Source organism: Mus pahari, chromosome 6, assembly GCF_900095145.1.
Source record: "Mus pahari chromosome 6, PAHARI_EIJ_v1.1, whole genome shotgun sequence".
In the NCBI taxonomy this organism is placed as follows: Eukaryota; Metazoa; Chordata; class Mammalia; order Rodentia; family Muridae; genus Mus; species Mus pahari.
This window is the reverse complement of record NC_034595.1, coordinates 77474009-77545441: the sequence shown is the minus strand read 5'-3', so window position 1 is coordinate 77545441 and position 71433 is coordinate 77474009. Positions and strand designations below refer to the sequence as shown.

The 71433-nt window shown below is 42.7% G+C and overlaps 2 protein-coding genes across 5 annotated transcripts in view; both read left to right on the top strand.

The window, feature by feature from the left end:
- Positions 1–14750: 14750 nt before the first annotated feature.
- LOC110323159 (argonaute RISC component 1) lies at positions 14751–46667 on the top strand. Of its 3 annotated transcripts, none has more exons than XM_029539502.1 (19): positions 14751–15031; positions 19761–19944; positions 22058–22178; positions 22776–22957; positions 23365–23501; positions 23753–23887; positions 24019–24106; positions 24630–24777; positions 28980–29099; positions 29453–29584; positions 29710–29843; positions 33834–34018; positions 38493–38652; positions 38828–38918; positions 39675–39869; positions 40464–40598; positions 41225–41326; positions 41654–41853; positions 42063–46667. In XM_029539502.1, the coding sequence occupies exons 1-19, from the start codon at positions 15007–15009 to the stop codon at positions 42169–42171; spliced, it is 2583 nt and encodes an 860-aa protein (XP_029395362.1). In that variant the 5' UTR covers positions 14751–15006; the 3' UTR covers positions 42172–46667. The 3 variants fall into 3 exon arrangements, with proteins under 3 accessions (XP_029395362.1, XP_021055946.1, XP_021055947.1); XM_021200287.2 differs by having other exon boundaries at positions 14752–15031; positions 29453–29575; XM_021200288.2 differs by having other exon boundaries at positions 14752–15031; positions 23283–23501; positions 29453–29575.
- A 5507-nt stretch (positions 46668–52174) lies between these two features.
- The window catches only part of Ago3 (argonaute RISC catalytic component 3), an 84486-nt gene continuing 65227 nt past the window's right edge, over positions 52175–71433 (top strand). The window contains exons 1-2 of one of the 2 annotated variants that reach the window (XM_021201341.2): positions 52175–52469; positions 63888–64059. In XM_021201341.2, the coding sequence (XP_021057000.1) occupies positions 52451–52469; positions 63888–64059 (191 nt within the window). In that variant the 5' untranslated portion in view covers positions 52175–52450. Of the gene's footprint in view, positions 52470–63887; positions 64060–71433 lie in introns of those variants that run through there. The other variant, XM_029539838.1, reaches the window with a different exon arrangement.

The following is a 71433-nucleotide window of genomic DNA, read 5'->3' as shown; positions in this document are numbered from 1 at the left end:
CAAATTTTTGATTTGTCTTTATGTGTTTGGATCTGTGTGTATTTGGTGTGCATGTAGGTGTCTGTAGAGGCCTAAAGAGGGCATTGGGTGCCCTGGAGCTGGAGTTTCGGGTGCCTGTGAGCTTCCTGATGATGTAGGTGCTGGGAACCGACCTGGGACCCTCTGCAAGAGCAATGAACACTCTCAGAGCTACTGAGCCACACCTCTAGCTTCCTTGATTTTCTTCTTAGATTTATATAGTTTATTTTATGTGTCTGAGTGTTTTACCTGCGTGCCTATATGTACATGTGCCTGTATGTGCGTGTCTGGTGCCTCCAGAGGTCAGAAGAGGGCATCAGGTCCCTAAAACTGGAGTTAAGTATAACTAGGACCCACTGTATGGGCCCTAGGAACTAAACCTGGGTCTTCTGCGAGATCAGCAAGTGCTCTTGACAGCTGAACCAACTCTGCAGCCTCCCTTTAGCTTTTTTGTCTTATTGAATGTGTATACATTTGTATCCTTAAAACAGATGCACTTTGTTGGGCTGGAGAAATGGGCCAGGTGTTAAAGAACACTGGCTGTCCTGGACTCCAGGAGTCCCTGGTGGCTAGGCTAGCTAGCCAGTTTGCTCTGGAGAGTCTCTGTCCTTGCCTTCTAAGTACTGAAATGACAGGTGGCTGCCGTGCAGACATTTGGATGGGTTCTAGGTATCCAAATTGTAGTCTCCATGTTTCTGTGCCAAGTGCTTTACCCACATACAGCCCCCTAGCCCCTTGAACTTTTTATGTTCCTTCTTCCTAGTTCCTTCTCCATGTAACAGTTTGCCTCCTTAAAAATGATATTATAGTTACTTTCTACTGGTTTGTAATTCTTTTAAAAAGTTATTTATTCATTTGTATTTTTAAGTGCTTTGGTGTTTTGTCTGCATGTCTATCTGAGGTTGTCAGATCCCTTGGTACCAGAGTTACAGACAGTTGTGAGCTGCCATGTGGGGGCTGGGAATTGAACGTGTGTCCTCTGGAAGAGAAATTAGTGCTCTTAATCGCTGAGCTACCTCTCCAGCCCCTATAATTCTCAATATCTGTTTATTTATCTCTATCTATCTACATCATTTGTTCACTTAATATATTGCAAATGCCTGGGCTTGGTGGTAGGTACACGCCTTTAATCCCAGCACTTGGGAGGCAGAGGCAGGCAGATTTCTGAGTTCAAGGCCAGCCTGGTCTACAAAGTGAGTTCCAGGACAGCCAAGCCTACACAGAGAAACCTTGTCTCAAAAACAAAACAAAACAAAAAACAAACAAACAAACAAACAAAAACCCCAACCCCCCAAAATATATATATATGTGTGTGTGTGTATGCAAATGTTCTCCATTTTTTACCTTGTCTTCCTTTTATTTTTGGTATTTGTTAATGAATTTGAACTAATTTTAATCTAGTTGTATTAATAGTCTTTTTAAAGACGTTTAAATTATTTATATCTAATTGTGTGTGTGTGTGCTGTTTCTGTGTGTCTGTGTGGAAGCCAGAGGCATCAGAGTCCCCTGGACTGTAGTTGTAGGCAGTTATGGGCCCCTAGATAAGTGCTAGAAAACAGACTTGGGTCCCTTGGAGAACAGTGAGTGTTCTTAGCCTCTGAGCAGCCTTCGCAGACTCTCGCTGACTTTTTGAGTGGTTAGTATCTCCATGGCGTAGGACTTCTTCCTCACCTCAAGGGCCTTACATGTTTTTCTTCACACATTTTTTCAGGTTTTTGTGTGTGGAGTAAGGCAGGGCTCTAATTTAGTGATTTCCGTATCGATAAACACTTGGTCCCCTGGTTCTGTTATTGGTTAGTCTGTCCCTTGCCTGGTGGAAGTATTGTCCCTTCAGCCATACAAGTATTCTTTTTATTCAGGCAAGGTCTGTCTCTGGACTTTGACCTGTAGTCTCCCTTATCTCCTGCCTTATCTTCCCCGGAGTGGGTTCACCTGTCATCCTCAGCATGAAAACATCAAGTTGAAGTTTTCAAACTGTGTCCGGTGGCACAGACCTGTAATCCCAGGAACTGGGGATGCTGAGGCAGAGAAACCACAAGTTAACAACAGAGGGAGGGTCAAGCCAACCTGGGCAGCTTAGTGGAACTCTGTCTCAGAAAGACAAAAGTGAAAAAAGAGCTGGCAGTATATAGCTCAGTGTAGAGCAGCAGCATCTCTGAGTGTCTGGGTTCCATTTCCAAAGCTGCAAAACCCCACTGAGCAAACAATCTAGAAACACAGCGCACAGGCTTTAAATTGCTCACCATTCACATGGAGATTGCTCTGTTCAGCCTGCAAGGTGGGCATCTCCCTGGCTAGCCCTGTCTGCCCGTGTTTGTAGCCTGTGTAGGTTAATCACTTGGTGGTCTTCCCTGATAGTAGATTGGCCATTGTGGTCTTGAATGCTTGTATTTATTTTACGTAACAATGGCCACAGTGTGCAGAGCAGCGATGCTGGTGATTCAGATCTCCCAAGCGGGAGTCAGTAAAGTACTTCTTTATGTGCAAAGGTGAAGTATAATAGGATAATGATGGGCAGCTAGGAAAACACAGTTACATAACTTGTTACATCAGATTGTTAAAATTGTTTTATGTTATTAATGTTGTTCGTCTCTTACTGTGACTAAGTAATTTATACATTTTATCAAGGGTATGTGTGTGTGTATAAAAACAATACGTGTGGATTTCAATTCTATGGGTATTTTCAGGCATTCATGGATGAAAGATATCATATGGTTAGAGAGATAATTGATGTAGTTAATGGTACTAACCATCTTATGTAATGTTAGGCTCCTACCCCATTGTCCTAATACTACACCTATGTAATAAGATTTGATACCTCGTAGACCAGGGTTTTTTTTTTTTTAAAAAAAGATTTATTTGTTTTATTTATATGAGTATTCTGTAGCCATCTTCAGACACATACAGAAGAGTGGATCAGATCCCATTACAGAAGGTTGTGAGCCACCATGTGGTTACTGGAAATTGAACTCAGGACCTGTGGAAGAGCAGTTGGTACTCTTAACCGCTGAGCCATCTCTCCAGCCCCTGTAGACCAGTTTTTCGGCCCTACTCCTTTTATGTATCTACTGTTTTGCCTTGTATATGCATTATTTTAGGGTTGGTTGGTTTTGACTTCTGACAGAGTCTCACTCTCTGCAACCGAAGCTGGCACAGCGTGCGCCCGCAAGAGACTTAATTTTACTTTTATCTGTGTGTGCTCAAGGAAGTTAGAAGAGGGCAGTGGATCCCCTGGAGATGCAGTTACAGGAAGCTGTAAACTGCCTCACATGGGTGCTGGGAACCAAACTTGGGTTCCCTGGAGGAGCGGCAGTTGTTCTTAGTCACTGAGCTATCTCTTGAGCCTCACTTATAAACCTTTGAAAATAAGTTTGTCAGCTAGGTGCAGTGGCAGGCGCTTGTAGTCACAACTGCTCTGTCTCAAAGGAAATAAAGAAGCTTGTAGCCGGGCGGTGGTGGCGCACGCCTTTAATCCCAGCACTCGGGAGGCAGAGGCAGGCGGATTTCTGAGTTCGAGGCCAGCCTGCTCTACAAAGTGAGTTCCAGGACAGCCAGGGCTACACAGAGAAACCATGTCAGGAAAAAAAAAAAAAAAAAAAAAAAAAGAGAGAAGCTTGTCACACTGTGTATTATTCTACTGACTGTAATTCAATTTTAGAATACACTGCAAACACTTACTTAGGACCTTAATGTTTTTCTATAAAATGTTTATAATTATTTCTTAATGTAGTTATTATAAACCTTTTGTTATATTTATCTCTCCTGCCCTTTAAAGACATTTTATTAGCAAATATTAATTGTGTAGCATAATGTATTTCATAGTGAGATTTTCATTTATTTTAGGTGTGTAAGTATGTTGTCTGCATGTATGTTTGTGTACCACCTGTGTGCTTGGTACCCTCAGAGATCAGAGTGTGTTGGATCCCCTGGAACTGGAATTAAGGATGGTTGTGAGCCACCATGTAGGTGTTGTGAATTGAACGTAGGTCCACTGCAAGAGCAGTAAGTGCTCTTAACCACTTGCTTGTCTCTTCAGGCCCCACAATGAGATTGCCATGCATGCAGATTATACACTCTCATTATATTCACCCCATGGTCCTTCCTCTCTGCCTTGTGCTGGTTGGTCTTTATCAACCTGACACAGACCTAGATATACCTAGGAAGAGGGAATTTTAATTGAGAAAATGCCTCTATAAAATGCCCTTGTAATCAAGTTGGTGAGGTATTGCCTTGACAAACTATTGCTGTGGGATGGCCCATTTAAAGTGGTAGGGCTGTGCCATCCATGGGCAGCTGGTTCTTTGTGGTATAAGAACGCAGACCGTCGGGCGTGGTGGCGCACGCCTTTAATCCCAGCACTCGGGAGGCAGAGGCAGGCGGATTTCTGAGTTCGAGGCCAGCCTTGTCTACAAAGTGAGTTCCAGGACAGCCAGGGCTATACAGAGAAACCCTGTCTCGAAAAACAAAACAAAACAAAAAAAAAGAACGCAGACCACTGCGGATATGGTAGTGTACTCCTTTAATCCCAGCAAAGAGGCAGACTCAGGCAGATCTCTGTGAGTTCGAGGCCAAGCTGGTCCATAAAGTAAGCCCAGGATAGCCAGTGCTCTTACACAGAGAAATGCTGTCTTGAAAAACCAAAATCTAAAAGCAAGCAAGCAAGCAAGCAAGCAAAGAAGACAATGAGGAAGGAGCCAGTAAGCAAAAGCATTCTTCCATGGCTTCTGCTTCAGTTCTGCCTCCAGGTTCCTCCCTGAACTTGCTTGAAGTGGAAACTTACAGTTTCTTTGGAAATTCAGTTACGTCAAATGATGTTTTCCTGTAGCACGCAGGTGAAAGGATGTTTTGCTGAAGCAGACACAAGTGAAATTATCGTTTGCTAGAGCAGACATGTGAAAGGACACCTGATGTTTAGAAGAAATATAAGTATGACGCCACAGACAGTGGGAGCTCAAGCATTGGTTTGCTTGATATTCTCCACCATGATATTCTTCGCTTATGGCACGCATGTATTGGTTCGCCTTACATTGTGCGGCTGAGCTGCACTTGTGGTGGTGTCATAGAGAGAAACTCGTCAAAGAACTCATGAGGTTCCTGTGGCTTCTTGCAGCTTCCACAGTAGACGCAGGCTGGTTGGTGAGCCTCACAGTTTCTTCTGGATTAAACTGCCCTTGCTGATTCCTGTGTGGTGTCTGCTCAGTGGACTGGACTGCCTTTGTTGATTCATGTTGGTGTTTTGCTAGAGGACTGGACTGCTGATATCCTGACAGCGAAGATTGGACTTCCCTCAAAAAACTATTTCTAAACAGGTTTACTTCCCTTCTGTCCTGATAACTCATTTTTCACTACCTCTGGTGGGTGATGGGCTAGAGGGGAGGTTGAACCCTTATTAAAGTAGGGCGAGAAAGCTTTATGCCTACGCTTGCCTCTCTGATGAAGTGTAACCTGAGGATTCTAACATGAAATAAACCCTTTCCTCCTCAAGGTGCATTTTGTCATGCATCTATCACAGCGACAGAGACCTACCTAAGACACTTCTGCTAGTCCTCTTCCTCTTCCCAAAATAACCCTTCCTCAGCCTTCATGGTGTCTCCTCTAGCCCACCCCCCAATATGGGGAATATTAAACAGGAGAGCTTTATGCCCTCACTCAAGTGCTCTACCACGTTTCCAAGCATCATCCCTTCTGAAGATTTTTTAAAAAAATTTTGAGATACGCTTTTACTAAATTGCCCAGGGTGGTCTTGAAATCATTGTGTTTTCAGGTCTTAAACTTGACCCTCCTCCAGTTTCTCAAGTACTTTAAAATATAGGCCTGAGCTACTGGAGCTTATTCTTGGTTGTTTTTTTTGAGACAGGGTCTCATGTAGCTCATGCTGGATTTGAACCCTTGGTCATTTGGCTTCTGCGTCCTGAGTGCTGGGATTACTGGTTTAGGAATCGATGGGTGTCATGATTAAGGTTTTGTGCATGTTAGGCAAATAGTATACTAAGTGAGTTGTTACATCCCCAGACCATGATGACATTTTTAAAAAATTTAGTTTCTGCATATCCTCATATCTTCTTAGTTATATTGCCAGTATAAATTATCATTGCTATTATTTTTCTTCATCTGGTTGGTTGTTTTTTGTTTTGAGACAGGGCCTTGAGTATCCCGTGCTGGCCTCAGACTCTGTGTATTTGAGGATGACCTTGAACTTCTGATCCTCCTATCTTCCTGAGTGGTGGGATTTTAGACATGTGTCACCATGCTCAATTTATGCTGTGCTGGGAATCAAACCCAGGGTTTGTGCACATTAGGCAGAGCACTCTTGTCAGCTACAGCCCAGCCCTGGTTTTTCACTCACTCACTCACTCACTCACTCACTCATTCATTCTTTCATTCATTCAACACTGGGTCTTGCTATGTAGCCCTGGTTGATCTGGAACTTGGAGAAATTACCCTTGCCTCTGCCTCCTTAGTGCTGGGATTGAAGGCCTACACTACCATGGCTGGTTAGATCTATCTATCTATCTATCTATCTATCTATCTATCTAGCTAGCTAGCTAGCTAGCTATCTAGCTAGCTAGCTATCTAGCTATCTATTTATTTGAGACAATCCCATTATGTAGCCCATATAAGTCTCAAACTTTTTTTTTTTTTGAGGCAAAGGGTTTTGTGTGTGTGTGTGTGTGTGTGTGTGTGTGTGTGTGTGTGTGTGTTGCCCTGGCTTTTCTGGAACTTGATCTGTAAACCAGGCTGGCCTCGAACTCAGAGATCCACCTACCGTTACTTCCCAGTGCTGGGATTAATAGTGTGTGTCATTTCTGCCCTACTCATATTATTGATTTTCTTAGTATCACTACCATACCTAGATAAATTATCTGCTTAATGCACTGGGCTTTAAAAATATTAATCTTTTTCATTAGTCTTGCTACATATAATTCCTCTTATACATTAATTTATGGATTAATTTGTTTCATACTAACTTATGGATTATTATCATATTTAGTATCTGTGAATAATTTTCATTTCTTTCCTTTCCACTATTTTTCTTTTCTGTTTTGAGGGGGCTCTATTGTGCTAGAGAAATGAGGTCTTACTTGTTTTGTCCTTAAGTTTAAAATGAACATGCCTATCACTTATTAATTGTGTATGTATATGTGTGCGTGGGTCCATTTGTTCATGTGGAGACTAGAAGACAACCTCAGGTGCTGCTACTCAGGCACAATGCCCTTTCTCAAGGATCCTTTGACAGGCCTCTCATGTCACTTGCTTGGAAGTTGCCAAGGTTAGGCTGGCTCTCCAGCAAGTTCCCAGGACGCCCCTAACTTTGTCTCCCCAGTGCTGGGATTACAAGTGTGCAGCAGCAACCACCATGCCTGACTTTCTAATGTTTTTATTGTTATTACCATCACCATCACCAGCAGCATTATTATTTTGATATTCTTTCTAATGTCTATTATTAAGAACAACATTTAGGGCCAGCAGAATGGCTTCTGAGCTTGTTTGACCCCTAAGTCCACATGGTAGAAAGATAGAATTGACTTCTAAAAGTTCTTTGGCCTCTACACATACTCTGTGATGTGTGTACGTGATGCGTACAAGCACATACACACTCACTAGATTAAAAAAAAAAGAAAACAAAACACTTAGGACTAGAGAGATGGCTCAGCAGCTAAGAGCACTGAATGCTCTTTCAGAGGTCCCAGCAACCACATGGTGGCTCACAACCATCTGTAATGGGATACGATGTCCTCTTCTGTGTCTGAAGACAGCAACAGTGTACTCATATACTTCAAATAAATAAATCTTTGAAAACAAACCACTTAGTGGAGGTATGGTGGCTCACACCTGTAATTTCAGCACTCTGATAACTGAGACAGGAGGATTACTTCAAGGCCAGCCTGGGCTATAGTGAATTCAGAACAGCCTGCTTTCAAAACAAAAATAGAAAGATTCTGTTTTACTATTCTGATATCTAGATGATGAACATCTGAGATTTGATTATACCAGTCTGCAGGCTTGGACAAGTTCCACAGAATAATGTTAATTTTATTTCATTTGTATTTGTTTCATTTTTTTATTACCTGCAATATTAATTGAGTATTTGCTATAGGGCTTTGCTTAGAGATTTTTTGTTTCTGTTTGTGAGTAGGTATTGAATTTTTTTAAGTGATTCTCTTATGAGTGGATCATATTGCCACTCAGCCTGACATTTATAGATTGCCTATAGTGGATCATCCTTATATACTTGGGTTAGGTCAAATTTAATAAAGTTCTATTAATTTAATTTAATTTTTTAAAATCAGGGTCTTGCTTTATAGCCCTGCCTGGCCTAGAACTTGCTATTTAAGCCAGATTGTTCTCAACTTGCTATGATCCCGTCTCTGCTTCCTGAATGCTGGTGTCACACATATAGGTCGCTACACTCAGCTATGATTTTGCTTTTATTATATCGGTAATCCCACCTCTTGACGGCTAAGTCACAAAGATTGCGAGTTTGAGACCAACCTGGGCTGCCTAGTGTATCCTGGTTTAAAACCAAAATCAAAATATAGTACCAGACTTGGCTTCTGTTATTTTACAACCTTATGTGGTGAGTGAGACTGGCCTGAAATATTTCTTTCTTGTACGATCCTCCATGGTTTTGGCAGGATGATTATATGGATGTAAGGACTTTTCTATTATAGGGTTTTTTCCAAAATGTATGTACAGGGATCTCTCATTTTTTCCAGCATTTGGAGGAGCTTTCCTGCAGCATTGTGTGTGTGTTTCTCTGTGTATGTTTGTGTGTGTGAAGAGTCTTATTGACTCAATTTCTTTAGTCATCACATAGACATCTTAGCTAATGGTTTGAGACTTTTTCTGTATCTATTTTCTATTATATTTTTATTTTCTCTATTGTATTTTTATTTTTTCAATTGCATTTCTAGATATTTGTTACCTATGCAAATTAAAATTTTTTGATAGGACTCTGGTTTTCGCCGGGCCACATGTCAGTGTATGAAGTAGATCTGAGATTTTACCTATATTTACTTTTTTTTTTCGAGATAGGGTTTCTCTGTGTAGCCCTGGCTGAACTGGAACTCACTCTGTAGACTAGGCTGGCCTCGAACTCAGAAATCCACCTGCCTCTGCCTCCCAAGTGCTGGGATTAAAGGCGTGCACCATCCCTGCCCTGCTTCATACTTACTTACTTTTTTTTTTTTTTTTTTTTTTGGTTTTCGAGACAGGGTTTCTCTGTGTAGCCCTGGCTGAACTGGAACTCACTCTGTAGACTAGGCTGGCCTCGAACTCAGAAATCCACCTGCCTCTGCCTCCCTAGTGCTGGGATTAAAGGCGTGCGCCACCACGCCCGGCTTCATACTTACTTTCTTATGTGTCACTGATGATTACATGGTTCTGTTTATGTAGACTGCACTTTTCCTTGGTCCATTGGTATACAGAGGCCATAGTTATTGTCAATACTTTCCCACTGAGCTTCTGTCGTGTATTAATGGACAATAATAGGAATTCATTTTGCATCTAACCTTACCGCCAATCAACAGCATGATAACACTCAGGTTAACTCTGGGTTGAGAGCTGGGTTGTTATAGGATAGGAACACATATCACTGCAGTAGTGCTTGCAAGTGGGAAGCCTTTTGGATTCAGTCCCTGGTACCAAAGCAGAGGAGATGGGGCAGGACAGATAGAAGAGAGAAGAGAGAACAACAGAAAAGGACGTTAAGTTGTTAGTTCACATTTCCTAAGTGGTTAACATAGCCTGTTGTTGGCTACCATGTTTGGGATTCATTTGATATAATACAGCTGTGCCTCTGCGTCTGTTGTTAGATAGATGATCTTCTCTGATTTTTATTTATTTATTTATTTATTTATTTTTTGCCTATGCCCATTCTTTGGTATGGTAACTAATTGTTTGTGCTGGTATCTGACTTAACAAACTTGTGGTTTTCATATACTAAACATCATCTACTGAACATACTCTGATCTGTGCTGTGAGTCTCCTCAGACTGGAGCATTTCAGAGTTGGGGATGCTGAGCCCTGGGGCCTTCAGAGACATCCAGTGCTGTTACTAAGAAATCAAATGGGAAGAATGACCCTAAATTTCAGTAGCAGAGTTATCGTTCTTAGACTAAAATGCTCGTGGACTTAACCATTCTTTCCAGAGGTGGCCTTTCCAAAATGTCTAGATTTTCCTATCCTGCCAGGCTGAGTTCGGGGTTTGGGGGCAGGTATGTTACAGAAGTCATAAAGTTTTGTTGTGAGTCATTTGATTTCCAGCCTGAGTGTCAGAACCAGGGACAGCTCCTGTTGCCTTTGCAGCCCCTCCCCTGGCCAGGGCAAGGGGGTAGGGGTTATTTCTTATTGCTTTGCTTATATCTTTATGTTAGAGCATCAGTAATACTGATGGTTCCCATGGTGTGTGCTGATTCTGACCTTTGCACCCTCTGCTAACACCTTTCTCTTATCCGTCCTTTGCCTGGTTAATTTCTGCTCCTTTCTCTCATGCCTCTAGGAGGCTTACCCTGATTATCCTAGGCTGGCTTAGACTCATCTCCTTCCACTTTTTACGGCACACCCATGTGTTTCTGTCGTTATACTAAAGGCTTCATTGAAATTACCATCTGTGTTGTTTTTCTGAATTGTAGAGTTAGCTCAAATCTATCCTTGTATCTTTGTTCGTCTGTATCTTTATTTGTCTGGAGTATAAAGATCTCGGGGGGGGGGGTAAGCTTAAGCTTGGCTGCCTTACCAAGCCCAGCAGTCATTACTGCTTTTAGTTTGTGTTTGCATTGGGGAACTTGGTCTCTCTCCTTTACTAGTTTTCTTGATACGGCTTCTTTTAATTTTTTTTCATTTTTTTATTTCTCATTTTTTCTTGGATATTTTCTTTATTTACATTTCAAATATTTTTCCCTTTCCAGGTCTTCCCTTCAAAAACCCCCTATCCCGTCCCCGCCCCCGACTCTATGAGGGTGTTCCCCCACCAACCCATTTCCATCTTCCCACCCTGGCATTCCCCTACACTGGGGCATTGAACACCCTCAGGCCCAATGGACTATCCTCCCACTGATGTCCAACAAGGCCATCTTCTGCCATATATGTGTCCAGAGCCATGGGTCAATCCATGTGTATTCTTTGGTTGGTCGTCCAATCCCCGGGAGCTCCGGTTGTGTGTGTGTGTGTGTGTGTGTGTGTGTGTGTGTGTGGCACTGTTGCTCCCTCCATGGGGCTGCATACCTCCTCAGCTCTTTCAGTCCATCCTTCATCTCCTCCATCAGGGACACCCTCCACCCTCAGTCCAATGGTTGGCTTCGAGCTTCTTCCTCAAGAGCCTCTCAGGAGACAGCCATATCAGGCTTCTATCAGCAAGCACTTCCCAGCATCCACAGTTATGTCCGGGTGTGGTGACTGTATCGGGTCACTTGATGTGGCTTCTTATCAGATGCACTTTCTAATACAGATCAGACAGAAACATCTCCCTGTTTATTTCTTGATCAAACTGGATAGTTTAACATCATTGTTCTTAATTATTTATTACTAGTCAATTACTGCTTATTTTCTTGAATTTTCCATATACTTACAATGGTTTCTTTGTTCTCATTCTATTCTCTCTCCCCCTCTATTTCTTTCCCTGTCACCCTCCTTCCCTTCTCCTCACCCCCTACCCCAGCCAGGTGTCTCACACTGTGTTGCCCAGGCTCATAGCAAACTCCTGGGCTCAACAGATTCTCAACCCCTGGCCCTCATGAGTGCTGGGAGTATGGGCGAGTACCACTGTGCCTGTATTCTACAATGTTTTTAATGTTCAGAAGAGGAGAGCACAGATGGGGATACAGTTTTTGTTTTGTTTGTTTCTTTTCTTTTTTTTTTCCTGTCATTCTTCCTATTTCAGTTCTAAGAGGTTGTGAGTGGAAAGGTGAGTAGACAGGTACACACAGATGGTAGGCCCTCTGTGTGTCAGCAGTGGATGGCAATGAAAGGGTTGAATGGGGAAGAGAGTGCACCAGTAGATTTCCGGGGATGTATATTAAGAGTTACTGAGTGGCCAGCAAGATGGCTCAGTGTGGCAAAAGCACCCACCGCTGAGCTTCATGACCTGAGATTGTCAACTGTGATCTAGATTGCCCTCTGACTCCCACATTTGTGCCACGGTGTGAACACACACCAAACAAAACATAATTTAATAATTAAAAACCAGAGGCCCTGGGGGTGTCAGCCTGAAAAACGAAGTGCTCTCTGATTTCCCTTCTGTCCCTTTTCTTAGCTGAGATGGGGGCGGGCATCCTGATGACGGGGGTTTGGGGGGGCAGTCTGCAGAGAAACTAGGACAGCTGAGCCAGAGTGTGACACCACTGTCCCCTTTGGAGGTCAGTCAAAGCAGTGACCAGTTCCTCTCCTTAAAATAACCATAAGGCTGAGTCTTAACAGAAGGAGACTCAGAGGGAGACTCAGGCTTTTAGGGGATGCTCTCCTTCCCACTCAGGACTTAACCCAGGCAAAGGTCTTGCTATCTCTAAACGTTGTTTTTTGTTTTCTCCATGCTCTATTGAATTCAGCTAAACCCATATTTACTAATTATCATAGCACACATTTGCTTAACAGCGGACGAGGCAGAGATGCATCTGATAGGCCCCATCTTTTAGGAACTTACTGTGTGGGAGGCAGGTAGTGACTGATAGCGGCTGCTCCTGTGCGCCCACCCCTTTGGGCTCTGTTCTGAAGTCTTAGTAATTCTTTTAATGTTCAAGACAGCCAATGATGTAGCTACTACAGCACCACCATTTTACGCAAGAGGAAAGTGAGAAACAGAAGCGAAGTGGTTTGTCTAATGTTACATAGATAGTGAATGGCAGGGTAAGGATTGAAGCCAAGACAAGCCAGCTCTAGAGCTTTCTTCTTAGTCCCTGGAGAGCACACTAGTTCTTAGTGTGATCCCCGGCTTAGCCACATCTGCATCATCTGAAAAGTTACTATACACATATACACACAGGTTTGTTTGTTTGTTTGAGATAGGGTCTCTCTCACTATGCAGACTTGGCTGTCCCAGAACTCACATTAAGTAGACCAGACTGGCCTTGAACTCACAGAGATCTGCCTGCCTCTGCCTCATCAGAGCTGGGTTAAAGGCCTGCACTACCCCACCCACCTGAGACATACATCCTTTTATTCAGCATAAGGCCTATGACTCACTCCGAAGGCAACTCACAAGCTAGGCATGCTAAAATGAGTGATTTTAAGTTCATCTCACTAGTAAGGCGTGAACATCAGCCATCTCCTAAACTCCTAGTCCTTTGTATAGCATCTGATGTAAGGTGAACATTGAAAATACATAGGAGCTGGGTGTGGCGGTGGGCAGCTTTCATCCCAGCACCTGGGAGGCAGAAGAAACTGGATACTGTGATTTGAAGGCTAACCTGGTCATATAACAAGTCTCAGGCCAGGTAAGAGCACATAGTGAGACCCTGTCTCAAAAAAGTGTGTGTGTGTGTGTAAGTGATGTTTGAGCTGGGTCTCACTGTAATTTCCCCATCAGTGCAGCAGACCACATGGGAAGGTTATGTGAGACTATCAAGGAAGTAGCTGTGATGCTTCTGGCAAGGTAGGAAGAGGGAACCCACACAAGAAACTATGAGAATGGCAGGGAATGCTTTTGAGAACACTTCATAAGGGAAGCATGTCAAGACACAGTTGAATATAGCAAATAGACAAGGGAGGCAGGAACCGATATTTTTGGCATGGAGATGCAGTTCATCGAGACAGGACAAATATATGTATTTGTAGGGGAAAAGAAAGGGTTAGGTTTGGACTTAAGTTTGAATTGTTAGAGCCAGCTGGAGCTGTCCAGCAGACAGTAGGAAATACGAAGCTGCAACGTTGTTACATATAGATATTTGGGCATTAAAAGTGGATGAAGCTGTGAAGAGGCAAGGGGAGAGTAGAATATAAAATTCAGGTCAGAACTACAGTGAACAAGACAAGAGGAGCCACTGAAGAAAGCTGATCAGGACAGACCTTAGGCGACTTAAGAAAATGTGAAAGCCAAGGAAAGTTTGTTTTTGTTTCTGTTTTTTTTAAAGAAGAGGTATAGTGTCAGATGCTGCAGGGAAATAATAGGAAATTAGCCTTTGGGGTTTGACACAAAACGTCATTAAGAGATTTGGTAGGAGCAAAAGAAAATCAGCTGCGTTCTGCAGACGAAAAAGTGGAGGCAGGTGCTTCCTGCAGATAGAGAGCTCTGTCTCCACACTTGTGTCAAAACTGTTTCACCGGCCAGAATAGGCAAGGTTTCTAACACATTTGTGGTCTCAGCGCCAGGCACGCAGCCTGGAAGGGTGGGTGGCGTTAATGAGATCAGCGACTAGGGACACAGAAAGACTGACTTAGCAGAGGCAATCAAGACTTAAGGATGAGGGTGATTGGGAGAGGTGGGAGGCAGGGCCTTCGGGTGATTGCGTGTTGGAGGGGAAGAGGGTCGGGGAATGGGTGGGAACCAGGATCTGTGTTGATAGCGGGGGCTGTGGGTCTGTTTCCAGAGATCTGTTTAGGGAAAAGACAGGGCCCCAGGCTGCAGCCAGGGACCGGGTGTCGCCCAGCCCCTCCCCTCTCACGCCACTGCGCGGTTCCGCCACTGGAGCCCTCCCGCCAGGCTGCACGGCCACGAGTGGCCGCCAGGGGCCGCTGCACGGTCCCCGCGCCCCCGCCCCTCTCCATTGGCCTTTGTTGCCGTCGAGCGCCCCGCTTGACTCGTTCCCGTCCGCCCCCTGGGCCCATCGGTCGCGCCTGCGCACTGGCAGCTACTCGGGCGCTAGCAGGAGGAGCTGCTGCAGGCTCCGCGGCGGCGGCAACGGAGGCTGCGGGGGCGACAGCGCGAGCGGCCGGGCTTCGGGGGGGAGCCGAGCCCGGCCCGGGAGCCCGAGCAGTGCAAGTGCGAGGTACCTAGGCCCCTCACGCTGGACTCCTCAGTCTCCCGGCCGCCTGTCCTCCGCACGGGTATATGGGATGGAAGCGGGACCCTCGGGAGCAGGTAAGGGCCCTCGGGCACTGGGAGCAGTGTGTATTCCAAAGCCCTATGGGCTCTCGCGGCATAGAGCATGGTTCCAGAGTGAGGAGAGGGGCTCTCAGGGGATGGGGGGCCCATTTTGAAGGGGGTTGTATGCAGTTCCGGCTGAGAAGCATGTGAAGATCTGAGACCCGGGCTGTTTGTCCTAGGAAGCAGTATACTGTCCCGAGGGTGGGAAGTAACCTGGGAGAAGGGCCTGAATGCACGGCGTCTTTCCGTGAGGTCTGGGGAGGCCTATGGGGAGGCCCGGCAGGTGGCAGGGGGGCGGGCTCCAGGTGTCCTGGAGAGGAGCGGGGCGACACAGATGGGCCTGGAACTACCGCCTGTCGGGGGGCGGGGGCTCGGCCGTGCTGGGCTGGGCTAAGCTAATGTCTCTGGGGAGTAGGCGCCGGGGCTGGCCTCTGAGCTCCGCCCGGCTGGGCCTGAAGCGGGGGTGAGGGTCAGGGGGCGGTGGGTGGGGATTTAGACCAGGGATTCCCCCCCCCCGCCCCTTAGACTGGGGACTTGAGTGGTGGCGCGGGAGCATGCGCGGAGGTACCAGCCTGAAGGGCTGCCCTATGTGTGGTGGGGGCGTGGCTGTTTGAGTAGCCCTCCTGTGCCCCTGGGTTTAGGAGTGTGCAGTCTCTCTGATTCTGTTGACAGAATACAAATGGGAATTGCCTTCTGTCTGGGGTGTTGGGGGGTGGTGTCTCTGACACTTGGTCCTTAAACCCCGGCGTAGCAGTTTGCCAAAGAAAGCGTCGAGGTCAATTGCCAGAGTGCTTATTTCCTGCTGCACGAGGATAGACGGGGACCAAAGCCTTGCTTCTCTCGGAAGATAGGCCTTAGGAAAGTGTTGGTCACTGAGAAACCAGGCCCACATGGTTTTCAAGTTTCTAGACCACTCCTGAGAAGAGATGGGAGCTTTTAATCTGAGGATAGTGCCCTTTTCCTTGAATTGACTCTTTCTATCACAGTATAATATCTCTATAGACCTGTGGCTTCTGTTTCCTAGTGGGTCTTTTCCCATGTCAGGAGCATGTCATTAGACTCAAAGCTGCCAAGCTTGTCTGCCTGATAGAAACAAGTTGTTAGGTAGACACTGGTGGCACATGCCTTTAATCCCAGCGCTGGGGAGGCAGATGAATGAATTCAAGGTCAGCCTTGTCTACAGAGTGAGTTCCAAGACTGCCAGAGCTAACCCTGTCTCAAAAAAACAAAAGAAAACCAAGGAGGGGCGGGAAGAGGGGGAGAGAAGAAAAATGAAGCAAGATGTTGGGGGTGGGGCAGCATTGACCTGATAATAGCTCTAACTTACTTTTCCTATTTAGAGGATACACGTACACATATACACACACTACACACACACACACACACACACACACACACGAAGAGAAACTGAGGCAGAGCTGCCCAAAGGCAACTGGAGTCCTCAGGAGATACTGTAGATACTTTTGTGGCATAGAGCTTATAGCTTATACCCTGTGGTAGAAAAGACCATCTGAACTCAGAATCCTTTCTGTTATCTCTCACTGCCGCCTTCCATTTGGTGTGGGGATGGCAACAGGAATTTTGCTCACTTTCCAGAGATTTTGGGACACATCTTTGTTTTTCAGGCCAATGGAATTGATCTTAAAACTCTCCCAAGTCTTTGCTTCAATGATCTGTGTGTGATATGTACCGATTGTATTTTCCCAAACACAGATTGCCTTGTTAGGTAAAGTGTAAATCCTTATTTTCTAGGTTGGAAACTACTACCCACACACCTGGGGACTATAGAGTAGGACCCATGTCCAGACAGACTGACTGAAGGCTAATGTCCTGGATTGCTAATGGTTTTATCCTGATGAGTGTCTGATGGGTTCTGGGGTGATGAAGAAAGGGGGCTTGTTTGTCACAGGAAAGAAGGAAGCTGCTACGTGGAGAGCTGGAGTACTGGAGTTAGCGGGATCATTGGGAAAATGCTAGTGGCGTGGGCTTTGCCTCATCAAAAGACAGAATTAAAATTCAGGCTGGGAACTCTGATGGAGGGACCCCATAACTGCTTCCTTCTGGGGCTGGACTGCTGTTCTTCTGGAAGGTGCTGGAGTATTGCTCATGTCCAGATGTGCCTTCAGTGAACTGGTGTGTTCAGGCCTGTGGACTGGCCTGAGAGTGCCTTGAGGGTAGAGGTACTGTCTGACTTATCTGTGGTGGCAGCAGTTGCTTGGGGGTCCGGAGGCCCTGACACAGAGAGCGTGTTTATTAATTGACTCAGATCATTCAAGTGTGAGCATATGGTTAAACTCATGTGCCTATTCTGTAATTTGTGTCTATGCATGTGGGTGGTTAATGTTTGTGGACAAATATTTTTGGAGAGATGGGTCTCAGTCCTTGCCCACCACCTGATTTACCAAGGGTACACACCCTCTGAGTAGTAGGTTGGCTTCTTTAGAAGATGTGTGAGCCTCTGAGTTGCTGGGGAGGAATCCTGAGCCTGGGCCTTGAGCTCTATTACTTTTCCTTCTCAGTGCTTGTAGGGGATGGGGGAGGGGGAGTGTCATTTTCAGGGCCCCTCCCTTCTTGCTTTTGTCTGCAGGGAAGGGCCCCGCCCCTTTCCCCCTAGGCTGGAGCTTTGTCCTCTGTGCTGGGGCCCTCATCTGCATCACAAAGTGGCCGTCTGTCCCTGTCTGGGTCTGAGGGGAAGTGTCTTCCTTTCTCAGACTAAAAGCTGGGGGCAGGGCGAGGTTGGGGAGTAGAGACTGTACAGCTGTGCCGCTTTCCTGGGGACAGAATGGCAGAGAGGTAGTTGTTAACTCCTGCCTTCTTCCCTAGTTTGGGGATAAAGTGAGATGTGTTCTCCATTTTCCCTGAATCCTGGGCAGGAGAGTGCTCTCGGGCACTGGTGTGCTGTCCATTTCTGGGGTGTGTCTGTCTCACCTCACCCCCTAGAATTCCTGCTTTGCCCTTGGTTCTAGAGGGATGTCTTTCTCCCAGAATTTCAACTGAGTTTTCAGTTTAGGAGGCAAAAGGTGAATGGAATCCTAGAACTTGGGAAAGGGAAAGATCTATCCAAAAGGGGGCAAGTGCTTCTCCTATCCAATGTTTATGATTGTTCGGGACGGTTGCAAGCATGTTGTGTGGTTGTATACTCTTGTGGTGTGTACTCTTGTGGTTGTGTACTCTTGTGGTGTGCCTATGGGTAGACTTGTTCATTTATTTCATATGAGTATACTAAGTACCTGTCTTTATGCCCGGCATTAGCTTAAGCTGTGACTCGGTCAAGTATGGTCCCTTTTTTTTTTTAACACTGAGTTGAGGATGGTGAGTGTAAGTGGAACAGTAAACTTTAAGAGCTAGTATGTGAGAGGGGTGATTGTTAGTGGGCTCGGATGCAGCATCCGTTCAGCTCTTTCTGGGATGGGGTGACGCCGAGTTCTTCGGATCGGACTTGCATTCTCCTCTGCGGAAAGGGGCTGGGGCTGGTTTGACAGGTGGTTAGAGGGAGTCAAGTCCTTCAGCTTTGGAAAGTGTGCACCTCCCACAAATGGTGCTCTTCCTGACCCTCCTGCCTAAGATATGCTCCGTAGCCTCCCATCCCCCAGTCCTTTCTATGAAAGCAGAGCCCTGGTAAAGGGAGGTTCTGAGTTTAAACCTCTTCCACCTGGGCTGGTCCTCTGCAGGCAAGAACAATAGTAGCTGAGGACAAAGGCCCCACTTAGTCAACACACACACACACACACACACACACACACAGAGAGAGAGAGAGAGAGAGAGAGAGAGAGAGAGAGAGAAAAGCTGGCCTATCTTAGCCCTTCCCAAGAGCCCCTTCTGTTCTGAATCGATCCTTTCTGCTGTCTGGACCCTCTGTGTGGAAAGAATGGAACGTGCCTTAGATGCCCCTTCTGACCTGGTGTCTCCCCTTTTCCTGCTCTTCCTCCTTCCAGAGCCTCCAGCTTTCTTCTTCATGTGAGCTTTTATTTCCTTCTGTTTCTTCATTCTACATCTTGATGGTTTTTTCCCTGTACCCCAATCCAACTTACCTTGCCTTACCCGCACCCTTTCCCCCATCCCCTTCCTGTCTATTTTCTCTTGTGTCCTCCAGATCTGACTTTCTCTCCCACCCTGGCAGCCTCCTCGTAGTCTGCAGATGCTGTCCTTCAACCCTTCTCCTCTTTACGTCTCTCCAGAGCCAGCCATTCCATGTCTCAATCCTCTCTCAGGCACCGGCCTTGCCCTTCCCAGCCTGGATTTCTTGGGGTCATTTTCCTGTCCACATTAAGAGAGGATATAATCACAAAGTTCGGTGCCATTTTGTGCTCTTGATGGTAGTGAGTGAAGTAAGCCTCTCATGGCACAGAATAGAGCCTTCTCCGTCTGCCAGATACCTGGTAGAGACAGGTATCTCAATCTAGTGTAGAAGGAAGAAACAGTTTTGTAAAACTAGAAAACAGACTTAACTACTTTTCTTGATGCAATAGGAACTCGTTACACATTTACTTGATGAAGTTTTAGATACATATTTTCCTAAATGAAGAAAAGTTTAAAACAAAAACAAAAGAGAACTAAGCTACCTGAAAAACCAGTGAGCCTGTGAGTGTCTGAGCTAGTGGAAGCCCCCATGTCAGGTTAGGAAACTGGAAGGAGACCAGTGCTGTTGGTCTGAGGGGCCTTGTCTCACCATGGGAGGAGACTGCCAGACTGTCCTTCCTCACTGGCTTCATTGTCTTCACAGCTGCAGGTGCCTACCTGCCTCCCCTGCAGCAGGTATTCCAGGCACCTCGCCGGCCTGGCATTGGCACTGTGGGCAAACCAATCAAGCTTCTGGCCAATTACTTTGAGGTGGACATTCCTAAGATTGACGTTTACCATTACGAGGTGGACATCAAGCCGGATAAGTGTCCTCGCAGAGTCAACCGGTAAGAGATACCCGCGGGTGGCACCGAGACCAATTTATTAAACAGGGAAAGAGGAAGCATGTGGGCTAGAGAAGACCGTGAGGATGGACACCGTAAGGATAGAGTGTAGCACTGAGCACAGTCCAGTATTTGCTGACGTGAATGAGCTCAGAGACTAGAGAATTACTAAAGGGGCTGGTAGAGAAAGAAGTTAAAAGGCAAGGTCAAAACGGTGGGAATAAGAACAGGATGGATGTTCTTGCTTGCAGGGGACATTGTGGGATGCATAATTGGAGGGGTTAGTCGAAGAAGAAGCAGATTAAATTGGTTTATTATTACTTGAAAGCCATATTCACAATTAAAAACTAGGGATTAGCAGTGAAAAGTTATTGTTCTCAGAACATTTTTTCTACAATCTTGAGTGTATTTTCAGATGTTTTTCTGTGTGTGCATACATTAATATGTGCACATTAATATTATAGACATGAATATATAATACATTCTATAGTAATATATCATCAATTACTATTATCATTATTAATTATATTCTTTTTTTTAAATTTATTTATTTATTATATGTAAGTACACTGTAGCTGTCTACAGACAGCCCAGAGGAGGGCATCAGATCCCATTACAGATGGTTATGAGCCACCATGTGGTTGCTGAGATTTGAACTCAGAACCTCTAGAAGAGCAGTCAGTGCTCTTAACCACTGAGCCATCTCTCCAGCCCCTAATTATATTCTTAGCAAGCACATATAATATTACATTATTACATATTATTGTATATGTGTGTGTATATACAAACATGTGTATACACACATACATGTGTATATACATATACACATTGATTTTGTACAAGTATTACATATAATACAATATATGTGCATTAATGTTATGTATACATACGTGTCTTAGTCAGGGTTTCTATTCCTGCATAAACATCATGACCAAGAAGCAAGTTGGGGAGGAAAGGTTTTATTCAGCTTACATTTCCACATTGCTGTTCGCCACCAAAGGAAGTCAGGACTGGAACTCAAACAGGTCAGGAAGCAGGAGCTGATGCAGAGGCCATGGAGGGATGCTGCTTATAGGCTTGCTTCTCCTGGCTTCCTCAGCCTGCTCTCTTATAGAACTCAGGACTTCCAGCCCAGGAATGGAATAGGCCCTCCCACCCTTGATCACTAATTTGAGAAAATGCCTTACAGCTGGGTCTCATTGAGGTATTTCCTTCTCTTCGATAACTTCAGCTTGTGTCAAGTTGACACACAAAACCAGCCAGTACAATATGTAATGTATGAACACCTGTAATATTAATGTACAATCCTATATACTTTGTTCAATATTGTCCATTTTTTTTGTTTAGCCACATATATTGGAAAATAGTGTATATTAGTATATTTAGATCTGCCTTATTCTTTTGCATAGTGCCCTAGGTAGTTCTTGGGATGGCCACATAACTTTCTTGATCTATTGTGGAATATTTAGGTTGAGTCTAAACTTTGCAACAAGATTGAAACTGTTGAGTATTATATAAAGATACATATTTTCACCCATGCATGAGTGTATCTGTAAGATAGAAGTCCTAGGAGTGGAGCTACTGGCACAAGGCAGTTTAAATTGAGACATTGTCGATTCCTAGAAGCAGTGTCAGAAGAGCTTAGGTGTGGGAATGAGGGAAGGTGATAATGGAGAGAAAACTGTGGTAAGAGTTTAGAGAGCCAGAGAGAGGAATTATTCTATACTTTATTATTTCTAGGCTAGCTCAGATCGTTTCCTTTTTTTCGTTTCGTTTTTGCTCGACAGACTGGGAATCAGAGGTTGTGGAAGGTTCAGGATAGACCTGAGAACAGGTCCTTCCCCCTCAGAAGGTCTCTGGAGGTGAACTGAGGGCCAACAGTGTCACCCTAGGTTATCAGAAGTGTGGGTTTTAAGCTACACTGTAGACTACAAATCAGAAGATGACTTTACTCAGGCCTGCCGATTGATAGGAATGTTGAGGCTTGAGGCATACTGCTGAGGAGTAGACGTTAGAAAGGAGCGCAGTACATGGGACATTGCCTCAATTTTGAACCGTTTCCAAAAGCCTTGAAGTGATATTCTCAGTTTCCACATGCCACGCCTGTCTTTCGCAGGGAGGTGGTGGAATACATGGTCCAGCATTTCAAACCACAGATCTTTGGGGATCGCAAGCCTGTGTACGATGGAAAGAAGAACATTTACACGGTCACAGCACTGCCCATTGGCAATGAGAGGGTAAGGCCAGGGATAAGGCTAGGCCTGTGAGCCCTGGGAGGCCCACGTGGAATCTGGGAGTCCAGCAAACCTTCTTTTCTTTTGTGAGCAAAAGTATATTTTGGGACATGATGAATCAGGGTAGATGCTTAAGTGTACTGTGTGCCTATCCCTAAACAGTGAGATTAGATTAAACTTAAAAATAAAATAAAAAGACCCAAAGGATTTCCTTCTAGAGGCCAGAAGCACTGGGGCATCATCTGTGGAGATTGGGTGTGGGTTTTTATTCTGTTTTTTTTTTTTTTAATATATTTTTTTAAGATTTAATTATTATTCATAAGTACACTGTAGCTGTCTTCAGACGCACCAGAAGAGGGTGTCAGATCTCAATACAGGGGGTTGTAAACCATCATGTGCTTGCTGGAATTTGAACTCAAGACCTTCGGAAGAGCAGTGCTCTTACCTGCTGAGCCATCTCACCAGCCTTATTCTGAGGTTTTTAGTGTGAGCCCTTGGTGGCTTAGGTTTGGCAGATTGTGGAGTGGGAGACAGTGAATAGACAGGAAGACTCGTCTGTGGCAGTGTGATAGTAATCCTTCCCTTCTTCCTATCTTGAAGGTTGACTTTGAGGTGACAATCCCTGGGGAAGGGAAGGATAGAATTTTTAAGGTCTCCATCAAGTGGCTAGCCATTGTGAGCTGGCGCATGCTGCATGAAGCCTTGGTCAGTGGCCAGATCCCTGTGCCCTTGGAGTCTGTGCAAGCCCTGGATGTGGCCATGAGGCACCTGGCATCTATGAGGTACTGAGTATAGTTATTATCTAATCGACAGTGTTGGTAAAACTGCTGTTGGGGAGGAGGGAGTAAGCATGTATTAAGGTTGTCCCTCAGTGTGTCACTGGGAGAAAGGAACTGAAGGCCTACCATGCATGTGTCAGGCAAGTATATATATTTACATACACATACTTAAATGGTTAGACCCCTGGCCCCATCCTTAGATACCATTTTGGCCTCACTCCATCTATCCCTACAGGGCAGAGAGAAAGGTAGAAACTTGTACAAGGTCAGTCTTACTATTGGGCCAAGATCAGAGCTGGCATTAAAGCCCTGGTGTCCTGCCTTCCAGGCCAGGGCTCCTCCTTGCCCAGGATGCCTCACAGGGTGGGGGCCTGTGCCCGAGGGACCAGTTCTCTGCCTGTCCCTGCCAGGTACACCCCTGTGGGCCGCTCCTTCTTCTCACCGCCTGAGGGCTACTACCACCCGCTGGGGGGTGGGCGCGAGGTCTGGTTCGGCTTTCACCAGTCTGTGCGCCCTGCCATGTGGAAGATGATGCTCAACATTGATGGTGAGTGGGGAGAGCTATGGAGCCAGGGGCACCCTAAATCCAGCCACCATACTCCCAGCCTCATCCCTCCCGACTCTGCAACCACACCCCTCTTCTAATTCCTGTAGCCCTGGCACACCCCGCCCCTATCCTGGTGCCCTACAAAGAAGAGAATATAAGTTGTAATGCCTTCACTTTTTTTTGTTTGTTTGTTTGTTTTGTTTTGTTTCTGAAAGAATCTGAGCCATGCTATCCCTTCCCTGTTCCCACAGTCTCAGCCACTGCCTTCTACAAAGCACAGCCAGTGATTGAGTTCATGTGTGAGGTCCTGGACATCAGGAACATAGATGAACAACCCAAGCCCCTCACGGATTCCCAGCGTGTTCGGTTTACCAAGGAGATAAAAGGTGAGGACCCACCTGAGTGGGGAGGGAAAGCACTGTTCTCTCTAACTCTAAGAGGAAATCCCTCTGGGAAAGGCCAGTGAGGGAACATGAGCAATCTGTTTCAACCTAAACAAGCAGTGTGTGTATCTCAGGTCTGAAGGTGGAAGTGACCCACTGTGGACAGATGAAAAGGAAATACCGCGTGTGTAATGTTACCCGCCGCCCTGCTAGCCATCAGACGTAAGTTGGCAGCATTGCTAAGCATGGTCCAGATGGCTAAGCTCTCCAGCCCACTCCCTTCTATGTTGTCAGAATAAGACTTTTCTAGTCTGCCCTTGAGGAGAAGCATCCTCTTCCCGCCTCCCCAGATTGTTTGGTTCTCTCCATGACTTTTCCCTTCCTAATCTCTTGCTTTCTTCCTTGGATCCTTATTATAAAACATGCGGGGTCCCCCAATTAGTGTTGGGTTTGTACATAGACAGTGTTGTGATCGATCCTTTGTTTGATCCCAGGCTCTGCTGGACTCTTGTCTTTAGTAGCTATTCTCCTCAGGCGTTAGAAATACAGATGAGTGGGATTGCTGGCTTTTGTGGAATGTCTCCATCATCTCTGTGTTTTCCAGTGAAACCATGTAACGTTTGCTTTCCCATGAGTGCCAGTGATCTAAGAGGATGAAGCGAGGCCTGAGGCAGTCTTTGGTTGTGGCCGGAGAGAGGTGGGGTTGGTGCTGAATTATGATACTTCCTTCCCTTCCTCCAAACAGGTTCCCCTTGCAGCTGGAGAGTGGACAGACTGTGGAGTGCACTGTGGCACAGTATTTCAAGCAGAAATATAACCTTCAGCTCAAGTACCCTCACCTGCCCTGCCTACAGGTTGGGCAAGAACAGAAGCATACCTATTTGCCCCTTGAGGTAAGGCTGCCAGAGAGTGGCTTGGCTGACAGTTACAGTCTCTTCTCATTTTCAAGTTTGAGAAGTTGATGTTCTAGGAAGGTCTAAGGTTGCTTTGATGTGAAGTATAGACTTCCTACTTGCTAAATTCTTTTATTATTCCTGGCTTTATTTTCATCTTCTAGGACTGCTAGGCAGAAGGGCAAGCTGTGTTTGGTTGTTTGGTTGGTTAGTTGATTGGTTGGTTGGTTAGTTGGTTGTTTGGTTGGTTGGTTGATTAATTGGTTGTTTGGCTGGCTGGCTGGCTGGCTGGCTGGTTGGTTGAGACATGTCTCCAGCTCAGGCTGGAGATTACACATTTAGACAGGGATAACATTGAACTTTTTTTTTAAAAAGATTTATTTATTTTATGTATGTGAGTACACTCTCCAGCTCCCAACCTTGAACTTCTGATCCTCCTTTCTCCTTCCAGGGTCTGAGATTCTAGGCATACACTACCACACTCACTTATGGGGTACTGGGGACTGAACCAAAGGTGTTACCCATGCTAGGCAAGCCCTGTGTCAATGGAGCCACACCTCCAGCCCTGTGCCAATGGAGTCACACTCCAGCCTTATTATATTTATTATTTTGCAACTGGTCAGGACAGAGATTTGGGATACTCACACACATGTTATCTCTTAATTTCTCTTTTCTGTTGTCTGCAGTTAGGGGTAATAAGTGACCTGGAAGTATAGTTGTATCTCATTCTGGAGAAAACCTGTGATGTAAATCCTGTTGCCCCAGTAGTTAATATGCTATCTTCTGGGAAAGTTTTAAATCTCCAGATTTTCATGCCTTTGTACTTCACAGACCTTTGAAATGCAGCCATCAGCAAGAAGATAATAATACTCTCAGGACAGAGTAAGGAGAAAGAGAGAGAAAGAAAAGGTCTTTTCTTTCCAAAGATATAATTGACATAAAAATATGATAATGTATAACTCAGTAGTTCTTAGTGTATTCAGAGTTATGCAGACGTCATGGAACTTTCACATTTTACAGGTCAAGGGATAGAAGTAAGGGTGTGGGGTCACAGATGCCTCTTTTAGGAAACATTTGATCTGAGTTCCAAATTATGGCCACCATCCTTATAATAATAGCAGGGAAAGGGGACAAGCTTGCCTGGCAAGAGGAACAGCTTCTAAAGGGAGACAGTCTGGATCTTTTTGAAGGACAGACTGAGGGCTGTAGTATGTGACAGGAAACTAAGTTATAGGTGACCGTGGTGGGCGAGGTGGAGGACCAGATTTATTGAATCTTGTGTGGAGGATTTTTTAAAAAAATGGCTTTATCGAGATATAATTGACATAAAACTATGATAATGTATAACTCAGTAGTTCTTAGTGATTCAAGAGTTATGCAGACACTACCAATGTTTAATTCCAGGATGTCTTATCCCCTCCAGAAGAAAGCCTGTGCTTCTCTCCCTGGTAACAGTAAACTATTTTCCAGCTCTGGATTTGCCTGCTTATGTAAACAGAACTGTGCATTTTATAAGTGGCTTCCTTCCTTCCTTTTTTTTCCCCCCTTTTTAATTTATTTAATGTACATAGGTATGAGGGTGTTAAATCCTATGGAACTGTAATTACAGTTAGTTAAGTGTCTCCATGTGGGTGCGGGGAATTGAACCTTGGACTTCTGGAAGAGAAGCCAGTGTTCTTAACCGCTGAGCCATCTCTTCAGCCCCTCCTTTTAGCTTTTGGAGACAGGGTTGGTTACTCTGTGTAATAGCCCTAGAGCTCGATTTATAGACCAGGCTGGCCTTGAACTCATGAAAAACCTGCCTCTGTCCCTGGAATGGTTTGATTAAAGACATGATCCACCAGGCCTGACTGTGACTGACTTCTTTCACGTAACATAATTGTTCCCAGGTTGATCCTCATTGCTCTCAGGGTGTTGTTCTCATCTCTACCTACATCATTTTGTGTCTTCAACATTGATGGTCATTTGTGTTACACTTCTTGGCTGATAGAAAAAAATACTGCCGTAAGCATTCATTCATTTCCTTGTTTCTCTGAACTCATTTCATTTTTCTTGCTTACATGTATAAGAGTAACAGTATACAAAATTGTGTAACGTCCTAAGTGCTCCCAGACTCGTCTCCCATTTTACAGTCCTGTCAGCAGTGAATGAGGGTTGCAGTTTCTAGTCAGGTGGGTTTTAACCTTCATTATCCTGGGAATCCATGTTTGAGTAAGAGAATATGGGGTATTTGAAGCCTCTAAGCTAGGAACTAAAAACAGCCAGTGCCACCAGCCTAGGTCTTTGAGTGTTTCGTAGTCATTCAGGCCACAGAGAGACTCACTAGAATATTTTATGTTCAAGTCAGTTCATTCCTGCATTAATCTTTTCTTTGTAGTCAGCTGTGTGTAACATGAAAGTTACCATTGTAAGCATTGAATGTCGAGTTCTGTGACATTGAGTGTCTTCACACTGTTGTGTGACCCTCACCACTCCTCACCCATCTCCAGAAAGTTTTCCTCATCTGGAACTGAATCCCCCCCCCCCCTCCAGTGGAAGCCCGACCTCCCCCCTCCAGCCTAGGCGCTCTTTGCTCTACCTCCTCCTCCTAGGAACTGACTGCTTCTCTAGGTTCTCCACGCAGCCTTTTTGCTGGCTTATTTTACTTAGTATGATGTCCTCCTCAAGGTTACCCATGTTGTGGTGTGTTGGGATTCTCTCCCATTTTAAGGCATAATACACTCTGTATGTATATACCACATTTGGTTTATATTTTCTAATGCTGATGAACAGCAATCATGTAAATAACATTGCTAGGAACAAAGCTGTACCAACACCGTTCTCTCCTTCTGAGTACATAGCCAGAAGTAGAGTTGCCAGCTCATATGGTAATTGTATATGTGATGGAGTGAGGAATCACAGTGCTGTTTTCCACAGCAGCTCCACCCCCCACCCCCCACCCCCCACCCCCCGCTTGTATTCCCACACCCGAAATGGGCAGAGTTCTGGTTTCTCCGCATTCCTCTTAGATTTCTGGCAGTGCTGGTTCTGAAGCTAAGCTACTACAGAGTGCCATAAGCATCACAACAGTTCTGGGTGCACAAGTGAATCCTTTGAAATGTTTAATTTAAAAGCCGGTGACCTGGCCTGGCTTTCCTTCCCATAGTTTACTGTGAATCCACAAAGCTAGAACTAAAGTCAGTGCATGCAGACTGATTGACAGACTGACTGACGGGCCTTGCAGAAGCAGCTACAATCTCAGGCAGTGTTTTTATTTGTTTTTAATTGGAGCTGAGGTGAAAGAAGTTGAATCTCAAAGCAGTTAAATGCCCAGCCCAGCGGATCTCTGTGAGTTCAAGATCAGCCTGGTCTGCAGACCTGTCTCAAACAAAAACTAGCCCAAGTAACATCATTTAGAATTACATAGCTGCACTTCAAACATAAGCCTTCTGAAAGCAATTGGCTTTCCCCTCTGTTTTAAGCATTCCTGTCCCTGTGTCCTGATTAGAAGCCAAGGTCTTAGTTGTCACTAGGCATTATTTTTGATCTTCATCTTGAGCGCAGGACAGGAGCCAAGTAGCAGGATGTTCATCATACTAACAACACTGCCAACCAATAGAAATAGTGATTTCTGTGGCTGGAGACAGTGCTCAGTTGGTAGATTGCTTGCCTAGGCTGCACAAGGCCCTGAGTTCAGTCTCTGAACATACCACCATATATGCCTGTCCTCCCCAACACACACAGAAGACAAAAGGAAATAGTGATTTGTGTACTTTGATACCTCGGGGCTCAAGAATTTTTAGCCATCTCTGTACCTCTCAGTTGGTTGCAGATGGAACAGCTAACTCCCTGCTACCATTGGAGAGCTGCATGGGAGTCTGATGTGCTTATAGTATACTGGGATTTTAATATTCAACAGATCTATGTACTTAGTCCTTGGGTAAATAATAATGTGTGCTGTAATTTACTGAGTGCAGTGTTCCAGAACTCTGCTCAGTTCTTTAAGTGCAGCGTTTAATCTCTAGACACCCTATAGGATTGTAATTATTCTCATTTAACATATGAGACCTGATCATAGATCCACCCTGGTTTCCAAACTTTTGGTCACAGTGTATTTTTATAGAGAGGGTTCTGTAATTCTTTCCCCGTAGTTGATAGCTAAGATACTGTCGAGGCATAGGCTGTATTCAGGCCATAACTATTTGTCTGTCTCGTTTCCTCAGGTCTGTAACATTGTGGCTGGGCAGCGGTGCATTAAGAAGCTGACTGACAACCAGACTTCAACCATGATAAAGGCTACAGCTAGGTCCGCCCCAGACAGACAGGAGGAGATCAGCCGCCTGGTCAGTAGGACTGCTGAACAGTGTGTGCTGTTCACTGAGCCTTCGGGGCCCTTAGTAGCATAGATGCTTTAATGGTCAGTCTAGTAAGACCTTCCTTCAGAAAAACCCAAGTCTAGTTTTATTTTCTCAGACTTTGCAGGGCTGTCTTGCTTCTTGGGCCTTTAGCTACTTCTTTCTCCTTTTCCCTCCTTTATAACAACTCCCATTTCCACTTTCCCTCCCGTCATCTTCTAAGTTCTCCCACCCCCTTTGAAGGGCTATTTTTCTCTTCTGGGCTCTCTCTTTGGGACCCAGAACAAGAGCAGTATTGCCAAGCTGCTGGTCTGATGAGAGCTCCTTCTTTTGCCCTGCAGATGAAGAATGCCAGCTACAACCTGGATCCCTACATCCAGGAATTTGGAATCAAAGTGAAGGATGACATGACGGAGGTGACAGGACGTGTGCTGCCGGCGCCCATCTTGCAGTATGGCGGCCGGGTGAGCAGGGTCAGGGCCAGACAAAGTCTCTGGGGTATATGGGGGTAGTTGGGCTGCACAGCTCAGGGGTGTTTGTTCCCTCCTCACATGGCTCTACTGAGGCTCACCTGGGCGCCCCCTCTGCCTATCCCTAGAACCGGGCCATTGCTACACCCAACCAAGGTGTCTGGGACATGCGCGGGAAACAGTTCTACAATGGGATTGAGATCAAAGTCTGGGCCATCGCCTGCTTCGCACCCCAGAAACAGTGTCGGGAAGAGGTGCTCAAGTAAGGACGGTAGAGGGTTGGGTTGGGGTTGGGTGAGTGGCAAGGGTCCCAGAGCAACCTCCAGGTGCCAGAACTGACCCGAGATCTGCCTTTCCTCTTCTAACTCTTCTACATTGTCATTTCTGACTTACGTGTCTGCCTATTCTTTTCTGTCTGTATGTGGTCAGATGAGTTCAGGAGCCATAGGTATTTCAGAGATGAATTTTAGGGTATGACTCTCCTAAGGCAGGCCTGAGTCATTTTATTGTTCTAATTGTCATAATTGGTAATAAATAGCAGTGGTAATAACTATAACATTTATGCTAACATTACATGTAAGTGACTAATGTACTTTCTTTCATCTTGATAGTAAGTAGGTGGTATTTTAGTTGCTTTTCTATAGCTGTGATGAAACACCACAACCAAGGCAACTAATAAAATAAAAGGTTTATTGGGCTTTAGAGTTCCAGATGGTGAGTCCGTGACCATCATGACCACAGTGGGGCAGCAGGTAGGCAGGCGTGAAGCAGTAGCTGCGAGCTCACATCCGGTCCACATGCATGAGACAGGGAGACACTGAGAATGTAGTGGTCTTTAGAAACCTCAGAGCCCACCTCCAGAGACACCCTTGTCCTTCAAGGCTACCCTTCTACTCCTTCCCAGATAGCTTTACCAACTGGAGATCAAGCGTTCAGATCTATGAGCCTATGGGGGCCATTCTCATTCAAACTACCATATGTGGTAATATTTTAGGAGACTGAGGCTGAAAGCGGTTAAATAACTTGTCCAAAGTATACAGAAAAAAGCAGATCTGAGCTTCAAAACTTATATTGTGTGTGTGTGTGTGTGTGTGTGTGTGTGTGTGTGTGAGAGAGAGAGAGAGAGAGAGAGAGAGAGAGAGAGAGAGAGTGTTTCTGTAAAGCTCCAGCAGCTGGTCCTTTGAGCTGTGGTCAGCAGCATAGTTAAGTCAGATTCAAGTGATCTGATTGATGCTGTAGGTGCACATGAACTTAGGCCACTCATCATCACTGAGAGCCTGGGTGGAGGTGGCAGCAAGGAAGCAAAGTAGCTTAATGATACAGATTAAAGAAGTAACAACCCGGGTGGTCAAATAAATTAGTAGAAAAGTCACTTGACACTTTTCCTGTACTCTTTATTCTTTTAAAGTTTTATTGATTATAAAACCAAAAAGTGCATACACATAAAAGATAGTGGTTCAGTTTCTGCTGTCTTTTTAAGTGGGGGTTCTGTGGCTGTGATCATTATTGTATTCTCTGTTGTATTCTGTAATGAGGAAGTTAGAGGTTTGGTTTTGACAAAGGTAATGGAGTTTTGTGCCTTTGACGTCTTTATAAGAATTACTTCTATCAGCAATGCTGAATCCAGGCGCTCAAGGCCCGAGCCCTCCCTTCTCTTATACCGGCATGCAGCTAGCCACCACCCTCATAGCTGTAATTCCTTGTTTCCTTGTTTGTCCTTTGGTCTCCTTTTCTGGATTCTTTAGATTCAGTCTAGGCTGTTGTGTCTGGTCTGGCCTTGTGTGGATGGTCCCTAAGAGTCCTGGAGGGGCTCCCAGCTCTTGACTGTCCAGCAGCAGTCACCTCATTGATGGGCTGATCTTCTCCTCCTCCTTTGTCCTGCCCTGCCCTGGTCTACTTTGTTTGTTCTTTGGCGGGAGTGGGGTGGGTGGTGGAGGGTTGGGTGGGGGTGGGGGTGTTGTTGGTTTTGGTGCTGGCTTTGTTTTTGTTTGAATTACCTATAGCTTTGGCCTTTGGAGTTTACCAGGAACTGATAAACCTATTCTCTCAAGTTTGAAGGAGTTCAATGCATCAGGCACCTTTTTTTTCTTAGTGGCTGATACATATAGGGGATTTTTTAAAAAGTGGCTAGTGTATCTGTAGGAGTGTTAACTATTTTAATGCATGGGTCTGGATCAAAGATAAGGATTCCTGAGTTTTCAGCCATGCCTGTAGAGGAGACTTTGTAGGAACTGTGTCTAGAAAGTAGAAATTGGAAATAGAACTTAGAAAAATTGGAAAGTAAATGGAGCAAATACTCCGAAGTATAGAGGAGGACATAGGAGTCAGATCATAGAGAAAGCCACCTTTTCACAAAGAATACAGGGAGAGATGGAGGCTACTGTGGTGATGGAGAAGTTTGTCAGTGATGGATGAACAAATTCAATCCTATTAATTTTTTGTCTGTCTTTATCAGCGTTTGTGTGTCTGTTAGAATACGGCCTTGCACATTCTAGATATCTCAATACATTTTCGTTCCTAGCAGCATAGTATTCCAGCCATACTGTGGTAGTGGAGGGAAGGGAGGAGTACCCATTTCTTCAAGTAATAAAATCTGGTAAAACAAAATTTGATTGGTGTTTGGTAGCTACAGCTGCATATGAAACAGAGTTAAGGGAGAAATATCTTTAGCCGTCCATCAAAGCCCCATCACCTATTTATAGGAGGCCATAGTTAGCTGGCAGTGAGTATTAATTCACTCATTTCTGTGTTTGTTTTTATTTAATTTTTTGAGCAAGTATTTTTGGGATGGAGTGTCAACTTGTATCTCTCAGGCTAGCCTTAAACTCGTGGTGGCCCTGGCTCAGTCTCCCAATGTTGGGCTTACTAGTGTGTGCATGCCTTGAGACCTGCAGGTTCTAGTTTTTGGATGTTATTTATTAGTTTTGTTTAACAATTTTTTTTTTAATAATATAGTTAGACTGCCATGATGTCTCATACCTGTAACCTCAGCACTCAAAATGCCAAAACTGCCTCCTCTTTGAGGCCATTTGGGGCGGCATACAGTGGTTTCCAGGCCCTCCAGGCCTACATAGTGTCTCTAAAACCAAAATAATAGTCTTGGGTTTCACTTGCTGTGATAAAACACCATGACCACAAACAACTAGGGAAGGAAAGGGTCTATTTTCTTACAGTCATCACTGAGGGAAGTCAGGGCAGGAATTCATGACAGGAGCCTGGAGGCAGGAACTGAAGGAGAAAACTTGGGGGAGCGCTGCTTCCTGGCTTGCTCAGCCTGCTTTCTTATGCACCAGAGGATCACACTGCCTGAGGGTAGCACCACCCACTTGGCCTAGGACCTTCAATCACTGATTGAGAAAATGCCTTAAAGTTTTCTGCAGATGACTCTTTTTTTGTTTGTTTGTTTGTTTGTTTTTCGAGACAGGGTTTCTCTGTGTAGCCCTGGCTGTCCTGGAACTCACTCTGTAGACCAGGCTGGCTTCAAACTCAGAAATCCGCCTGCCTCTGCCTCCCGAGTGCTGGGATTAAAGGCGTGTGCCACCACGCCTGGCCTTCTGCAGATGTCTTAAGGAGGCAGTTTCTCAGCTGAGCATCCCTTCTGTTAGATGGCTCTAGCTTTTTGTTAAGCTGATGAAAAGTTAGCCAGCACTGTACAAGTAATAAGTAATAAGTATCTTAAGTAATAAGATTTTTACAAATTAAATTGTCACACATTTTTGTATACTTATGGTAGCTTCATTATTTTTTTTTCTGTATTATGTCCCTCTTCACCACTCTTGCTTTTCTCAGAGTAAACCTAAAGTCAGAGGAATGAAGTATGCTTAATAATTGGCTCTTTTCCTTAGTGAGCCGGTGGGGAAGCAGGAGTTGGACTTTTCCTTGAGCACCTCTGCTTTCTCCACTGGCAGACCCTCATTTACTTTGGGCACAAAATCTGTCCACTTACACATGTGTCTGTTTTTCCCTCTGGGCGTGTAATGGACACAGGTCTCAGTCTAGGCATGGGGCTTGCTGTGTCTAGGCTCTCTCTTCACCAAGACGTCCTGCAAGCCCCATGACTAGAATCTTCAGTTCCCTTGGGTTCATTCTCTTTAGTTGAGCAAACTGCCTTGTTTTAACTCTACTGTAAATGTACTTTTTACAGCAGCTATGGTTGGGTCCTGCATGTTAGAATCTCCCAAGATGGAGGCATTAGGTTCATCAGATGGAGTGGGATTTCTTACATCTTACCATGACCATGTTTGTGCTACAGGAACTTCACAGACCAGCTTCGGAAGATTTCCAAGGATGCAGGGATGCCCATCCAGGGTCAGCCATGCTTCTGCAAATACGCACAGGGGGCAGACAGCGTGGAGCCCATGTTCCGGCATCTAAAGAACACCTACTCAGGACTGCAGCTCATTATCGTCATCCTGCCCGGGAAGACACCAGTGTATGGTACAGTTCTCCTGGGGCAGTGATAATAATGATAGGATCCAGTTCACAGTAGCCCTCTCAGGACCTCTAGGGTGGAGTCAGTGGGGAGATCTGGCTTTCCCCAGAGATGGCCATTAATGTCAGTGGTTTGTTTGTTTGTTGTTTTATGTTCTTAAATCAGGGGAATATTCTGTGTGAGCTATTGAGTCCTTCAGCTTTGCTTACCTGCTCACATGCCATCACATTTCCCAGGATGCCCCATGACAGCATCTTTCTGGCAGGCTGAGGTAGCTGGATACAGAGAAGGGTCAGGCCAATGGCTGTCGTTTGGAACTGTGTTATTTATTAGGACGTTATGAGCTCAAGCTGAGGTGATTCTGCTAAGAAGCATGGACTTTTTTGCAACATTTCCCCATTTCCTTTTTTTTATTTTATGAATGGCTCTAAGTCTCTTCTTCAGTTGTCCTCCCTTCTCCTCCTGCCTGCCTCAGAGACTGTGCTGGCCCTTTGCTTCCCTGCTCGGCTTTTGTTCCCAGCCAGTCCTGGTGCCTTTGAGTCCTGGTGCCTTTGAGCATCTGCTGATGAACTGTTCTAAAGCCCACCGCAACCATTTTGCAATGTCTCTGAGCATTTTTTTCTATTGTTTTTCTTCTTTTGAAATAATTGTTTTCATATTCTGTATGCACACTTAGCCTTAGCCTGTCTCCATCTATCTTGCTTACTTTTCTCCTTCACCAACTCCAGCTGAGGACCTGCTTCAGTTCCCTTCTTCCTTTGACTTCCAGACACAGTTCTCCTTTCACTTTGTGTTTGTCATTACCAGGGATACTTGGTAGTCTAAGATTTTCTGTCCTCTTCTGTCTGTCTGTCTTTCACTTATTCTGGTTGCCTTGGCCATCGCCCATTACTATGATATGGCACTATAATCAGAAACCAGTCGTCGAGGTCTCGGCAGCGCCTATTTGTCCTCTCTCCCTTCTGCAGGTGCCTCGGTTATCTCTTCTAATCTTTCTTCTCAAGGAACTTTTAAAACATTTATTTATTTACTCACTCACCACTCACTCTGTGTGTGTGCCCGCATGCGTGTGTACACATGCAGTTGTGCTGTAGTATAACTTGAGGAATAGGTTGTTTTATTTGATGAATGAGTTCTGGGGATAGGACTGAGTCGTCAGACTTTGTGAAAGCACTTTCCGCCACACACCCTCCTGAGCCGTCGCCAGTCTGGGATTAAAGGCTGGCACTACCACCACCTGGCTGCTTGATTATAATTCCTTACAGAGGGAAGTTGGCTATAACTCATGTCCCCCTTGGATGAAAGAAAAGGATGGTTTTTCACCTCCCTCCTGGGGTGTGGGTAAAAATGCCACTGTCCCTGGGGTGCTCACTCAGGCTCTTGTTGACATTGTGGGTTTGGAAAAGACATTGGGTATCACTTTGAATCAGTCCTACGCATGTCCTTTTTCTAATATTTTTAGCTCCTTTTTCTCTCTATTAGACTGCTCTTCCAGAGGACCTGAGTTTGATTCCCAGCACCCACATGGCAGCTTAAACCATCTGTAACTCTAGTTCTAGGCGATCTGACATCTCGTTCTGGCTTCCCTGGACATCAGGCATGCACGTGGTATTCAGAAATACATGTAGACAAACACCCATGAATAGAGTTTAAGTTTAAAAAAAAAATTTAAAGACTTAAAAATTCTATAAGGTTTATAGCAATAAAATTATAGTTTTTTAAAAAAAGCTAATAGTATCAATCTACTAGAGAAAAAGGGAGCTAAAAATATTAGAAATAGTGCTTTTAACTGCCCAGCTGTCTCTTCAGCCCTATAAATAAATCTTAAGTGTTCAGCCTAATTTTTTTTTCCTCACAAGTATCACGACATTGTAACAAGTGTACCTAGTAGAACATTGCTATCCCTGGAGTCCCTCAGTATAACCCCTCCCTCAGTTGGGGACTCTGGTTCTCATCTCAAACACTGTGGATTAATTTTGCCTATTTTTTGACTTAATACAAATGGAATTATAATATATGTGTTTTTAAAATGTGTCTGGTTTCTTTTGTTTAACATTCTGTTTGTAATATTTTTCCATATTATATATAGCTGTAATTACTTACATTTCCATTGTGTGAACATAAGGTACTTTATGATTCGTTTCATTCCACAGTTGAGATTATATGGATTGTTCCTAGTTTCTAGCTGTTATGAATAATGGTCATGTGTATCCTTTGAGCACTTGTGTCTGTTTGTGTAGAGCTAGGTCGAGGAATGGGTTTTAAGTGTATCAGACTTTACTCCACCATCAGTTGTCAATAGCTCTAGATGTTTCTGTCTTTTATGTGTTGTAAAGTGTTTGTTTATTCACACAAACACTTTTTATTTATTTAACTGCCCTTTACTTACTGATTTATAGGCATTCTTTATAATTTCTATATTGAATATCCATTTGTATCACATACACCATCTCTGTTCTGTGGCTTGCTCTTTCTTTTTTCCTCTTTTCTTTGTTTTGTTTTTTTGAGACCCCCTGCCTTGGCAATTCACTTGCCTTAGCCTTCTGAGTATGTGATATATTTTATATATATTATATCACCATGTCCATCTTAAAGATACCATTTTAATGCTTTATTTATTTATTTTTGCACGTTTCACATTTGGCAGTCTATCCGTAAAGGGAGCAAACATTCTATTGCTTTGCTGTTCCCTGGCAGTTGTCCACAGCTGTTTGAGAGGCTGGAATCTCAGCCCTCTGCATACTCCTGGAATCAGCCAGTGGACGTGGGCACCATTATCTACAGCAGATAGCTCATGGCTGTGGGATTTCCCCTTCTCTGATGTTCTAGTCCCCTGAGTTTTGGTTAGCATGTCTCTACTGTCTTCAAAAAGATATTTTGTCTGACTTTTCTGAATGTTGATTTCCAAAGAACAGACTTGCAAGTAACTTCTCAGTTACAAGGATTTCTTTAGCCTTTTAAATATGCTCCATTGAAAAAATACCAAACTCTTCTTTGATCTTACATCATTTTTGTATTGGGTATTGCTAAAATAGTTTCGTTTCTACACACTGACTTTTTGTTTTTCAATATCACTAAATAAGTGAATATTTATTATTCTCATTTCACCTGATCTCTCAGCTATATTTGGCTTTGTTAATTGTTTCTTTCTTCTTTCCCTTTGGTGTTCATAATACCACTGTCTTGGCTTCTTCCTCGTTCTGTCTCCTGAGCATCCCTCCTTTGCAGACTTGTCTTCTTTAGCTTGTTCTGCAAATATTGGCTTTTCTTCCAGGTTCAGATCCAGCCTGGCTGTGGGCTTTTCAGCTCCCCATCCTAGGAGTTGCTAAAACGTGACCCCATCAAGAGCATGTCTTTAATTACTACTTATACTTCACTACTGCACACATTTTGCACTTGACAAAAAAAAAAAAAAAAAAGCTTCCATCTACCATGCCCGTTTGCCTAGTGATACCCTTACTGCTCTCGAACTCAAAAGAATGTAGGGTCTGTTTCCCTTAGGAGAACTAAAGCCTTGGAAGTAATCCATAAACAAGGAGCACGTGTACAAATACCATAATGCAACCCATTACTCTGTACAAGACTGAAAAATTATTAATAAAATCATCCATAAAAGCTCATTTCCCTTATGTACAGAATCTATAGCCAGGTTCCTTAGCAGTTTCTTGAACCCGTTTGTTTCCATGTCGACAACTCAGCTGCCCTTCTGTGTGCAAGGGATGAACCCAGGCACTCATGCATGATAACACGAACTGTGCTGCTTAGCCCATTCCAGTCTCTCAACTGCCTCTAAATTTCTCAAAAGTACCTTACTATTTCCAGGTAGACTGTTGCTTGCTCTGTTTTTTGTTTGTTTGTTTGTTTGTTTGTTTTTGGGGGGGGGTTCAAGACAGGGTTTCTCTGTTTAGCTCTGGCTGTCCTGGAACTCACTCTGTAGACCAGGCTGGCCTCGAACTCAGAAATCTGCCTGCCTCTGCCTCCCAAGTGCTGGGATTAAGGGTGTGCACCACCACGCCCAGCTGCTTGCTCTTTATTTTGAGACTCTTATGGTTTAACTCAGGCTGCCATTAAAGTCCTGTTCTTCCTGCTTCATCTCCCAGTTGCTGGCGTTATAGGGTTATAGGTGTGAACCATCCTGTCTAGCTCAGGCTGTTTTTCCATGTTTCCTTTCTGCTTGGAATGCATGTGCTCTGTCTTTGTCTCTGTGTCTGTGTCTGTGTCTGTGTCTGTCTCTGTCTGTCTGTCTGTCTGTCTGTCTGTCTGTCTGTCTGTCTCTCTCTCTCTCTCTCTCCCTGAAACAATTCCTCCTTCCCAGATTTTAGTTCAATCATTATACATCCCTGACTAGGTTATTACCCCGTATTATAGATACATTCTAACAACTCTGTTTTACCACTGTTATTTTTTTATACCCTGTGACATAGTAGACTTTTAGCAAAATGCCAAATGCACTAATCAGTTTTCTCTCTCTTCCCATAGCTGAAGTGAAACGTGTCGGAGATACACTCTTGGGAATGGCAACACAGTGTGTGCAGGTGAAGAATGTGGTCAAGACCTCACCTCAGACTCTGTCCAACCTCTGCCTCAAGATCAATGTCAAACTCGGTGGCATTAATAATATCCTAGTCCCACACCAGCGGTATGAACACTTACTTGCTCTGTCAAGGGGACCTTCTGGGGAGAGGTGAAAAGACAAGAAGCCTTTCCAGTCAGAGTGACAGAGACACATGAGACAGAAGACTAGAATGGGCACTGGATGGTGGCAGTCAGAGAACACTCAATTCCTCACCGTTTTGTTTTCTCTCCTTGCTCAGCTCCGCTGTTTTTCAACAGCCAGTGATTTTCTTGGGAGCAGATGTTACACATCCCCCAGCTGGGGATGGGAAGAAACCATCTATCACAGCAGTGAGTGATTCTTCTTAACTCTAAGTCCCTACGCCCTGATCTTTCCATGCACCCCCTGTAAACCTAACTCTGTATGAGAACATGGCCTGTGGCCAGAAGCTGTCCATGAGTTGTTCTTTCTGTGTGTTCATTTTTCATTTTTGCTCCAGTTTTGAGAGTGGTGAGAAAGTGACTTTGTATCTCTTCTTTGAAACCTCTTTTAAGGGAATTACCTGATTGCAGGATTGGCCTTTCTTTTACTTTACTTTGACCATTGATCTATCTAGTGGAGTAGCTGTCTCTCCACTCCCTATGATATCCGGAGCACTTAACTTTTTAAAGTCTCAGTCTCTAGGGCACTTAATTTGACAGGAAAAAAAAATGCGATACAAAATGAAGCTGAGTGAGTGTGGCTCTGGAGTTCCAGGTCATTCTTGATGCTCACGTCCTTCTGCTGGCTGTAGACCGAGGGAGGATGGGTGCTTGCCTGCAAGGACAAGGAAAGCAAACATTCTGATCACAGAGTAAATCAGTTGTTGGAAAAGAATTGTTGGCAGAACAGATTGAAGCTGGTGCTTATTGGCTCCTAACTCCTATCATCTCCCTTTTGCATGGCAGCCAGATAGGTACCGTCTCTGATGTCTGGGTTTTCTAGGAACGTAGTGAGTGAACTCATCCAGTTGGAGAATTCTTACTCAGAACTCCCTCCTCAGACCCCTTACTTCAGAGCAAAGGAAGGTGACATTCTGGGGTCTGATGCTTTCTCTGTGTCGTTAGGTGGTAGGCAGTATGGATGCACACCCCAGCCGATACTGTGCCACCGTGCGTGTGCAGCGCCCACGGCAGGAGATCATTGAAGACTTGTCCTATATGGTGCGTGAGCTGCTCATCCAGTTCTACAAGTCCACCCGTTTCAAGCCCACCCGAATCATCTTCTACCGAGATGGGGTCCCTGAGGGCCAGCTGCCCCAGGTATGGCTCCCGGTGGCTGGTACATTTTCTTGTTGGAGTCAGAGGACTACTTTTTCAAAGTTGTTGGTGCTGGGAAAGGCCAGAGAGCACTGCTGAGAAGCAGTGTAGCAAGTACCTGTGGACTTGTGTTTCCGCTCACAGTTCTCAGTGTTCCTAGGTAGTGAGTGCTGAGACTATTTAGTGGTCCTTTTCCTTTCTTTTGAGACATGGTCTCACTACGTCGCTCTGCCAGGCCTGGAACTCACTATGTAGACCAGGCTGGCCTTGACTTAACAAAGATTTCCTGTCCTTTCTCCTGAGCATTGGGATTAAAGGTGTGCACTACCACACCTTTCTAGTTCTGTGTCTTAATGTAAGGTCTCTTTTTGCAAGGAGTAGATAGGTACTTTCTCCTGAAGCCAAGGTTCCCAGCCAAGGTTCCCAGCAAAGGCTTTCAGATGTACTGTCAGGACCTATCATTTTTAATTGTTGAGCATCAGCTTATAAAGGTCATGTGCAAAAAGCCACATATAAGTGGAATGTTTTTAGTTCAGTGAGGCCTTTGAATTAAGAAAGGGCCATGTGCCTTTTTCTTCCTCTTCACCCTGTGCCTAGATTCTTCACTATGAGCTGCTTGCCATTCGAGATGCATGCATCAAACTGGAAAAAGACTACCAGCCTGGGATCACATATATTGTGGTGCAGAAGCGCCATCACACCCGCCTCTTTTGTGCTGACAAGAATGAGCGGGTGAGTGAAGAAGCTGAGGTCACCCATGCCCTCTTCCTGTCCCCTGTACCTTGAGAGAGAAGCCTTGAAATACAGTCTGGGAATTTAGTTTTTCCCTGTGTGTCCTCCCTGGCTGTTTCCCCTGGCTTTGTGGCCCATCTTCCACCACTTCTCTCTCCCTCCTCCTCCCTTCTTCCCTCCTCCTCCCCTCCTCCCTCCCTCCTCCTCCTCTCCTCTGTCCCTCCTCCTTCCCTCTTCCTTCTCTCCCCCTTCCCTCATACTTCCTTTACTCCTAGCTCCCTGGTCTAGACCTCTTATATAGACCAGCTCCCAGAGAAGGGAGAGGGAACTACCATTATTGAATTTCTCCTATGTGCCACACACTCACTGTTGAAGGAGTCTAGGTACTATTCATCTCTCCGTTTAACCTAAGAAAGGGTAAATGGCTTGCTAGGATCACACAACTAGTAAATGGCAAAACCAGGATTCAAACACTTGACTTTAGAAGCCCACTAGTTCAGGGCTTAGTTCCCTCAGAGAATAAACGTCTTTGTTCTTGGTTTCTGGGAGAGTAAGAGTAGAATCCAGTAAAGGCGCCAGTCAAGGCCAGGCAGGCCTTGGGATCTTGGTTGTGTTTGTCTCTCCAGATTGGGAAGAGTGGTAACATCCCAGCAGGGACCACTGTGGACACCAACATCACCCACCCATTTGAGTTCGACTTCTATCTGTGCAGCCATGCAGGCATCCAGGTAGATGGGCCATCTCCTGGGGTTTTTATTGGGTTAAGGATTAATTGGTTATTCCTACTGCATTTAGAATATGTTTGTTGTAGCTGAGTATATAAACTGACCGTTAGTTAGCCCCAAGTATACTTGTAGGCTGCTTTATAATATTTGATTTTGTGTATTATTCCTCTTATGGGTGGTGGGGTATGGCCATGCAGCCTAAACATATTCTTAATTAGAGGTGTTTTTGTTTGTTTGTTTGTTTTTTGTTGTTGTTTGCTTGTTTTTATTTTTTGTCAGCAGGCATCCACTCTGTCCAATCAGGGGCCAATTACCATCTTTTTTATCTAGGGTACCAGCCGACCATCCCATTATTATGTCCTTTGGGATGACAACCGTTTCACAGCAGATGAACTCCAGATCTTGACATACCAGCTGTGCCACACTTATGTACGATGCACACGTTCTGTCTCTATCCCAGCACCTGCCTACTATGCTCGCTTGGTGGCTTTCCGGGCACGATACCACCTGGTGGACAAGGAACATGACAGGTAAAAGGCTAGATGTTTGCTTTGTGCTTCAGCTTTTTGGACCAACCCTTTGGACTTTTTGTTGATAGAAGGAAGTGGATGCTATCTAACTTGATACCCTTGGCGTCTCTACCTAAACCTGAGTTGGTGTTTGGCACTGTAGGCATGGGTGAGGGATTAGCCACAGTTCAGTTCACCAGGAAAGACTTTTTTATATGTTTTCTTTTCAGTGGAGAGGGGAGCCACATATCGGGGCAAAGCAATGGGCGAGACCCCCAGGCCCTGGCCAAAGCTGTGCAGGTTCACCAGGATACTCTACGCACCATGTACTTCGCTTGAAGGCGAACGCTGTTACCTCACTGGATAGAAGAAGAAAGCTTTCCGAGCCCTGGGAGCTGTACCACCCAAATCCAGAGGAAGCAAGGCAGAGGGAGGTGGGGTCGGAAGGAGTATAAGAGGCCTTGTTTCTATCTACAGAGGGGGTATAAGGGTGGGAAGAGGACCAGCAAGACAGACTACCAGCCAGAAATCACTGATAGCAACCTCATTGTCCTCCAACCCTCTCCCCATCTTGTCATATTCGACCCCCTTGGACCAAAAGGGGCATCACTAGTGCCCACCATACACACAGTTGTCTCATGTGACTCACAGTGCTAAAGACTCATGCTCAACAGCTTGCTAGGGTCAGCTCTGCAGCCCTGTGGTCAAATGCTGGTATGTTTGGGTTTGATATATTCTAGATGAGAAAGTGGGTGGGAAGAGGGCAGGAATTTTTAGGAGCCTTAATCAGAAAAGGTCTAGATTTGTTTAAGGAAAAAAAGGAAAACAGACTCAGATCAATATTTTAGGATACTAGATGTTTTCATGGGTTCAGAATCCACTTTGTAGGAAGATTTGTAATGCTGATGATTTGGGTTGCTCCTCCCAGCTGCCACCCCGTCCCATCATTCCTCTCCACATTCTCTACCCCATACGCCTCTTCCCTGACAGACATCCAGTCCCTCGTAACACTTAAGGCACTATGGCACTTAGCTCTGAGGTGACATGACCCTGTCTTCCTTCCGCCTGCTGGTGGGTAACCAGTGCCTTCCTGTAACGGTAATGCTGCAGAACTGCAACCTTTTGTACCTTTCTCTGTGGGATGGGGTGTGGGTGGGAGAGGAGGTAGGGAGGGAGGGAAGAAATAGCCCAACGCCAGCAAGCCTCCAGCCAGAATGCCAGCTAATTTTCATTTGAAGGAATTGACTTCCATAATCATTGAGCTTTTAAAAAAAGATCACCACCTCTAGATGGTTAAAATCCATTGACATTTGCACTTTCAGACGCGACAAGTCTCCGAGCTGCTGAGGTGACTGGCCCTTGGCCTTTCCCCTGTAGCCTCCTCTTTTCCCTGGCCCCACCACCACCCTGCCAGGTCTAGAGTTACTCTCATAGTATTTCTCATTCTTGGCTTCTTTTCCCCCTGATGGTAAAGTCTCTAGTTTCAATATTTCTTAACTGGGGTGTCTTACAGCAGAAGATCGTAAGGACTAAAATAAGAAAACAAAAAAACTAAATGTTATTTTTATACCATAACTTGAGTCTATTGCCAAAATCTGGAAATTCCCTCCCATACTTGATGAGTCTGCATCCCAGAAACATGGAGCCGTAAGAGGGAACTGTGGACCTGACTTATGTTCTGGCCTGGCTAAGTAGGGGGTGGTTTTCTCCCCAAGGTGTGGTTCAGCCTCTGTCCTTCCTCTGTGCAGATAAAACCTTGTTCTCGAGATGGCCTCTCTCCATGGCGCTGTCCTGCACTCTTCCCTGTAAGTGCATCTTCCCCTTCTGGACTGGACTGTCCTTTAATTCCCTGACTAACCAAGACTCTAGCCCGTCCTCGGGGCAGGCTGGGGAATTTTGCTGCTCCCATTTGCTTCTGTTTACACAAATGAAATTTTCCTGTTTCCCACTAGGGCATGCGAGTGGGTGGCATGGGCTTTTCTTTTTTCACCCCTCTCTTGAGGTTCTGGGTTCAGCTGTCTTGCAGGACTGGAAAAGAAGTGGGTTCTAGCTTTGTCCTTGCTGACCTTGAAGCAAGGCCCCCTCTTTCCTTGACTGTTCAGTTTTCTTCCTGCATTATTGCTTGGGATAGGGAGTTTGAACCTCCGTGTACAGGTTCCCCTTCTGAGGAGCCTGAGCTTAGGACTGACTTACTCTGGTGGTGAAGCCATGAAACTTTAGATCTAGCCCAGGCTTAGAGGCCAGCTGGAGAAAGGAAGGTCTGAACCCTGGCCTATGGAGTCAAAACCTTTCCCCAAGAGCCCATGTATAGACCCAGATTTGCTATGCAAATAGTCCAGATTCAGAAATGGCTGGCTACATTGTTCAGTAACTTCCCAACAGGTAGCACAAATACTCCTTATGGAAAAAGCCCAGGACTGTTCAGTAGTTCCTCCTGTACTTCTTTTCTGCTGGCTACAGTATGGAGTGCCCCATGGGCACAGGCCCAGCTGGAGAACAGAACGGAGGGCTCTGGGAAGAGGCAGCTCACTGGAGAGCCTACATTCCTTACACAAGTGCCTAAACAGAGTGATGCCAACACTCCATCTGCCCTGTCCATCGCCTTCATAGACAGTCTACTTCGTGTTCCATCACCCTTTGGGAAGGGAGCTCTTCACAGACAGTGTGCTGTCAACTTGGGTACATTTGGGGGCTTGGATTAAGGGCAGTACTCCAGGAGGGTCCAGTCATTCACCAGCATTTGCAGATGCCCATAGGGAACAACAGGTGGCTGTCACGACTCCCAGCAACAAGTTTTTGTTCTCTCCTTTTTTCTTTGCCTCACTCTCTCCAGTTGGATTTTAAGCTAGAATGAAAAGCAGTTTCGGTCCTTTGGTATTTATGTGCCATCCAAGAAATAAAAGCAAGAGAATGCTGGGCACGATGGCCCATGTCTGTAATTCTGTTATCTCAGCACTAAGGCTGAAGCAGAAGATTTTCAAGTTCAGGGTCCACCTGGGCTACTCAGTGAATTCCAGGCCAGTGTGCACTATGTAGCAAGACCATGTCTCCAAAAAAAAGACTGAGAAAAATGACTTGGGTGACACATCTTGCTGTGATTTTAAATAATTCTTTGAGACTTAACTACTGACCATGTGGGTTCCTCTCATTTAAAGGCAGTATGCACACATTAAAAACAGTGTTGCCGAGCCTCAGCTTGTTTGGATTTGGTGTAAGTGGTGCATTGTACCGAGCTCTGGGAGGATTCCAGCCTCATCTTAGACAGCTCTTTCTCCTCCCCCCACTCCCTCCCATGCCTCCACCCCACCCAACTATTCGGCTTTCCCTTTCCTCTTCTCGCCTTCCCTGGCTTCCTTTTCCTTCTCCCTCTTCCCTCAGCTTGCTTGCTGGCTGGCCTGCCTGCCTGGCTGCCTGTGTGATAATGAATTCTCTGCATGGCTGCAATGATCCCACTGTTAGTTGGCAAGGTCAGGCTTAGCTCATTGACTACAGAAGACCAAAATCCTGTTTCTCATGCCCAGTGGTGTTAGCCCTGGGTTGCACTGTCCTCAAGCTTACACTAGGTCAGAGCAGCAGGCCTGTCTGACAAAATTAGTAGGGTTTCTGGCAGGTTCAGCGCCTCTCCATTCTATGGAGGGGTTTGGAGAAAAGGCAGTGAAAGAGTGTTGCTTTGAATTCAGTCCAGTGTGATCTATTGGTTGAGGTGCTATTGCCAGCCTGTTGGGATCAGCCTGGAGCTACTGTTACTGGGAACTTATCCTTGGACTTTGACTAAAGTTGAACAAAGTATGGAACTGCTCTAAAAATCTAGTTCTCAACTGCAACATAGGTCCTCTGTGACTGAGCAGCAATGCTTTCCAACAGTTTTCTTTTTAACCAGAATTCTATGAATGATGCCAGGGACACAGTTTTCTTAGCTGGGCCATAGAAAGTCTACAAGGCTGCTAAGTGTTGTAGACCTGGCATCAGGCATCACAAAGGAGGATGGAATTTCTTCCCTTTCAGGGTAGAAGAGTCACCTCTTACCTAGCCAAAAGGCAGTTTTGGGAATTCCTGTCAGGAGGAAAGGTTTGGTTTTGCTTTTTAATTTACTGGGCTTTAGATGGTAGTTCATTATGCCTTCCTTGGGCAGGGATCATGGCAGGGATACGCAAGGCACTCTAATACTCGGCCTTCTAAGCAGACTGGGAAAGGGGGATTCTCTGGTTTTCTCTTTCTCCCCATTTACTAGGACTTGCCTTCTCCCTGAGCCACGAGAGAGGCTGGGTTGGTGCTCTCCCCTTACTCTGCTCCTACTGACTTAGAACCTCTGGCTGCTGTACGATAGCCCAGGAAAGGGAATGGAAAGAATGGGCTCAAAACAATAATGTAAGGAAGGTGGTTTCCTTCCTTAAAAAGGGAAATCAGAAACTCTCCAAGAATTGTGTAAGTAAAGACAATGTGTCTGAATGCACTGAGTCCTCTGGTGTCATAGCAATAAGGAAAAATGAATTGACTTCCTGTGCACACAGTCTAACCTGACTGGTGTATGATGTTGCACTTAGCAGCCATGTGGTGGGCATGTGTGACTACTCTGGGTTTCACTTTATTTTCTAAACTTTTTATTCCTCTCAAGTCCAGCATGGATGGGGAAATGTCCCTGGAGCCCCGCAGCTGTGTACTTGTTTGCATTTGTTTCCCATTGAGACTTGTGTTTGTGTCCTGCTTTGAGCTGTACCCTGTCCCGTCCATTGTGAAATTATCCCAGCAGTTGTAATGTACAGTTCCCTTCTCAAGCAAGCAACAGCAGCACAACCTTGTGTTTTATAAAGACAACAGTGGCTTTTATTTCTAAAGTGCAGTCTGGTTTGTTTTTCCTACCACAAAATAAACAGTTGCTATTAATTACATCTCTCATAGGTTTTAGGGTGGAATAATAGATTGTCATGCAGTCACATTGCACAGGGTCTCTCTGTTTTCTTCACTTCACAAACATGCAAAACACTGTGCTGGGAATATTGTGGGAGGAGAAAGTAGGTACAATTCAAAAATGAGAAAAAAACAAGATGTCTTTAAAGTTTCTTGGGGGAGATCATTGTTCACCGAGTCCTCCAATACAAAACATTACAAGAGGCTAGGATGAAGCTGTAGCAGTGAAGACAGAACAGAGGGAACATTTGAGAAGCAGGCTAGAACATTAATAGGACATGAGTAGTAGAATGTAGAGTTTAAGTCTCTACTTGATCATGAGTATACTGAGACATTCTTACCAAGATGGGATCAATGAGACTATAGCAGGCATTTAGTACATTCTCTCAATAAACGATAATTAGCCTCAGGTACAAAGTTTTCTTTGAGGGTTCTGTTACGTATCCCTGGTGACCCTCAAATTCACAATCTTCTGAGCTCTACCTCCTGTGTACTAGAATTGGAGGCCTATGATACAACCTGCCTCCCTTAAAGGATCTTGAGATTCCTGGGGAGTACAGTTAGAGTTACCAATAAACACAGTCTTGGTGCTTAGGCAAGATGGGAAAGTACTGGTAGAAGTACCAGATTCACACGGGGTAAAAGGTAGCTGAGGCCTCAGGTGCAAGGCAAACCACACGGACGGCAGCCGTGTGGATGGGGCAGGCGGAAGGAAGCGAGGCGACAGCCAAGTCACTGCTAGGTGAACGGGTAACTTATTTGGGGCTGGTTAAATAGAGTGGAGAAAACATACAACAGAACAGTAATTTAGGACTTCCAAATTGTCCATCAGATAACACCACCACTTTCAAATTTTCTCTTGTTCTTAGGAGAAAAAAAAAGTCCTGATTTTGTTCCTAACAAGTTTTATGCATTGTGTGCTGGTATACCAGACAGAACCTAGCTTGCTGTACTTACTGCTAAAACTTGTCTTCTCCAGGGACTGTGAACCCCTAAGAACAGCAACTACATTCTGTTCTGTCATCTCAAGACAACAGCAGATACCAAGAGAGATGGATTTGAGGATGAGTGAAGTGAGCTGGGGAACATGAGTGTGGAGGGGCAAATCAAGAAGTGATACTGAGACAGGTTTGGTGGTACACACCTTTAACCCCAACATTTGGGAGGCAGAGACTGGTGATCTCTGAGTCAAGGCTAGCCTGATGCATATGGTAAGTTGCAGGTCACTCAGAGCAACATAGTAAGACCCTGTCTCCAGAAAAACCAAAATCAACCAACCAATCAAAAAGACACAGAATGGAGTCTATAATCCTGAACTTTAAGCCAAAATGTAATGTTCCTTCATCTTCAGGTAAGCAGAGTAGGAGAAGATCTCTTGGTGTCAGCAAATTATCTTTCAGATACTTTCAGCCCCAACTTCAGAGGTTTCTTGGGTTTGTATCTTAAGCTGGTGGCACAGTTGCTCAGCTTGAAAGGGCTGGTGTCTCCCCTAGTACTGGAACACTGATTTCTCAACACTGGAGCAGAAGGTTCAGAGAAGGATTCTGGCAGAGAGCCCACGAGGAATTATCACTGGCAGACAGTGTACATAAAATAGGTCTAGCAGTCCTCTGGAGGCCAAGTGTTATGACTTTGCAAATTATAGCACTAAGCCTTTGGTTACCACCTGTCAAATTCCTCTGGGATATGGCCGCCTAGACACCAGGATCCTTCCAGCTGCAAATCTTAAAGGAAGTTGGTTGAACTTTAACAACATATTCCTGGTTGAAATAAGACAAATTTATTTTATTTTGGTTTTTCAAGATAGGGTTTCTCAGTGTACCAGATCCCTAACTGTCCTGGACTTGCTTTGTAGACCAAGTTAGCCTAGAACTCTGCATTGGGATTAAAGGTATGCACCACCACCACCCAGTGACACAGATGGTTTTTTTGTTTTTGTTATTTTGTTTTTCTATTTGAAAAACTTAGCGATGGGTTGCTTCTTATAGAACCCAGGACTACCAGCCCAGGGATGGCACCATGAACAATGGGCCCTCCCACCCTTGGTCACTAATTGGGAAAATGCCTTACAGCTGGATCTCTCGGAAGCATTTCCTCAAGGGAGACTCCTTTCTCTGTGATAACTCCAGCTTGTGTCAAGTTGAAGCACAAAACCAGCCAGTACAGAGACCCTTTTTAGCACTGGTTGAACAAGCTTACCTCTTGCCTTCTACTCTAGAATCTTACGGCAGTTAGGGTTTAGGTTAACGTTATGGTGATAGATGGTACTTAGTTCCAAGCCTCAGGCATGCTGTACCAGGCTTCTGTCAATATCACTTCAGTAATGATGCACTGGAATACCAAATGGATTCTCATTTCCCAGACATTGTTTTGACTCTAGGCTAAGGAGTGTTTACACGCGTGGGAATATATGCAGAGAACATGAAAGAAGCGTGGGAATATATGCAGAGAACATGAAAGAAGCAACCCTTCAAAGCAGCCATGTCAGAAGTTAGAAGGACTTTTTTTTTTCCCCCTTACAGTGTTTCTTTCTAAAAGAAATTTTCCTCCTCAATTCCCTTGCAATTCAGGCTTCATGTCTCATTGGCTCATTTTCTCATGCCACTGGCAAAGCAAAGTCATCTTTTCTTTGTAAGACATCCTTATCCTTTGAATCGTAAGGACTTGGAAGGTTAGCTATGTCTAACAAGACAGAAGCAGGTAAGAACCTTGGCTTATGGTGAGTGGTAGAGAGCCTTCATTCTTGGCTCCGTGTGTTTTATATTGTGTTTGCTGCTAGTGATCCAAATACAAGTCATTCTAGAAACGACAGGTGGGGGCTGTCATTTTTTAATGATGTGTCTTACCTAACACAGGAAGTAGATTACAGAAGCATGAAGGGCTGTAGAATAACTGGCAGTTGGGAAGAAAGTGAGCATTCTTAAATCCCTGAATCTCATAAATCCCTCAAGGCCTTACCACACGTCACAGTAGGAAGTTTGAAATGCACTGAGTATTTGATATTTTAATGTGCTTTGTCATGGTGTCTGTCATGTATCCCTGTAACTATTTGACACCCTGATATTTTTGTTCGGTTGTTCATGCTGTTTACTCATTTTTAAATTTGGTTGTTTGTCTTAATGAGCTATAAAAGCATATAAAATTCAAGAAATACGTTCTTTGTTGGCGATATATGTGTATATATACACATAAGTGTACATATATAAAGTAATTTTTCCCAATCCATGACTTGCCTTTCATTTTGAGTAGGAAAAAACTTCCCATTTTCATGTCCAGTTTATTAATGTAAAGTTAAGTTTACTGTCTTTCTAACTTTTCTGGTTCATGCTTTTTTTAGTAGTATTTAAAGAAAATTTACATTGTCGGCCTGAGGTGGCCACTGAGGTGCTCAGTTCGCAGTGTGCACTGCTTCCTCTGCGCCTCAGACTTGGTACTGTTTTATAGTTCTTCCTTCTGAGAACAATCAATGCCATCAGGGATAAGCCCACAGTTTTATCCTATTTCTTGAGCCCTATCCTTGAAAACCATCCATCTGTCCATCTGTCCGTCCATCCATTCATCCATCCATCCATCTATCCAAATGTGCTCTTATAGGACAGCAACAAACATTGCTCTGGGTACTGAAGGTGTGGCAGTTAACAAGATACACAAAACTTTATGCCCCAAAGATTAGACTCATTTGGAAATCAGTTACCCCCAAACAGTATTTGGCCAGGGGAAAGCCTTATACAACTTTTCATCGGCATCCTAGACCTTTTTGCCTCCCTACTTTAAATTCTAATTCATGAGTTTTTCATGTGGGCTTACCCTAAAACAGTAAAAGCAGGGTAGATAGGAACCTATCATAGACATTTGTTGGATTTCACTGAGTCTAAGGGCCCAAATCTTCCTACAGTGTTAAAAAAGGGCAGCACTTTTGAAAAGATGGATCAGTGGTTATGATCACTGGCTGTTCTTCCAGAGAACCTTAGTGCTTCCAGCACCCACGATTGCTCACAACTGTCTGAACTCCAGTCCCAGGAATCTGCCACTCTCTTCTTGCCTCCGTGACACCAGACTCCCACGTGCATAGACCAGACACCACCACGCACATTTTAAAACAAATAAAACCATGCTGTTTGTCACCACACCTTGTTTTTCTGGAAGCTAGCTGAGCTTGCATTCATTCAAAGAACTAGTTCCAGAGGTTAGGGGTAGGATAGGGCCTTGCATACGTCTGAGATTTAGTTCTTGTGGCTTAGGTCAATATGGATTGTATATAATCAGAGCTTGAACATGACTGCTCATTCATCTGGGGATGTGATATTTTAAAAGTGATACGAGTATTTCTTTTCAGTCAGCAGGAAGAAAGTGAGGCAGAATTGGTGGGCTAGATGTGGCTTGGAGTCACTTCCATTTATTAAATGTTTATTATGTAGTCAGCACATTTATTAAGTGCTTCAAAATTGTGACTATAGTAAATATTTTTGTTACTAACACTTGGGAGGGTTTTTTTTTTTTTTTCTGTGTGCATTGTTACATGTTGGTCTTTCAATTTTTCTGATGAGGAAACTAAAGTCCAAAGATAAAGTGACTAATCCAAAAACCCATAACGGGGAGGGAAGGGATAGTGAAAATAAAATCTTTCTCGATTCTCTTTTAAAAAAAAGAAATATATGTCAAAACATTACTGGTTCATTTGGGACACGGGGGGGGGGGAATACTGAATCATTGCTAAGCTTGCATGAAGTATCTGGTTTCACGAAGCCAAGGATTTTTAAAAGAAGGGACTATTTGCCTGATAATGAGCTGGGTCTAGTCTCCCAAAGGTTCCAAGTCAGCAGAAAAGCAGCAGACCGTATCGTATCGGGGTAACTGGAGGCTGACCAATTTAGCGGTAAAAGTCTTGAGTCCCAAGGAAGAGAAAGGTTTAGCAGGTGTTTAAACACCGGAAAGTCGTTTAGGTTCCTCAACGTATTAGGAGACTGTTTAAACATAAACATAATTACAGCTGGTATTCATGGAACGCCCCGTTTCTTGTTCATCCGTTTAAAAACTATATTAAACTTGTAACCGCCTAGTGCACGTGCTCCAAGCGGGTGTGGCAGACGGAGCTGGGAAGGAGGATGCCCTCGGCTGGTCACCCGCCACTCTCAGGCTGTACCTCAGGTAAGCTCCGCGGGCTGGCAGCGACGTCGCCTCAAGCAGCGGTCCTCACCCGGGAGGCTGGCACAGGGAAAGCTGGCCTCTCGTTCGGGATTGTCGCCGTCAGGCACAGCGGGTTTCAGGGCGACCGCCCATCCGCGGCTCCGCCCCAGCCAGGCACCGGCTCACCCGCCCACAAGTCCCCAGACGTCGCTCCCGCAAGGCTCTGGCTTGAGCCGAGCTGCGGACCGGGAGGGAGAGCGGGGCGCGATCCGGAGAGCGGAAGTGACGCGAGCGGGCTTCCGGGGGCGACCGGGAAAAGCGAGCAGCAGCGGCAGCCGCGGCGACGGCGGCGGAGCGGCTGGCGGGGCGGGAAGGGAAGCTGCACGCGTCAGCAGCTGTAGGCGACGCAAGTTCCGGACCTGGCTCCAGCGTCCTCGCTCAGGACTGTCGCCGCTCTTACCTCGCTGCGGACGGGCTGTCTCTCCCGACTGTGCCTCCTGTGCCCGGAGCTTTCCGAGGGCGTCCGCTCCTCGCCTCTGTGGTGGCACCTTTCTCTTGTGAAGCACTCCCCCCAGCTCCATGAATGGAAATCGGCTCCGCAGGTGAGGCGAGCTGCCGGACAGGGCAGGTGGGGTCGTTACCCCGACGTTGTCCCCTGAGCATCCTTGTTCCTTCCACTTCAGGTGCTGTCAGCGCACATAGTGAGGGAGCTGCGGGCTTTCAGGCCCGACGCGGGTGGCCCCTCCACAGCCCCGCACCGCCACTCTTGGGGTCATTGAGTTGGCGAATCTGCAAGGAGGGCTTAAGTTTGGAGTTCTGTAGGTGATGACACCCCCCTAGAGTGCTTTCCCCTGAGGATAGGAGTTTGCCCTTGCTTTTGGGATTCTTGTTGGAAATGTAAAGGGTGCGCTTGTCCTTTAACCGGGTCGTGTGTCCCATGGATGCAGGACAAATCAGGCATCACCCTTATCTACCTCTTAGTGTAGTTTGAGAATACTCTGAGATAACCAATGTGATTACGTTTCTAATTGGTGCTCGGGCGACGTCAGATGTAAGATGGCATTGCTCCCATCCCCGGTTCTCAGTGTCTGTGACAGTGGGATGTGTAGTTCCTGAGGAGCTCGGAGATGTCCTGTTGGTCTGGACCACTGCTTATGTAGAAGGCAGAGCTTCAGGATGCTGACACTATCCCCCCCCCCCCCTTTTCTATTCCCTACACAGAAGTTGCCATATACCTGGAAATCTGGAATTTAGGATTTGTCTCTTGAGGGAAAAAAAAAAAAATAGAGGTCCTGAGAAAGGAAGCCGGCCTGGATAGTGTTTGTCTTTAAAAAGGAAAAAGTAGTCAACGGTTCTAAAGTAATTGATAGAGTAAGGTGAAATAGGTGTTACATAACAGCCTGCTTGCCCGGCAGTCACCCTGTTCTCCAGTTTGAAAGTTCTCTTCATTCACAAGATCAGTAATATATTTTTTCCATATATTAGGAGGATTGCCTTGTTATTATGTTCTAGCAAGTCCCTGAATTTCATATCTCATCTTGCCAATTTGAAAGGTCCCCAAATATAAGAGAAAAAAAAAAAAACCAAACAAAACTAAAACTAGCAACATAGAAGGCCTTCAAAAAGGTTCAGGGCATAATTGTCAAAGGGATACAAAAAGGCATCTCCCTTATTATGTGGAATTTCTTTCTACTCAATTTCTACCACTTTTTTCCTTTCTGTGTTCCATTTTTTCCCTCATATTTTCTTAACAGCGAAATATGTCTAGGCTGTGAAGTTTTGGATTCATTATCAATATGTGTATTTCCAGACTGTATTTTCCATGCTTTAAAAGTTTTCATTCTATTTGTATTGCTTTTACTTTACAAGATATCTGATTATTTCCAGCTCTCTGATTTTTACATAGCTACCCTGTAGTCTGGAAAACTAAATATGACATTTAAGGTTGTGTTAATCATCTACCTAAAACTTTTGAAGATCTTTCCCCCAAATTGAGTATTTCCCTTATTTGGACTTTTCAAGTGAAAATATTGACATGTATTGATTATTTGTGATATCAGGGCAACCACTCAGCTGATACAATTAGCTAAGCCTGACTCAGAAAGTAAAATGTACCTTTTCTTTTGGGGTGTTGTTTTGATAAAATATTGAGCAATTGATATATTTTCACATCAGGGTAGGTATAGGTAAGATTTATTAACTAGTTTGGCAATGGTGGCTCACACCTTGGTTCAATCTCTGTGAGTTGGAGTCTAGCCTGGTCTACATAGAGAGTTCCAGGCCAGCTGGGGCTACTTAGTGAGACCCTGTCTAAACAAACAAACAAACAAACAACAAAACAACCAAATTGTTGTTAATTGAATAAAAACAACCAAAACAGTTCTACCAGCCATGCTTGGCCATCTTGAAACATAAAATTTGTTCTTCAGTGAAGTTTATGTGTGACTGACTGTTGTTTAATATCAGGCTCAAGGTTGTCATCAAAAATGATTCTTTTGACTGGGTGTGGGGACCCAAGCCTTTAACCTCAACACCTGGAAGGCAGAGACAAGTGGGTTTCTGTGAATTTGAGGCTAGTCTAGTCTACATAGTGAGTTCCAGGCCAGCCAGAGCTTCATAATGAGACCCTTTAGAAGGAAGGGAGGGAGGAAGGTGAGGAAAGGGAAGGGAAGGGAAAGGGAAAGGGAAAAGAAGGGAAAGGAAGAAAGAGAGAAAGGGAGTGGGGGTTTGTGTTGTTCCAGCAACTTTTATGTAATTGTTACAGTGAATGTGAAATTGAAACATACTTAGGAAAATAGACAACTAGGTTTTAAATTCATATTTGACAGATATGTATTTTGGTTTGACTTTTTTTTAGATATGTGGGCTAGATAGATGGCTCAGCAAGTAAGAGCACATGCTGTTCCAGCAGAGGACCCAGGTTTGGTTCCTAGCACCATGTGGTAGCTCAAAACTATAACTTTAGTCCCAGGAGATCTGATGCCCTCTCCTGACCTCAAAGAGCATCAGGCATGCATATAGTGCAAATACATACCTGCTGGTAAAACATTCATACACATAAAGCAATATAATAAATCTTAAATTTGAAAAAAATAGATATAGGTGCTTTCTAACAGTCTATTAAGGTTAGTACTGAAATTTTGGCTCTCAAATTCTGTTTTCCTTTTAGTTAGTGCAATAGAGGATATCAAATATAATTATCATGTAATTATTTAGTGATGGAGTATTCCTTACTAAAACTATTTATTTTTTCTTTCCTATTTGCATGAAATATTACAAGAGTTATTTGTGAAACTAGGTTTCCTTGTGTAGGTTAAAGCTGTATGCCATCATGCCTAGCTCTGGAAGGCATTTTTCAGTTTGTCCTATACAGTCCACTAATTAGTACCACCTCAACTTCAATTTAACAACAAAAAAGGGAACAATTCATTTTAAATAATAATTTGGCATTTATGTCTACGATTCCTTAGGGGTACACCTGATAAAACTTTTTTTTTTTGGTCTAATTACAATTGAGCTAAAAATTATGGGCTATGCTTTGTTTCTAAATAAAATGAGAACAGGAAAATCAGGTAATGTTCATTTAAACGCTACCTATTTTTTTTTTTAAGATTTATTTATTTATTATATGTAAGTACACTGTAGCTGTTTTCAGACATACCAAAAGATGGGCATCAGATCTCATTAAAGAAGGTTGTGAGCCATCATGTGGTTGCTGGGGTTTGAACTCATGACCTTCGGAAGAGCAGTCAGCACTCTTAACCGCTGAGCCATCTCTCCAGCCCTAAATTCTACCTATTTTTGAACTCTAGTACTCTAGTTTATATTTTTAGGTAAAGCCCAGCTGTTATTCAGAAAGGAATTATACTTAAATGTAAATATTCTCTGATAATCTATGTGAAGATGGGCGTTTCAGTTATGGACTGCTTTCCTAGCGTACTACAAATTCCATCCCCAGCATTGGAGGTGAAAAGGCTCATGGAGGGAAACAGCTTTTTTTTTTTAATCATAAATTACTAATATGTAAGTAGAGTTGTCGTGGCTGATAGTTTTATATAATCTTGCAAAAAGTTTTATTTACTTTTACCTTAAAAGTGTTTGACTGCATGTGTGAATCACTTATACCATGTATGTGTCTGGTGCTCCCTGAGGCCAGAAGAGGGCATTGACTCCCCTGGGACTGAAAATAGAGTGTAGTGAGCAACCATTTGTGAGTGCTGGGAACGCAACCTTGGTCCTCTTGAAGAACAGGAAGTTTTCTAACTGTTGAGCCGTCTCTCCAGCCCTCTTAAGTTAAACTTCTAATTTTGTTAGAGCCCTGTATTTCTTTTATTGATGAAAATGTTTTGAGTCAGAAGCACTTGCAAAAGTAAGGCACTTGCAACCAAGGCTGATCCAGATCTCATATGCAAGCAGAGAACTGACTTCCAAAAGTTGTCCCATCCATACAGACATCCACACGCAATAAACAGTTTGGGGAGGGAAACAAAGCCCATTTGGGACCAGATTTCAGAAGAACAAAAGCTGAATGTAAAGGGAGCTGGAAGTAAATCAAGAATGAGACTTGGAGTCTGGCATGATGGGCTCCTGTCATCTCAGCATTCGGAAAGCCTGAGAGAGAATTGTGACTTGGAAGCCATCCTGGGCTACATAGTCAGACTCCATCTCAAAATAAGAGGGAGGATTTGAAGAAGAGGGTTAGAGTAAGAGATTCAAAATAACTGACATACACAGTGCCGTCAGAGTCTCAGGTTAATATTTAAGACAACACATTACTTTGGAAAGTAATCATTATTATAAAAATTTTATATTTATGGCTTGTTTTGAGGGGAACAATGTCATATTGCCCCTTTGTGTGGTAGTTGTGAATTTGGAAGTACTAAATTTTTTTTTCCTACTTTATTACCACTTAAAATTTTGTTTTGTTGCTGCTGTCCTGAAATGGCCATTATAACATTTAGAATTTGCTACTTAAGACTGGCATCTTGAGCCGGGCAGTGGTGGCACACACCATTAATCCCAGCACTTGGGAGGCAGAGACATGCGGATTTCTGAGTTCAAGGCCAGCCAGGTCTACAAAGTAAGTTGTAGGACAGCCAGGACTACACAGAGAAACCTTGTCTTGAAAACAAAACAAAACAAAAAGACTGGCATCTTGATTATTGTTTTAGAATTTAATTTTTCTATCAATGATAGGTACTCAGAATATTAAAAAGGAGACAAATGTCACTTTTCTTTTTTTGAAGAAATTATGTTTGTAATATGTAAAATAGTTGGTTATATTATAATATTTTATATGTGTATATAATGTACTTTGAATATAACCATCCACTTTTTTCTATTAAATATAGGGCCCAGTGTGGTGACCGCACTCAGAAGGGGGAGTCAGGTTCTCTGAGTTTTATGACTGCATAGTCTACGTAGTGAGTTTCAGGTCAGTCAGGACTGTATAGTGAGACCCTGTCTCAAAAATGTTAAACTTTAAAGAAGAGCTGAAAACAAAACAAAATAAAACATATTTAACTTAAAATGTAGTCTTGTAAGCATAAAGAAAATATTTAAAAACACCCATGAGCCTGTCACTATGACACAACCAATTTTTATTTTTAGAAATCAAATTAGAAACTAGTCAACCATAAGAAAGCTGCCTTGAAAAACAGGTAAAATGAATGAAAAGATAAATACATGCTATTTCCTTTTATTCTCTGGGTAAATTTTGCCTAATAAGTTGGTATTCATGTTTGTTAGTTTATATTTTTCATTGGGAACACCGTATTTGTTTGGTTCCATAAGCCTGGCCAAACAGCATGCCAGGAGGCCAGGGGCCCTATAAAGGGAGAGTTCCTGGAAGAGTTAGTTCTCGCTTGTATATGGAAAAATCCTAACTCTGAGAGGAATTCTTGCCAAATTGTCTTTAGCTGTTGGATTCTAGCTGAAAATTATTTTATATTATAGATATCTAGATTCATTTGATTTCTAAAATCTTAGGATACTCTACCTGAAAGACAAACTTAAGTCAGTGTTTTTGTTCATTTAACAAAACTTTCTTTTATAGCACTTAAACCTTAAAATGTAATTTTTAAAATAGTTAATATATAAGAGAAAAAAGGCCAAAGTTACAGATCTGTTTTTAGGAAAGTAGAAGTAAAAAGGTAATTTATTCTCAACTGATTTCATTTCTTGTCCTTCTTAGTTTCCGAGGGCTAAGTTGAACAACATTTAGCAGACAATCCTACTTTCTAATTCACTTCTCTGGAATACTCATAGACCCTCATTCTTGGCTCATTAGCAAAACAGGTGTGAGAAAGAATATTCTGTGCTTTTCTACCATAATGATTATGCTGTTAGGATGCATGAACAGCCTTTCTGTATTTGGAGTTTCTGTGGTATTCTACCATTATCTGTGTTAATATTAATGACTTTCTTTGGCTAGCCAATGCTTTAAAAAAAAGACTATTGAGATTCAAACAACTAATGCTTTCTCTTACATTATAAATGTAGATTTCTGTGGATTGATAAACAGTTAAAATGAATGAAAAGAAATAGATGCTATTTCCTTTAATTCGGTCAAATTTTGCTTAATATGTTGGTATTAATAGATTAATTTTTATATATAATATATTAGTTTATGTTAGTTTATATTTATATTGATTTTGTAGTTTGGTTCTTACATTTGTCTAGAATATCAGCTTAATAAATTAATCTGCAAGTGTTCATTTTTTTCCCTTACCCCACAAGTATTCATTTTATATCACATACTTATTTTATTATTTTAATAATTTTCAAATTCTTGGGAAATCAGAAATTATGCAATATAAGCATGAATAAATGAAATATTTTTAGATTTTTTTCATAGTTAGAAGGAAATTTGCAAGAAAATTTTTACAATTAATATATTTATGTACTATTTTAGTTTTAATTAATACTATTTTGCTACTCTTCTGATTTCTAAATCTTCTAACAACATAAGTTATACATAATATCTATTTGAATTTTAAAAATAGTTAATGAATAGATTGCAAAATCTATTAATATTAATCTTTACTCTTATTTTCAAGGGAGAAAATTCTTCAAAAGATTTCTCCCTATAGTAATATCTGAGACAGTTAACCCTTAACAGGTTTAATATTGTGTAAGTGATTGTTTAGGTATAGTGAATATGTCTACAACCACTGTCTTTCTTGATGAGTTTATGTATGAATAAATAAGTGGACATTGAAACTGGCAAATAGGAGTTTACTAGAAGTTTCATACTAATGTGTACTAGTATAAGTTCAAAGGCATAAAATCACAGGTATTTCGTTCAGTTAAATTTGGAGATGAACTTAATACATTTACTTTTCTGAAACAAACATTTTTAACTATAGACCAATAAATACATATTCCTTGTTTTAAAAAGTAAAACTATAAAGGAATGCAAAATAACATTATATAACAATATTATCCTAACCTTCACATAAAACTATCAGTCTGGCATGGTGGTGATTGCTTGTAATCCCAAAGCAAGCATAGAGGGACTTAACTTAAAGAAGAAAATGTTGCTGGCAGTAGTGGCACACACCTTTGAGGCAGGAGGAATTCTGTGAGTTTGAGGCCAGTCCAGTCTAAAGAGCAAGTTCTAAGACAACAAGGGCTACATAGAGAAATCCTGTGAGGTTGGGGGGCAGTGAGGAGAGAAAAAAAGTTTGCCTGTTTGTCATGTTGTTTTTACTTCTACCTTTAGTATTAAATCATGTATTATGAGTATTCTCACGATATCATTATTTATACCTATGTGTTAGCAATGATAACTTTTATGGGTATATACATTTAATTTTTAATATGTTAACCAGTCTTATAGGTGGGAATTTAGAGTTTTTCTATTTTTTTCTTCATTATGAATAAAACTTTGGCATGTATCTTAGTACATAGTACACAGATCTTTGAATACTAGCTCAGTGCTGCCTATTGTATAAATTCCTAGAAATAAGATTGGTAGAGCAAGTATTCTATGAATATTAAAGCAAAATTTCCATGATTTGAGGTGAGGGCTGGAGAGATGGCTCAGTGAAGAAGAGCACTTAGGGGACCTGGGTTTGATTCTCAGTACCCATGTGGAGAAACCCTGTCTCAATATATAAATGAAATTATTTAAAAATACACAGGTAAGCTAGTGAGATGGCTCAGTTGGTAAAGGTGCTTGTCACCAAGCCTGATGTCCTGAGGCCAATCCCCAGGATTCCACATGATAGAAGGAGAGAACTGACTCCCACATGTTGTTTTCTGACCTCCGTAAATGTTCCATGATATGCACATAAGTAAGTAAATAAATATAAGAACCTACATTTTTTATGCTATTAAAACACAAAAATATACTCAACCAAAATAGAAAAAGAAACTTTTTAAAATGAAATTAGAACTATATGTGATGGAAGTCACATTAAAGCCAATATTCAAGAAGCATTTTCCAGAAGTGTATCACCACCCTCAGCTAGACTTTTTTTTTCAACTGTGGTAAAATACACATACCATTAAATTTATCTTCTGTACACTTGAATGTACAGATCACTAGTGATAAAGTACGTTCACATTGTTGTGCAAATAATCACTAGAATTCTTTTTATCTTGGAAAACTGAAACTTACTCCCCCTTGGCTCCTGTCATAGCCCCTAACAATCACATTTCTTTTTTTTTGTTTGTTTGTTTTGTTTTGTTTTTTTGTTTTTTCTGAGACAGGGTTTGTCTGTGTAGCCCTGGCTGTCCTGGAACTCACTCTGTAGACCAGGCTGGCCTCAAACTCAGAAATCCACCTGCCTCTGCCTCCCAAGTGCTGGGATTAAAGGTGTGCACCACCTTTCTTCTTCCTGTCTTTAAAACAAAGCAAAAGACTGTTTATTTCTTATTTTGTGTCTGGAGAGGATGCCACCCATAAGAGGCAACTTGTAGAGTTGATTCTGTTCTTCCATCCTGTGGGTTTTGGGAATCAAACTCAGGTTGTCAGCTTTAGCAGCAAGTACTGTCCTCACTGAACCATCTTGCTGGCCCTCTCTCTGATTTTTATACATATCTCATATAAGGTGGTAACACAGTGCTTGTCTTTTTGTAACTGGCTATTTCACTTAACATTATGTCCTAAAGTTGGTCTATATTGTAGTATGTGTCAAGAATTTCTTCTAAGGTTGAATACTTTGCCTTGAATACTCTTCCACACCTATTCATAATCCATAACATTTAAGTTGCTTTTTATCCTTTTGCTGTTGTAAATAATTCTCCAATAAACATTCATGTTAAATTATCTTTGTTCAAGTTTTTTCCTTTAAATTCTTAAACACACACATACAAACACACATTCATATACCTCCCTCCCCTAAAGTAGAATTACTGGATCATATAATCCCAACGTTGATGTAGCAAGTACCTGTGTCAGGGTCTATTAGATTAAGTGCATTTGCCACCAAGTCTGAGGATCTGAGTCCAATCCTTGGGACCCATATAGTGAAAGGATAGAAGTGACTCTTGAAAGTTGTCTTCCGACCTCCTCACATGTACAAGCATATGTATGCCCTTCCATAGACAAACTACTAATAATAGAAGATTCTCAATAAAACAAAAATGTAAAAACTTATTGTATCATATGCTACTCTTATTTTCAAGATTCATTTTTATTATGTGTATGTGTATATGTGAGTCCTGTGACAGCGTGTTTATAAGTACATGCACATATAAGTACAGGTGTCCACAGAGGCCAGAGGAAGGCATCAGATCTCTGGAGCTAGGATTATAGATAGTTGTGAGCAACATACTATGCGTGCTGGGAACTGAAATGGAACCCTCTGCAAGAGCAGTCTATGTTCTTAACAGCTTAGACATCTCTCCTGCCCATACTTTCTATTCTTTCCACTTTATGTATGTATGTATGTACATACTTAACTACCTACCTGCCTATGTGTGTATGGTCGTTTTGCCTCTGTGCGACATGTATGTGCCTATCATCTGTTGAGGCCAGAAGGAGGTATTAGATCCGTTGGAATAGAAGTTATAAAGAAAGGATAATGAGCTGCCATTTAGGTTCTGAGAATCAAACCTTGGTGCATTGGGAAAGCAGCCAGTGCTCTTAACCACTGAGCCACTTCTCCAGCTTCTTTCTTCTGGTATTTTACAAAACACTTGTACAGTTTTCCAGAGTGGCTATAGTGCCATTTTCTACTTGTACCAGCATAGAACTATTGGGATTTCAGATACTATTGTGTGTCAGTAAGTTGTCTTTTCCTGGTAATTTGCCGGTTTCATTACTGTCAAATTTATTGTCAGGATTTTTTTAATGTCTTCTGGTGGTGATTCCTTTAAAAAAAAAAAAAGATCTGGCATTGTTTATTTAAGTTGTTTTCTTCATTTAAATAAAATCAGTGTTGCTTGAAACTTCCAGTTTGTCAGTGAAATGGTTCAGTGAGTAAAAGTGCTTATTGACAAGCCAGACCACCTCGGCTTAATCCCTGGGACCCATATGGTGAAAGTAGACAACTGACTCCTTCAAGTTGTCCACTGACATCCACGTGTTTACCCCCCCACACACACTTACACACATACATACTATATATAAATTAATGTCGACTAAATATATATAATAAATGTAAAAATCTTGAAGTTTATTTTTCAGATAATTCATTTTTGATCATTTTGTCATGTAATTACTATTATAGATTGATTTCCTTCCTTTTTCTGACATGTTTGTTTGTTTGTTTTTGTGACAAGTTCTTATGTAAACCAAGCTTGCCTCTTAACTCACTGTGTACCCAGTGCTGACCTTAAATTCCTGATTCTTCTGTTTCTACTTCCTAAGTGTTAGAATTTTAGCCATATACCACTACAGAAGCAGCAAGTGCTCTTAACCACTGAGCCATCTCTCCAGCTCCTCCACCTTATTTTTTGAGATACTTTCTCAATGAACCTGAAGCTTGAGGTTTCAGCTAGACTGGCTGGCACACAGGTACCTGGGAGCCTCCTGTCTCTGCCTTCAGTGCTGGGATTCTAGGCACACCTATATATTCATGGATTTCTCCCCACACCCAAATTCAGGTCCTTGTGCTTACACAGTGAACACTTCATCCACCGAGCCATCTCTCCAGCCTCCATTTTCCTTTTTTAAAATTATTATTATTATTAATCATTTTATTTGTTTACATTTCAAATGAAGTCTCCCTTCCTGGGTACCCTTCAACAAACCCTCATCCTATTCTCCCTCTCCCTCCTCCCCTTTGCATCTATGAGGGTGCACCTCCACTCACTCACCCACTCTTGCCTCGCTGCTCTAGCATCCTCCTACACTGGAGCTTCAAGCCTCCTCAGGACCAAGGGCCTCTGTTCCCATTGATCTCAGATAAGGCCATCCTCTGCTACATATGTAGCAGATATAGCCAACCATCTGATAGAGCCTGGGGACCCCAATGGAAGAGCTAGGGGAAAAACTGAAGGGGCTAAAGGGAATTGCAACCCCATAGGAAGAACAATAGCAACTAACCGGGCCACCCAGAATGTCTAGAGACTAAACCACCAACCAAAGAGTATTCATTTTGTTTGTTTGTTTTTTTCGAGACAGGGTTTCTCTGTGTAGTCCTGGCTGTCCTGGAACTCACTCTATAGACCAGGCTGGCCTCGAACTCAGAAATCCGCCTGCCTCTGCCTCCCAAGTGCTGGGATTAAAGACGTGCTCCACCACGCCTGGCTTCTTTTTCATTTTTATTTTGGGTTTGGGTCTTAATTTAGTTTAGATGTATTTTATTGTTAGTGCCAGCTACCTGGGTCTAATATGCACTGGCTTACTTGAGTTTCCATAGTTCTTGTGTCTCTCCTTTCCAGAGCATAGTTATTTGTTTTTAATGAAGAGAATAAGATGAGATGAAAGAAACTGAAATGTTAGGAATAATGTCACCTTTGAGGACCAAGTTTAAACATTTATCAGGTGTACCTATAGTTCTAACCTACTATAAGATTATATAAATATGGCTTTTAACTGTGTGAAACTTTTTTCTCCTCCCTGACAGGACCCACTGGGGCCCAGCCCCTATTCATAGTGCCCAGAAGACCTGGGTATGGCACCATGGGCAAACCCATTAAACTGTTGGCTAACTGTTTTCAAGTTGAAATTCCAAAGATTGATGTCTACCTCTATGAGGTTGACATCAAACCAGACAAGTGTCCTAGAAGAGTGAACAGGTAAGAACCATGGAGTTTAGCTGACATTTGCTATTTGTATTTGCTGTAGTAAATTAGTGTGGTGGCACATGCCTTTAATCCCAACACTCTGGAGGCAGAGGCAGGTGGATTTCTGAGTTCGAGGCCAGCCTGTTCTACAAAGTGAGTTCCAGGACAGCTAGAGCTACAGAGAAACCTTGTCTCAGGAAAAAAAAAAAGTTATGACTATCTTACATATTTAAATAACAATAAATTATAACACTTTGACTAGGAATACATGATAATTTGTTTTGAAAGTTGTACTTCAGTAGATGATAAGAAAAATCTTCAAATGTCCTTGAGATTATCCCACTATCTATGAGCTTACATGTTATTCGTTTGGTAATAAACAAAGTTTAAGCATTGGGTGTGGTAGTGCATGCCCCATTTGAGAGACAGAGGCAGGTGGATCTCTGAATTCAAGTTTAGCCAGAACTACAGAGTGAGTCCAAAACAGCCAGGACTACACAGGGAAACCCTGTCTTGAAAAGAGAAGTGGGCTGTGAGCAGGATAGAAAGTGAATTAATAAAATAAAAAGAACTATAAGAACAATCAAAGACTTGAAAATATAGTCAAGGAAAGTAAAAAGTAAAAATATTTGGAAAAGACATAAAAATCTGATTAAATTATAACATATATACTACATACCATACACGTGTATTATGAGTATTATGTAATATATGATTATATGCATATATTTATATATGCAATAGATTCTTTTTTAAAAAGGATCTATTCATTTTATGTATGAGTGAGTGCTCTATCTGCATGTACACCTACATGCTAGAAAAAGGCATCAGATCACATTATAGATTGTTGTGAGCCACCATGTGGTTGCTGTGGATTGAACTCTGGACCTCTGAAAAGCGCAATAGATTCTTTCAATATATTATTATATATTGATTATTTATATGTGCAATATATATTTGAATATCCATTTTTGAAATAGAAAGCACTGTCAAACAAAAACACAACAAAAAGGTTTGAGTCATGTTTACATGTTTGAAATCTGGCCAAGCATCCTGAGCATGTTTTTTGTGTTGCTACTAGATAGTTCCTTCTACCTCAGTCTAAATGCTGGTGTTACAGACATGGGTCACCACGAGCCTTTTTTCAATTCCTTCTGAACATTACCAAAATAGTTAAGGGACAAAATGCAGCAGTTAGTTCTCACTAACCTTTTCAAAATGGATAAAGGTATATCAAATTGTATCTTTCTAATGTAAAGATTATGTTGCTACCTTCTATAATGTCACAGTTATCTTTTTAAGTGACTGTGGTTTTCCAATAACTCTTGAGCATGAGGTATTTCTTTTTCTTATGCTACATATACAGATATGTAACAGTAAGACATTAATAACAATACTAGAATAGTTATTCTAGCCAAAAAAAAGTGTGCCCTGTAGTCAGAGGGTTTCTCTTGGTGAGATCCCCAGGAAATACTGTGAGTCACTCTGTGAGTCAGCTTCTTGCAGACTTGCTCTCCACACTTATATTCTGCTTTTGGGTGTATGTGTTAGCTTCATCTACTTTTTGTTTCTTTGGTTTATTTTGATTTAAAATGACTATTTTATGGCTGGAGAGATGGCATAGCAGTTAAAAGCACTGACTGCTTTAGGTAGCTCAAACCATTTGTAACTACATTCCTGGGGGATCCAACACTCTTTGGACCTCTGTGGACACCAGGCAACACATGATGCATAGACATACACACAGGCAAAACACTTAGGCACATAAATACATTTTTTAAATATATAAAAAGAAAGGAAATGACCATTTGATAAAGAGCAAGTTTAATACATACATCTAAAACAATGTATGTATTTTTAAAGAGGTGAGTGGTCACAACAATTAAATTTCATATGTGTTAGAATTATGTGTTAGAAATAGGACCTCAGGTCTGTCTGCTAAATGTGTATGGGAATGAACCTGAGTAGACTGTTAGAAATTTCTTCAAGGTCTGTAAGTGTGGAAATGAAATACTTGGTCATTAAGTTAGAGTTTACAGACTGTGTACCACAGGATGATGGTACTAAGATGTAGGCAGTGCTAGTTGAGGTAAGAGTGGGAAGGTAGGCTGTAGCCTTCTACAAGACTCAATATACTCAGGCAAGTTCCATGTTTAGAATAATTGCCAGATAAACTTTTAATTTTAAACTGTAGTTTGAAGTTCTGGAAAGAAAAAAAGAATATTATTTTCTACAAGAATTCTCCTTTCCCCAGACTAATGTTGTTAATGAAAGGAAGCCACTTAAGGTTAGGTAAAACTTACTTCCATTTACTTAAATTTTTCTTTCCAAAGTTATTTTTTTTTAAGATTTATTTATTTATTTATTTATTTATTTTATGTATATAAGTACACTGTAGTTGTCTTCAGATACACCAGAAGAAGGCATTGGATCCCCATTACAAATGGTTGTGAGCCACCATGTGGTTACTGGGAATTCAACTCAGGACCTCTGGAAGAGCAGTCAGTGCTCTTAACAGCTGAGCCATCTCTCCAGCCCCCAACCCTACTTTTAATGATAGTTCTTAAATGCTTTAACCTACCTTCTAGCCCACCACCCACGAGAGGTAGTGGAAAAGAAAGATTATTAGGGGAAGTGAACCTGTTTAGAAATTGTTCTTTGGAGCAAATCCAATCTGTGTTGTCAGGAAATCAGTAGATCAGTTCACAGGATTCAGCAGCGGCAATTCAACCCACTTGCAAATACTTCACAAATATACCAGCAGTTCAGTTCAGTAGTGTCAGGTAGTAAACAAAACTCATCAGCAGTGACATAACTCAGCAGAAACTCTAAGGCCTTAACCAAATCCTCAGGAGCGATTAGGCCAGGAGAAGCTATATTTGCTATGCCTTTCAGTGAAGCTAAGGCGCAAGACCAAGAAGCATTGCAAAGGTTACAGGACATCTCGCAGTCCACTGAGTCCTATTTATATTCCCTTCAAACATCATGTGTCCTTCATGGGTCTTGCCTCAGCATGTGAGTCTGTCTTAACAAAACTCCACATGAGTCTGCATCAGCTGACATCACTCTGCCAATCAGCCTGAGTCTGAGGAAGTGGCAAGAAGCCGCCAGAGCACCACCAGAAGTTTTTTGGTGCATTTCTTTCTATGGAGTCATAACAAACAGAGTTCAGCTATGCAATGTAAGGCGAACCACTACATGTGTGCTGTTAGTGAAGAACCCTTCATCATGTATCCTTTTACATGCTTGTTTTAGCAGAACATCCTTTCACCTGTGTCCACTTTAGGAAAACTCTCCTTCATGTATTTGCCCCAAAAAAACACCATCCAACACAACTAACTTGCCAAAGAAACCATAAGTCTCCACTTCAAAAATGTTAGGTATTTTAGTTATGTTAGTTTCATGTCTTATAAAGCTTAGAAATTGTTTTAATGATACACAAAAATGTTCTGCTAGAAATTCTACATTTGAACAAAAAAATCAAGATACTGTATTCCCACCTTCTCCACTTCTTTTGTTAAAATAGAAGACAGATATTCCATAACTATACTGTACTGAAACTTGTTTAATAGTTCCTGATAATTGCTAGAATTCACTCTTGGTATTAGAATGTTTAAAAGTTAGGGGTGTTGGCTTACACTTGTAATCCAGCATTTAGGAGGAAGGCTGAAGTAGGTGGTTTGGTATGAATTTGATGCCAGCTGTAGGCTATAGAGTGATGATAACCTCTTAATATTTATAACAAGAAAAAAAGAAAAACAGTTTATTGTATCTGATGATAATGCACTGTGTTAGGTCCATTTATTATTTGAAAAACCTCTGTTATACTTGAAACATATTTGTGAGGGTCTATGAGAGTGCTCCAAGTATTTGTTTTGCAAGCATGAGTACCTGAGTTCAATCCCTTAGGTCATTCATCCACACTCATGCACACACATGTGCATATGCACACACCTATACATACTGGCACCCCCCACATAAACACATACATATAAATTCTTCTTTTAAATAATTTAAATAAATTCTAACTGATGAGCATGATTTCTTTTGTATTTTTGCTTTTGCATAATTGTAATTTTAACATTTTAATATTTCATTGTCTTAGGATTTTTGTTGCTGTGTTGGAACACCATGAGCTTTAAAAAACAAGTTGTGTAGGAAAAGATTTATTGGGCGTATAATTCCATATTACTGCCGGGCAGTGGTGGCGCACACCTGTAACCCCAGCACTTGGGAGGCAGAGGCAGACACATTTCTGAGTTCGAGGCTAACCTGGTCTACAAATTGAGTTCCGCGACAGCAAAGACTGCACAGAGAAACCCTGTCTCGAAAAACCAAATAAATAAATAAATCCATATTACTGTTCATCAAGGAAGTCAAAGCAGAAACTCAAACAGGGCAGGAACCTTAAGGCAGGAGCTGATGCAGAGGCCGTGGAGGAGTGCCACTTGCTCTTCATGGCTTATTCAGCCCAATTCTGTAACTCAGGACCAGTTGCCCAAGGATGGCACCACCCACACATGGACTAGGTCCTCCCTCATCAGTCACTAGGAAAATGCCTTTACAGGCTTTCTTATAACCTAAACTTATAGAGGCATTTCCTTAATTGAGGTTCCCTCTTCTTAGATGATTTTAACTTGTCAAGGTAACATAAAACCAGCCACCCCAGTTAATGACTTTCATTGAGGCTTTTGCATATATGTATATCTTTTGGCTTTATTTTATGTCTATGAGTGTTTTACATGAATGTTTAGGCACCATGTGTGTGCCTACAGAAAGTTGTGAGCTACCATGAGGGTGCTAAAAACGGAACCCTAGTTTTCTGTAAGAACAGCAAATGCTTCCTTTATCACTGAGCTATCTCCAGCTCCATATGTATCTTGAACATAGTCATAGCATTCCTCAACCTTGCTTCTTATACAGATTGCTTTTTTCTTTATATTGTCCGTTCCCGTGGCCTACTGATGGCAATTGGGATGTATCCTTTTCTTTTTTAATTCCAGCTTCCAGCTATGAAGGTAAAAACATGTAACACTTGGACATCTGTTTCTGGCTCAGCCGTTTAGTGTATGACTTGTTCCATCATGTTTCCTCCTGCTGACAGGATCTTGTTTTTCTTTCTGGCTGAGAAATAACAATTATGTGTACATATGTATATATATGCAAAGATTTAAAAATTTTAAATGCTTCTAGTTTTAAACATTTCAGATAAGGGTTATGCAGTCTATATTGAGGTAGGGTTTCTTGAACAGCAACTCAAAAGTATGAAGCTACAGGTGAAAAAATGGATTAATTCAGGAATATAAAATTATGGGTTCATTTAAGCAGGTATGTAGTCAATGTTAAAACAGTTGTGGGCAAATATTGTGATAGTGACTAATCCTGACCGTGAATTACTATCTAGAAAATAATAGGGATGTCTTCAGTTCAACAGGAAGAATGTAGAACTCCAGTGGAGCCAAAGGAAACAAACAGGGCATTTGCAGAAGAGTAGAAACACTCTCAGATGTTCAAATTACTTCATAATGAATGAGAGCTAAATTTAAAAAGGTTTTAAGTTATGCCCATCAGGCTAGTAAATATTAGAAAGCAAAAACTTGACTGAGACATAATAAAATAGAACATCAAAGAGTGTTGATTATTGTAACTATTTAGGAGAGCAATTCAGTAGTTCATTGTTCATAGTAGTTCATTGATAAAATTCATTTTGAGCTACACTCCTTTTTCTGGGTTCATAACCAGAGATTAATTCTTACATCAGTTCATAAGGATGCATGTATGGAAATGATGCATTGCAGCTGTGTTTCTTTTATAGCTGTTAGTTAGATAAATAAAGTTTACTTGATGGGAGAATGGCTAAATAATGTAGAGTATGCTATATCAGAAATGAACCAAGTGAGTTTAAAGTCATTTACAATTGCTTTTCACAGATGAAGCCTTTGAAAATAATTTTGAAAACTAAATATTAAAAAGGTAACTGATCTTGCCACAGCAGTACTTTTTAAAATCACATATAGAAGGTAAAGGTAGGAACACATAGGAGTACATGGCTCATCAAGGACATCAGAAGGGATAACTTAGGAGAATGGACGTAGGAAATGGAGCCCCAAGAAGGACATCAGTTAGCTAGAACTGAAATGAATGATGAACTCAACTCTTCTGTTTTTCTTTCTCTGTCGACTAGGCTGGCCTGGAACTCCTAGAGATCTACCTGTCCCCACCCTTGTTTCCTGGGTGCTGGGATGAAAGACATGGGTTACCACATCCATCCCTAACACAGGCATGTGTACTTTAGGAATACAAGTATAGCATAAGGGCTTATTTAGCAGTGATATATTTTAAGTAGGATTGGAGATTTTAAAAAAAAACAACCCTAAAGACATTAAAAAATAAAACAAAACAAAAAAAAACTTAAGTAATCTAACTGCTAGAACTAAAGTCTTAATTTAAGATTGTAGTAACTCAGAATGGAAAGTTACTAGTGCTGTGGAGAGGTAGGATCATCCAGTCATCAGGTAAAGAGATCAGCCAGGTTTCAAATTGGGGAATTGAGGAATATGGAGGCACCATTAATTAAATACAACTAATAACAAAATAAAACCAGATTTCACTCAGGAGAAACATTGTTCAATTCAACTTTAGATGTTTTCTACTCAGTTTTGGGAGGTCACTGAAGTAGATCAACTGTCCAGCACTAGAAAATTTATTAAGGAACTACTATGTGCTGTATATCAAACCAGGATGTTTTTATCTCTGAGATATTCTGCCCTACTATTTCAATATCCTCTACCATTTTGTTGTTTAGAGTAGTTTGGGCTTCTAGGAATTAGAAAGCTTAAAAACAGTTGTTGAATTAAAAAAAAAACTAACAAATGAGATTTGTATGATATATTTGTATGATATTTGGCAGTAATATATATTTTTTAAAAAAATTGGACTTTTTTTTAAATTGGGCCTTTTAATAGCTACAAAAAGAAACTTTAAATAGCAAAATCTTTGAAATTTGTTGAACCCCAAGGTTGATAGATAAATCAAATCTTTGGTGTCACATTACACATGAAAGACATAATATTGATTTAAAACAGTTTTCAGTAAAACACAAACTTTAAAAAACAGGGTAGGAAATAGAGATTTTTGTTCTGTGTAGAAAATTTTCCTGGGAATTAAGTCAGCTTGGTTTCTTTTCTTGTTCTGGAAAATTCTGATTTTCTTCTCTCCCTTTCCTCTCTACTAGTCTGGGCTAGATTTTAATCTTTTGACTACTTTAAATCATATCAGTGCTGTACAGTGTACTCTCATTGTGATGTATTCAGATTGTGTAAACAGTTCCTCTCCAAACATAAATTGGCATATATTCTTTTAGGTATCTTTCACCATCTTAAAGCA

Coding starts and splice junctions, on each gene's coding strand:
- LOC110323159 (XM_029539502.1), top strand. CDS start 15,007: ATGGAAGCGGGACCCTCGGGAGCAG. Junction 23,502..23,752: donor GATGATGCTCAACATTGATG/GTGAGTGGGGAG, acceptor CTGTTCCCACAG/TCTCAGCCACTGCCTTCTAC. Junction 34,019..38,492: donor CGGGAAGACACCAGTGTATG/GTACAGTTCTCC, acceptor CTCTTCCCATAG/CTGAAGTGAAACGTGTCGGA.